Source organism: Lagenorhynchus albirostris, chromosome 19, assembly GCF_949774975.1.
Source record: "Lagenorhynchus albirostris chromosome 19, mLagAlb1.1, whole genome shotgun sequence".
Classification (NCBI taxonomy): Eukaryota; Metazoa; Chordata; class Mammalia; order Artiodactyla; family Delphinidae; genus Lagenorhynchus; species Lagenorhynchus albirostris.
The window spans coordinates 52044622-52116243 of record NC_083113.1 but is presented as its reverse complement, the minus strand read 5'-3'; the positions used below and the strand labels follow the sequence as shown (position 1 = coordinate 52116243).

The 71622-nt window shown below is 46.4% G+C and overlaps 1 protein-coding gene and 2 long non-coding RNA genes across 3 annotated transcripts; 2 read left to right on the top strand and 1 right to left on the bottom strand.

The window, feature by feature from the left end:
• Window positions 1-21511: 21511 nt before the first annotated feature.
• Window positions 21512-26571, bottom strand: LOC132510508 (uncharacterized). The gene is made up of 2 exons (XR_009537321.1): window positions 25836-26571; window positions 21512-22520 (listed from the first exon to the last, which is right to left on the bottom strand). It is a non-coding gene; the product is annotated as an uncharacterized LOC132510508 (long non-coding RNA).
• Window positions 26572-26628: 57 nt separating this feature from the next.
• LOC132510506 (uncharacterized) lies at window positions 26629-59545 on the top strand. The gene is made up of 2 exons (XR_009537320.1): window positions 26629-27020; window positions 58850-59545. It is a non-coding gene; the product is annotated as an uncharacterized LOC132510506 (long non-coding RNA).
• On the top strand, window positions 28123-33876 carry MAF (MAF bZIP transcription factor). Its single transcript, XM_060132698.1, is given in 3 exon segments — window positions 28123-29422; window positions 33652-33706; window positions 33709-33876. Coding segments are annotated over 3 exon segments (1218 nt in total). The 5' UTR covers window positions 28123-28298; the 3' UTR covers window positions 33748-33876.
• Window positions 59546-71622: the final 12077 nt, after the last annotated feature.

Below are 71622 nucleotides of genomic sequence, written 5' to 3'. Positions count from 1 at the left end.
GTTGTGGATCAGATAGAATCACATGGGTGTGCTTCTCCCAGGTGCCCCAAGGTCCACCCGGAGTAGAGCCTCCTTTGTCTCTCTCCTCCTCTCCCCCGGATGCAGTCAGGGTTCTCTACAGAAGAACGTGAATGACCTTCACCCTTTTCCCAGGAGAGACCAAGCTGGGGTCCTGTGTACCTCAACAGGCCCTTACTGCCTTCCCCAGCCCACCCCACAAACTCTGGACCCCTGAATCAGAGCTGAGCTATGCGAAAGGGCAGAGCACGGACCAAAGTCAGAGGGCCTCTGCTCTTTTCCTGCCCTGTGACTTTGGGTTATACACATGCCTCCTCCTTGGGGATGATGTGACATTTCATCAAGTCAAGCCATGAATAATCTTGTAGCTGAGAAAGGCCATGTGACTCATTTCTCATACATAAAATATAAACATTCCAATGGTACCATCAATTTCCCTTTTGTTTTTACCACCTTGCAATGCAAACATGATGGCTAGCACTTCAGCAGCTACCTTGGGAAGATGAGGTGATAGCAAGAGGGGAAAGATGAGAATTGCAGAGACGGCGAGATGGTGACCTTAATATTAGTAAGCCACTGAACTAATGCTAGCAGTCAGCAACCTCCACAACTGTGTGTGGGGGGTGTGTGTGTGTGTGTGTGTGTGTGTGTGTGTGTGTGTGTGTGAGAGAGAGAGAGAGAGAGAGAGAGAGAGAGAGAGAGAACATTAATCCTTCTTTGTTTAAGCCCCCTCTTAATTAATTTTTCTGTTGTTTGCAGCCAAAGGCATTCCTGTCTGATATAGTGAATAATGTGTCAATAAAATAAAATCACTTCTCCTTCTCCAACACCCCATTGGCTTTTTACATTGAAATCTGTGTAGTGTAGATTTTTTGAGTTAGAGGGTTGATCTGTTTAACCCCCTTTCACCCTCTTTTCAGCAGCTCCTGTAGCCCCTTGAGAGCAGATGCCACACTGACATTTACGTCCCTAACGATCAACACCACAGTTTCCGTGTAACTGGCATTCGATTAAAGACGGGCTTCAGAAGGTCCACGGAGGATAGTACAGTAGCTACCATTTATTGAAGGACTAATACATGCAAAGCATTTTCCAATTCTCATTTCAGACACATCATATCTCTATTGAGCAAGTCTTTTTACCCTCATTTTACAGATGAAAATCCTGACGCTCAGAGAGTTTTCGTCATTTGGCCAAGATCCTGACGCTTAGAAATGACACAGAGAAAATGTGAAGCCCCAGTCTCCCAGCTCCCCTGTAGACATCTTCCCTGTGAGACAAACGATTCAGAGTGTAGAAACCACCCCCGGGGACTTTTTCTCATTTTAGCATCTGAAGACACCAACACACCCAGCCAGGTGCCGACCTGCATTGAAGCAGGCTCTGCATTAAACCTTCAAAGAGTCTAGAATTCGATCCCCGGAGGGTTCAGAGGATGCTGGTTTTGGGCTATTGAGAAAGTGCCCCTTTCCACTCTCTCATTTGCATGCTGGATGTCTACTGAAAGTTGCTATGGTGATCCGTTTGACCAGAAGTTTCCGCTGAATCATCCCAACACATATGAAAGCAGAGATGTGGTTTGGGGACCCAGAGCCCCGTCGCCGGGGGAAACGTCTCCATCTTTCACTTGTGACTCACTCGTGGTCACGCGTAGGCCCAGCTGGGACGAAAGCGAGACCTCTGGGACAGGTGTCGCTCCCTGGAGACATTTGCACAGCAGGGCACGCTGCAGTCGCCTCTGGGGACCCGAAGACTGGAGAAGGAGAGGTGGGAGCCGGCACCTGAGCCACGCCCTGCTCTGCAGGGTCGTTCCGGGGCTCAGGTCTTCTAAGCAAACGTCTCGGTCTGGAGACCCCTAACAGCAGAGGCTGCAGTAGGCACGTGGGTTCAGGGAGTCTATCTGAGAGCTGATGTGAGGAAGCAGAAGGGAAGGGGATTCTAAGCCAGCGTGAAGGGAGAGCCTTACCAGTGTGCTATCTGGGTGCTGCTGTGGGCGCTGCCCTGCTTTAGGATCTGTTTCTAGAGTAACTGGTGACAGAACGCAGAGACGATGGAGCACGGGACTCCATGTTCAGGTCTCCTGTGTTCAGGTCTCCTCTCTGCTCAGCGCGGTCCTGGTTGTAGGCCTTGATTTCCCTATGCACAGAAATGTAGAAAAGAATACCTCGTGTGGCTTAAAAAGAAATCACGTACACGGTGGGGCCTGGTGCAGGGCCTAGCCTGTGGCATATCTTCAGTCAGCTTTGCTTTCTCTCCTTCTCTTCACCAGAGCTTCAGCTAAGTGATACCGCTGCTCTTGGCTGAGAACCAGGCGTAGGAGCTTATGGACAAACAGTTAATTTAAAAAATGTATAGATATGGGACTTCTCTGGCGGCACAGTGGTTAAGAGTCCGCCTGCCAGCGCAGGGGACACGGGTTTGAGCCCTGACCCTGGAAGGTCCCACATGCCACGAAGCAACTAAGCCCGTGCGCCAAGACTACTGAGCCTGCGCTCTAGAGCCCGCGAGCCACAACTACTGAGCCCTCGTGCCACAACTACTGAAGACTGCGCGCCTAGAGCCCGTGCTCCGCAACAAGAGAAGCCACCACAATGAGAAGCCCACGCACCGCAACGAAGAGTAGCCCCCGCTCGCCGCAACTAGAGAAAGCCCGCACGCAGCAGCAAAGAGCCAACACAGCCAAAAATAAAATTAATTAATTTTAAAAATACATATATAGATAGAAAGAGATCTAAACATAGCTCTCAAAAATTGCCCTTTATTTTGAAGTAAACGTTATTTGACATTTGATCTTCTTTTGAATTATGTCCTGTGTAACTAGATGAACATGGATATCTTTAGAGACAGACAATGTACATGCATAGAGGAAGTGGTGCCTATGCCCTTTTTTTTTTTTTGGCTACTTGGAGACATTTAAAGGATGCTGCTGGTTGGGGTGCAGGGGGCTGTGTGGAACAGAATGTGGAAAAGTTGTCAAAGGAAAAACTCCAGGGCAGTCTGTTGGAGTGCATTAAAGGAGAGAGATTGCCGTTCAAATGGAGGCTGAGCTTTAAAAATTATGTAACACATTACATTAGCAACATGTTACATTTCTGTGCGGAAAGACAGGTACAACTTTTCTAGAAAATACTTTGTCATATCAGCACCCTAAAATACGTATACCTTTTAGCCTGCATATTAGTCAGGGTTCTTCAGAGAAACAGACCCGATAGGATATGTATATATTTCCTGTTGGATAACTATCTGTCTATCAATCAGTCAGATAACCTGCAAGCTGGAAACCCAGTAAAACTACTGGTGTCATTGAGTCTGAGTCCAGAGGCCTGAGAACCCAGGGAGCCCACTGTGTAGATCCCAGTCTGCAGGGATCTGGGACCCCTTTTTTTTTTTAATTTTTTAAAAAAATTTATTTATTTTATTTATTTATTTTGGGCTGCATTAGGTCTTCATTGCAGTGCGCGGGCTCGGGCAGTGAGACAGGAAAAAAAAAAAGGGGCTGGAGGAGCAGGGGTGAGGGAGGTGAAGCCCTCCTTCCCCTGCCTTTTGTTCCACTCAGGCCCTCAACGGAGTCACCGATGCCCGCCCACACTGGGGAGGGCGTCCACTTTACTGAGTCCGCAGGTTCAAATGCTGAGCTCATCCAGAAATATCCTCACACCCAGAAATAATGTTTCATCTGGGCACCCCGCGGTCAGCCAAGTGACACATGAAATTAACCATCACAGCCTGGTAACCCCAGTTTTTTCTCTCTTACAGAGATTATCAGATATTCAGAAATGTACAAGGGTAGACATCAAAGCAGTATGTATATTACTGAAAAATTGGAAAGTATTTGAAAGTCCCGCAATAAGTGAAGTAAATTCTTTTATGATCATGTGATTAAGTGCTATGTGGGCAGTAAAGACACTCTTGCCAAGAGTACTCAGTGATCAGGGAAAGCGTTGATGGTAGATTATGAAGTGAAAAGTTGGTTAATAAAGAGTCCATCTGATTCCAATTTTGTTAAACATACCCTTTCGTCATACAATTGCCTATCTGTGTATATATTTTGGTATACTCATTACCCAAAGAATAACTTAGGGGAAACACTATTAACAACCACTGTTTCTAAGTGGTTCTCTTCCCTTTATTCTTGCTCCTTTTTGTACTTTCCAGAGTTTCCATAAGGAGGAGAAAACACTGGCATAATCAAAGAAGGAAACGATAGCTGTGATTTCTGAAAATGCTGAAGAAGTCAATCGTTAGATTCCTGCTCCTTTTGCTTCGGCTCCATTTCTCTTCAGAATACAGCCGGATCTGCCCCCGGAAGGTGAGGGTCAGGTGAGCTGCAGGGCCACAGGGGTCAGGACACTGTGCTTTGATGTGTGGCCTCCGCCCCCCAGGACAGAACAGTGTGGAAGGCAGCCATCAGAGGACAGCGTGGAGGGTTGGTTAGTCTCCCCAGGACTCAGGGGTGTGACACATTACAGTGCCTGCTGTCGCCTTGGACCTCTGGGGGTGCGTCCTTGACCGTGCAAAGAGGATGAAAACTAGAAGCTCCCCGCATCCTAACCTCCTGACCGGCTGTGTTTTCTCTCCTTTGATGGTACCTCCATTTCCACACCCCTCCCCCTTTCTCTATGGCCCCCACCTGTGTCGTCCAGCCGGCTCCCGGCCCACCGGTCTGCTTCCACTCACGCCAACATCTCGTGTCCCTCACTGACAATGCCAGAGGGTCACAGAGAGAGAGTGACCACGATTCCACCCACCGCAGAGATTTGTGAGACCCACAAAAACATCACAATTGTAGTCAGGAGACCGTGTGGTTTGAATCTCTCTCTCTCGCCCTGCCAAGCTGTGTGGGCTCGAAAAGGCATCTTCACTTCTCTGAATTTTAGTTTCTTCACCTGTAAGCAGCCTGCCGCCTAATCGTGAGAATGACGTGAGTCTATTAGCCTCAGTAATCACGAGAGCTGCACAACAAAGACCGCAAGCTTCGCGACTTGAAACAACGCCCACGTATGATACTGCGGTTCTGTTGGTCCGAAGTCTGAGTGGGCTGAGGCAGGTTCTCTGCGGAGGGGCTCATACAAGGCCACAGTCAAGATGCCGGCTCTGCTGAGCTCTTAATTGGAGGCCCTGGGGGAGAATCTCCTTTCAAGCTCATCCAGATTGTTGGCAGAATTAATTTCTCTTCGCTGTGGGGCTGAGGTCCCCATGGCTTTTGTCAGCTGGGAGCCACTCTCTGTTGCTGGGGAGCACCCACCTTCCTTGTCACATGCTCCCCCCACACCCGAAAGCTTCAAGCCAGCGACAGCCGGCCCAGTCCTCCTTGGGCTTTGAACCTCTCTGACTTCCCCTTCTGCTTCTAGCTGGAGAAAACCCTCTGCTTTCAAAAGACTCGTGGAGATTGGAGACAATGGTGCGTGTAAATCGCTTAGAACGGTGCCTGGCATTTAGTAGATCAAGGTTGACTTCAGGACGGATACAGCCCAGGATACCTAGAAGGTTCTGAGTCGGCTTTTATGGAATAAATGAGTGCATGAATGGATGCAGGAATGAATGAGCAAATGGGAAAAAAGAAAAATCAGCTGTGAAGTTGAGTTCCTATTTTGGAGGGCGGAGGCAGTCAGCGAGGGACATCTCCAACAGCGAGGGGACCTTCTGATATGAATTCCATCAATCCACCCAAAGTGAGGATTCAATTAATACAGCTACTAAATAAGGTTTCGTCCTGCAGCGTGAGAGTACCTGGGGTGCGTCGTCTGAGCCCGGCTTCTCTGCTCGGAAAGCATCCCCCTCCGAGGCCCCAGGAAGTCTCACTGGCAATTACAGCCAAAGGAGCAAAATTCTGTCTCTAGGCACTTCCCCCTTTCAGCTTCAAATTGCTCTTGGGATCGTTATGTTTCTCCCACACGGGCTCTGCGCTAGGTGCCCAACTCACTTCCTGCCGCAGGAGGGGCAAGGACGTGGATTCTGGATCTGGCCAGAGGGCGTCTGGGGATTCTACCCTTAAAGTCTCAAATCCTTGTCATTTTAGCGGTCATCAGAGCATCACTGAATCCTTACATCAGGCACCTCCAACACCTGTGAAACAACTCGGGTACCAAAGAGAAACAGAGCGAAGATGAAACCTGGTGTCTGATGGGCAGCAGTGCACTTGGTAAACTTACAAGCACCCCTGGCTTCCAGACCTCCTCCAAAGGGCTTTTATAGCTTCCTGAAAATGCTTTAGCACTGGGTTTTAATTAAACATTTAATATGCATCATGCAAATTTATTGCTTCTGCCGGGGGGAAAAAGATGAATCTTGTTATTTGGACATCTCCAGCTAAGAACACTCATATTTTCCCGGGGGTCACTAATGGAGCCCCCAGCTGCATGCAAGTTTGAACAGCACCGCAGGAGCCGGGGAACATCCTGGTCTGCACAGTCACCGGCTCGGAGCAATTGTGTTCATTTCAGCTTCTCAGACTCAGTCCTAATACTAAGGATGTAGGGAGATGCAAGCTGTTGAAATTAACACGAAGCATTTAAAATGGACCCCTTTGTCATAGGGTCTCCTTCTGTGTTCATCTCTTCCCCCTTCCCATCACTCCAAAGTTCTGATCTCTGAAAAGGATGATCCAAACTACCCGGAAAAATACTTTGAGGAAATGGCTCAGTGTACGAGATCGTACTATCTGCCTGACCCAGGAGGGTTAGGGTCCCACTAAGTTGGTATTTATTGACCAGAATTTTGGAAGAATGAGGAATCTGGCATATCAAATATTCTCATTTACTGCAGATCAAGCACAAACTCTTTTGATTTCCAACCTTGTTGTGCAGATTTCTTCTAAATTCATATAGGCCTCATGTCCTGCCTTATTAAAGGGGAATTGGCTAAAACTCTTTGGTAAGGAGGGGTTGGAAATACCCTTGGCTGGTCTCAGCTCCAGTATTCATTGAACAAGACAATAGCTGTAGAGTCGTGGTTCTCAACTGGATGAGTTTTTCCCCCAAGGGACCTTGGCCATGGCTGGAGATAGTTTTGGTTGTTACAGCTGGGGAGGTTTGGGGGGCAGGAGTTGCTACTGGCATCCAGTGCCTGGAAGCTAGGGATGCAGAAATGTCCTACAACGCACAGGATAACCTCCTCCACAAAGAATTATCCATCCCCAAATATCAATAGTGCTGAGGTCGAGAAGCCCTGATATAGAGGCTAAAAAAAAGGTTTGTAATACAGGCTGATATATTAGGTGGTCATCTAGAAGGAAAGATTTAAAACAAACACACAAACAAAAAGCCTTTGATACGAGAATCCAGTGGGGAGTCTGCCATCAACCAGCTGTGTGGCCTTGAGCAAGTTAATACACTGAATATACTGAATTCGATTTATTTACTCCTTCATTCGGGCAGCTTTGTGAAGAATGGCACGTTCTAATCTAAGCAGAGGAAGCAAAATAAATGGCATGTGCAAAGGCTCAAGGCGGGAGAAAGCCAGTGTCCAAGGAAGGCCAGAGTGACTGGAGAATCATCAGCAAGAGGGAGGGAAACGCAGGGGAGATGCTTCTGGACCTGCTGGCCCAGAGCTGTGCTTTTATTCTGGGTGTCACGACCCAGCTGATGCTTTAATATCAGCTGACTGGACAGGACCTTGTCTCTCTGGTTCCCTATACAGGCTCTAAAAGTGTCTGTTGGGTGAGAGACTCTGCTCCCTGCTGCTGTGGTGAGGAGACCTGACCAGAGGGAGGGGACAACACTGGGGGCAGAGAGACCACTCAACAGGCCACTGTGTGGTCCCACAAAAAAGAAAACAGCGGGGCAGTTCCTCACACAGTTAACGTTGTGCCACCATGTGACCTAGCAATTCCACTCATAGATATGGACCCAGGAGAAAGGACGACATATGTCCACCCAACACCTTGTACACAACTGCTCATAGCAGTGTTATTCGCAGTGGCCAAAGGGTGGAAACAACCCAAAGGTCCATCAGCTGATGGATGAAGCAACAAAATGTGGTGTGTCCATACAACGGAATAGTACTCAGCCATAAAAAGGAATGAAGTACCCACATACGCTACAACGTAGATGAACTTTGAAAACATTAAGCTAAGTAAAAGAAGTCAGACACACAGGACCACATTTTGTATGATTCCGTTTATATGAAATGTCCAGAAGTGGCAAATCTATAGAGACAGAAAGGAGATGGGTGGTCGCTGGGGAGAAGGGGGAATGGAAAGTGATAATAGGTACAGGTTTGGGGGGGGTGATGAAAATGCTCTGCAATTAGATGGGGGTGGGGTTGCACAAACTTGGATACTAATGGTATTTGCGGGGAGGGAAAACCAGCAACGGAGGCTGGCTGCCTGCTTTCTCTGTTGCAGCTGCTGCCGCTGCTCTGATCTCTTCCTTACGGGGTCACATTCAATAACTACATGACAGTTTTCCCCACATCTACCTCTTTCTTCTTATTGGAGTGTAAGCTGCGGGGGAGGAAGTGCTTTGAGGAAGGGAATTTGCTTTTTTCAGAGGAATCAGAAAACTTTCTTCTTGGTGACCTTTCCACCCTTCATTGCCAGAAGAGTTTGACCTCTGACCCCAGGGATGCTGGGGGAACAGGCTCCGGACAATAGAGCATTACAAATGCAGTGGGTTTTTCATGGACAAGATGTGGTACATTTTAGTGCAGATGGCGTTCCCCAGGTAGTAGTCAATGTACAGAGAGAGAATGATGGTGCTTCCTTTACTTAGAAACTTATCTTAGCCTTTCCTACACAAATAAGTGTCATTTCTGGTAAAGTCAAAAAGAGAAAGAACGTTCTTTTGTGCTGATGAGAAACGAAGATAGAAAAAAAAAAAAAGCACGACTCAGGAACACAAAACTCATGGACATTAGGCATCGAGTTCTCATGTCATTTTGGGAGGAAGGGTGAGTTTCAATCTGGTTTTAATTATGCTGACAGATAACAAACACACTTCTTCCTCACAGGAGTGTTCAAGGCTGGGGCAGGAGGCGACTTTCCTCATCGGACCCTGAGACAAGGAGATGCCCTCTGGCCCCAGAGGCCCCTCAAGAAAGACAGTCGCTTATGTTCAGAGCAGTAGCTAATTTCCAACGTTATTGACTTTTCATTCATGTAATGAAGCATATGCCTTTGGAGTTAAGAAGGGGATGAAGGTAAGACTCCATCCCTGCCCTCAAAGAGCTCACAGGTGTATGGAGATAAAGACAACAGTCAATGATAAACTGTAGAAGCAGTGTTCAAAGGATGATATGAGAAGCATCCCCCATTGATTGGGAGGTGGGTACGCGATGTGGGTAACCAAGGTGAGCGCATCGTCAAGATGCAGCCGGCCTTTTATAGGGGCCCCGATAAGCCATGCACTGGGGGTACTGGGAAGAGAAATAAGGGACTTGGGTCATTATTTTCTTGTCTTACGTTCAAACGTCATTTAAGGTCTGCACTAGAATCGAAGGACCTGGGTTGCTCTCCTGGGATTTCTCAAGGCTTAGGTTAGACCTCCAGTCCCATCTTTCAGAGGCCAGGTGGTTTGGTGGCTCCATTCCCTCAACCAGGCAGCCCCCGCCCCTCCGGCGGCCCTGGCTTCCCATCAGGGGAGACAGACGGGAGGCGGGTCTCGATTCCCAGGCTCCCACCCCTCCCCACACGCCGTGCGCCCTCCCTCCCGCGCCTGCCCGCCGGCACGGTCATCCTGGCTGCTTGTGTGGAAGGCTGTTCACCACACACTGCTCTGAGCCCTGGCTCCTTGCCCCGCAAGGCTCCCCCGCAGCCCCCTGGGGACTCGGCACCCGCGGAGGCTCCGCTGCCCAGGCCGCTGCCCTCACACACCACACGTCCTCCTTTCCCAGGCCCTGCTGCCCTCCCCTCCTTGGCTGGTGGCCCATCATGGCTGACCGACAGCGGGTCTGTGACTTTCTTCCTTCCTTCCCGGGCACAGACAGGGTGGAGCCGTCGGGGGGAGAAGCCGGGCTGTGGTCTCCCTCTGCATCCCCAGGGCCCCTCCCAGCTTCCTGGTTGCTGGGCTCACAGGCGCAGAAGGAGCTGGCGAGCCATCCCATCTGAAAGACCAGCTTGCTACCAGCAAAGGGAACAAATGTAATGCGGAAGTCACCAGGAGAGTAACCAGGGAACCCTGCGGACTGTGTCATCTCCACGGAGTGGCTTTGCCCGGTCCTCTCAGACTCCAAGCCAATTAGAGCCTGGCTAATTAGTTCTGGGCACCGAACAGCATTTGTGGGGGAAAGGTCACTTTGGTATACGATTTTCTTTCTCTCTAAGCCACAGAACTTCCTCCAAGGAGCAGGCACTCACCTCCGGTTCTCAGAAGCAGAAGAAGCCAAGGCACACATTTCTATGAATTCTCTGCGAAAGCCGATGATTAGTAATAATAGCCGTAGCCGTGGCTATTGATTGAGCACAGGTGCCAGACTCTTCGCACATCTCGCCTGTAGGGGAGCCTCCCAGAGATGTGGGCAGCTCCTTTCATAGCTAAGTCAACAACGTCTCAGCAAGGACAGTGAAGAGGAGCAAGGTCGTCTCTTGCAGAGCACGGGCCGGAAGTCCGGAGGGTCAAGGTCGTGCCCCGGCCCCAGCCGACCCAGCGTGGCTTGGGCAAGACTCGTCTGCCAGTGGACATTCCAAAGCACTGTACCAAAGAGTTAGCTGCAGCGAGAAGGCGCACGCTGGTGGATGATTTGATTGAAATGAAGTGTCTGTACAATGCGAGGGGTACCCCCAGCAGATACACTGACACCTCCCAGTGCCTCCCAAGTTGGAAATCAGGAGGAAACCAGTTTCCGGCTGCTGCGTTACCGCCACACGCTTTGACACAGAAACAGCTTTGAAAAATGTGGGTGCACATATAGACGCGTAGACTTCTAAGACATACTTCTGTGTTCCTCTGATGTAGCTCTGACATTTTACGGAGAAGAGACTCCCCTAAACATCTTATCCAGACAGATTAGTTGACACAAGGTATAAGTACTGACTCCCTAGAGCAATGAGAAAAGGCCTGCCTCTGAGTGTGTCGTCAGTAATTATTCCCCAACCCTGTAAGTTGTGCAAGGGTATGTGGCCTTGACGACATCAGACCACAGCACGGTGCCCTGACTCGACTGTGCCTGAAGACAACATAAGCACAGTGGTAAGCCCAGGCTTTGTTCCTTCTTGCGTCTTCTCTCTTCTCATTTGTTTAGTACGTGTTTTCTCTTCCCAGCTTCTGTTGCGTAACATCAGAATTTGTGCCAAACCTCTGTAGACAAGGATTTGGCAATAGGGGTGCTTGCAGTGAGACTCTGTCACTGTATTTGGAAAAATTAGGTGACCAGCCAGTTGGATTTTGTTTCTAATAGCTGGGAAAGATCATCACAGTGCAGAATGATGGGAGTGTTCATTCACCGGCACCAATGAGCTCTAAACTGGGTTCAACGAGACACGCCTGTAAGCCTTCAAGGGCATATTCCATTCCATCCAAATCCACTGGTTCTCACAGAACCACAGGAAACCAGTGAGAATGACCCAGTCAAGGTGCCCTTCTGTCCGTGAGATGTGTCCCGTCACGATGAAGCTTCAGGAAGCCTCAGCAAGGTTGTTCAGGAGAAATTTTCTACTTCCCCAGGTGAAAGGGAATAATCACAGGGAATTCCATATGAAGTAGATTCCCCTAGGGAGATGAACAGATAGATGCCAATGAGGGAAAAAATAATATATTTTTTTCATTTCCCTGAGATTTTCATTTCTGGAAAACCAAAACAGAAATATACTAAGTGCCGGGGGCACCAGGGGCCTATCCACAGCAAGGGTTTACCTTTCTGTCAGATTTTCCAGTTTTCTTACTTAAAGCAGGAGGGTAATAACACTGGTTCCTTTTGTCACCAGGAAGCTGTCCTACGTGTATTCTAAGGGGCTGATGTTATGTCTAAGAGGCAAAGATGCGTTTGTGCCTGGAAGATGCCTCAAAGAAGTTCAAAAAGCTACTGCTTTGGGCTTCCCTGGTGATGCAGTGGCTGAGAGCCTGCCTGCCGATGCAGGGGACACGGGTTCGTGCCCCAGTCCGGGAAGATCCCACATGCCACAGAGCGGCTGGGCGCGTGAGCCATGGCCGCTGAGCCTGCACGTCTGGAGCCTGTGCTCCACAACAGGAGAGGCCACAACAGTGAGAGGCCCGCGTACCGCAAAAAAAAAAAAAAAAAAAAAAGCTACTGCTTCCATGGCCTTTCCCATGTCCCCTGGAGCTACTAAAAGAAATTTGCACTCTGTACATAAAAATGGGTGGATGGACGCATGGATGGACAGGCGGATGGGTGGATGGATAAATGGACAGGCAGGTGAAATGATATATGGCTATGGATGTGTAACAGGGTTTGTTATCCCTCTGTCTACCCGACTAACACAAAATCTGACACAGGACAAGCTTTCAGTGAGTAAGGACCTGATACTTAAGGATTTCAATGAGGGTCAACCGGTCACTCCCTTTCAGGACTTGGGCTGGGGGGAAACTCAAAGTCATCTTACATACGTTGATATTTGTTCATTCATCAAAACCTAGGGATTCAGACTTGTCATTGGTGTCTTCATGCGTCAGTGACGCACGTGAGTAGGTCCTTGGGGTAATTTGAGGATCCCTGCTCCTCCAAGACAGTTTCCAAAAATCCTAAGAGTAGTAGGATGAAAAGCAAGAGTGGGCTAGAGACCGATTAAAGAAAACTTGCCTTCTTCCAGATCTGTCATGAGAAGGTCTAAAGAAAAATCCCAACACTCTTGCTGATGACCTCCAGTTCCTTGCTCAAGGCACTGTCCCCATCAAGGGAGATGTCCCCATGGCCTGAATCACCACGAGTCCATTTTCAAGTGCATTAACCTCAGAGCCCCCATATTCATGGAAAGATGATGCAAAAGGAATAAAATTAGGACCAAAAAACAAAAGTCAGGTGTACATGTTTCATTTTGCGGCGAAATCTACCCTTCCCTTAATGCAGGTTTCTGTTTGAATCACCCGAGGGGATGGTATTTTAAGGCCGTATGATGCCAGAGTTACCACTGAGATCTCCACAGTCCTCTCTAGAGGAAAAGTTCCCCTAAGATCGTACGTTGTTAGTGCTTCGTGCCTGAAGATGTTTTCTCTCCCTCTTGGCCAGACCCTCTCTAGACAGTATTCTGAGTCTCCTCCTCACTTACTGTGGTAGAATTTGAGTCTATTCTGCAAGCTTTCACGTAGGAGCACCTGGAAGTCAGGTGCTGGTATGAGTTAGCTTAAACCAGGACGCAGAGGTGAAACATAAGACCCTTGGATCAAGATGCTCTCAGCATCGTGAGGAGAATAGAGAGCAAACAGGCGATTACAAAAGTCTAGCAGGAGAGACCCTTGTGATGGAAATGGTGTGCATCCTGACCACGTTGGGGCGATCCTACAAATCTACGCATGTAATAAAACTGCACTGTATTCCTTTCAGCTGCACGTGGGTCTACAATTGCCTCGAATTTTCAAGAAATCCAATATATGTGGATAATTACAATGCGCAGTCCCAAAGGCCACGCTGGCGCTGGAGCATAGAGTGGAGACATACCGTCTCACTGTGGTTAGGAGAAGCAACCAGAGAAGGTCTCCCAAGGCAGGGGACCTCATCACAGGTAAATGGGAGGGTGTGGGGAAGGCCATGCAGTGTAGACACTGGCCCGTGCCCCCCCCCGCAAGCCGGCGCTCCCACCAGTGTACTGCTGCCTCTCTGGGTTTGTGCCACTGCTTTTAGACCTAACAGAATGTCTGCTTTAATCTGTAGCAGTCTCCCTTTCTCCCCTTCTCTTTTACAGGTCATTCACTTGTCAAAGAAACTGAAGCCTTTGTCTTAGAGAACTGCCCATATTCTGGATTTGAATGGTTCCTTCTTCGTGGGGTCTGGATCATTTCTCTATCCACTGTTATCTCCTGATAGTGGTCATTTATCATCGCCATCATCGCCATCGCCATCGCCATCATCATCATCGCCACATTGTACCACATCATCCCAGCATTGTTGGAAGAAGGGTGAGAATGTAGGCAAGCGAGTGCTACTTCTAGAAGTCTAATTCCCCTATCGTGTAACTTTAAACCAAGCCTTTCTTCCCTGCGACGTAGAACACGGGCCACGATCTCATGTTGGTGCTCAAGTCTGGGGAGTGATTCCCGTACAGAGACAATGCACGGACTTGTGCAATGGCCAAGAAAGGCCGGCCCTGCAGCTGCATTCAGAGCAGGGAGTTTCTGGAAACAGACCTTTCTGACGGTAAGTTCCAATAAAGCTGGTGGGTGTTATATTAGTGACTAGGCTCTTAGTCACCTCAAGGGAACTGAGATCAGATGACACCAGGACGGTAGAGGGAGGTGAGATATTCGCAATTTGGACTGCAGATGTGAACATAATTTCACGGGCATTTTCATAATCGTTCTTATGCTTCGATTAAATGCGTCACATACTACTGGCCTACAAGCTGGGAGGCAGGGGCTGAAGTGAGGAAATCCAAGGTTATTTATTTGCCTTAAAACCTATGCTCTGAGAAGGCCAGGAGAGGGGATATACCTCATCTTTAAAACACAAAATCTTCACTTCTCAGCTCAACCTGTGCACTTTAGCACTCAGAAACAACCCACAGACAGACCAGTGCATAATCGTGTGTAGCAAACACCAATTCAGGGATAGTAACAGAGATTTCAAAAATGTCAAAGGCACTTTTATAGAAGGAGGGAAAAAGATTAAGTACAAAAGCCTTGTACCATTTGCCTTTGACCCTTAACTCGTTTTCCACCTGCCTGTAAAACAGACTTCCTGGGGTCTTTTCCACCTGAAGGGTCCAATAAGACAGTCTTAGGGACACACAGGGTCAGCCTGACATCTCTAAACACCCACTACCAGTGGAAGCCAGAGGGCTATAGGTCTAGAAATTTCAGCTCACCTGATCTTTCCTCAAACTTTCTTCTTTTGATTATTTGTTCTTCTTGGGTGACCGAAACAAACATAGGAATGTAATAATAATGATGTTACCATGGCAGAAACAAGGTTCTCAGATCAAAGGATTCTCGCTGTACTCATAGAATGACTCATTCGGTCAGCTGGTCAACACTTATCCAGTACCCGTGATGCTCCATGCTGGTGATAGGTGTTCTCGGGACGGATACAAAAATGGACCACTTCCTTGGGAATTCCCTGGCGGTCCAGTGGTTAGGATTCTGAGCTTTCATTGCCGAGGGCCCAGGTTCAATCCCCGGTTGGGGAACTAAGATCCCACAAGCCGAGAGGCACAACCAAAAAAAAAGATATATGATATGATTTTACATACAACACTATATTATATAATACTATACTAACTTATGTGATACTATGCTATACCACATTACACTATATAATATCTTACAGTATCTGTTATTTGTCTATGTGTTTCTGGTCTATCTCCCTCTCACAGTAGATAATAAGATGGTTGGAGCATGAACTTTGCCGCCATGCTGGATTCATACCTTGTACCCCTCACCAGCTGAGAGACCTTGGAAAGTCTCCCTCACGTTTCCGTACCTTAGCTTCCTTCTCAGCTACATGGAAATAGCAGCACGTATCTCTGACGGCCGTTGTGAAGAGCGAGTGAGCTAAAGCCGAGGGCAGGGCCCGGGTGAGTAGCATGTTCGTTCTGGCTGTCGGTCATGTTGTTGTTTGGTGAGGGGCCCCATGCTGCGGAGGACAGCTCCTCCGTCACACTCCGTGATCTCCCGTGTCCCTGCCCGTCCAACCCCTGTGGCAAAGGGATGAAGTATGCTCACTGACTCAGACTCAGACTCACTTCCCGCGTCCCTGCCCACCCCATTTCTGAGTCTAATCTGAGTCAGTCAGCATATTTCATCCCTTTGCCGCAGGGGTTGGATCGGGGTGGGCGGATAGCCAGTCACGTGAGCCAGGCCACTTCGGCCCCAGCCATGACTTCCATGTGCCCGACTGGGGACTCAGCCCGACTCCCACTGGACCTGCTGGAGCTGGAGCTGCCCCCACAGGGGGCCCTGGCCTGGAGTCCAGGCACAAGAGGGGCGAGGAAGCCGGTGCCAAGGACATGGTGTGGCTCCTGCCTGCAGCCAGCTCTGTTCCTGCCCCTTCGGGGCGCGTGGGCCCAGAAGGCCCCTTTCTCCTTAACTCGGTTTAGGTCCCAGTGTTTTCACCTGCAACACCAAGAGGGCCAAGAGTTGGCGCCCCAGCAGGTGCTGAAGACCAGGACTGGAGGAGCCCGTAAAGGACTCAGAGCTCACACGGCGAGGAAGTAGCAGGAGCCCGCCTTGAACCCGGTTCTGCCCAGCCACTGCGCCATGAGCTCCCAGAGCTCCAGAAGGCTCCGGAAGGGAGGTCAAGATGCACCTGTGGGGATCCACAAAGAAAAGGCGGGAGTCGGAGACGGCTTCTGGAAGCAGCGGCAATTGCATTAACGACCAACCTTCACTAAATGCTTATCAGAAGCCAGTCCCCGCGGTCAGAGCCCCATGGAGCCTTGCGCCAGAGCTGCGCCTGGGGGATGAGCACGATTTGGGCATGTGGAAATGGGGGCAGGCGGGCTTCCGTAGTTGAAGATGACGAAAGAGTGTCCGTGTCCCTCGAAGCCCTGGGGAGGCAGCAGTGACTCCAGGCTGGAATGGGGCCTACTTCGGTGGCGGCGGCAGCCAGCGCTGGAATACGGGTGGCGCACCTTGGTGCACCGGCGTATTTAATCACTTCCCTCCGTTCATCCCGAATTCCATCCCAGCAAGACTTGCTGGTTTCCACCTCAGTTCCAGGGCCCGCACATCTCCACCACGTTTCCACCCACTTCCTGCTCGGGAAGACGCAGGCCGATTAGGGAACAAGATAAGCGTCCTGGTAACGGAGGGATGCGCCACTGGACGAGTGAGAGGTGAGCGTGGGGACTGCCCTGCTGCAACACGGCAGCCACCTGGGACACTTGGCAGGACGTTTCGCGTGCCTTAGCACTTCAGAAAGCAAGGCTAGGAACCGGAATGTTCGTGTAGTCACTGTCATTGAATAAATATGTGTTGAGCACCTACTGTGTGCGGAGCACTGCAGTAGGCGAAGAAGCTGGAGAGATGAGAGCTGTCGTCCTGGCTTCAGGACACTCACAGGGCAGGTGGGGAATTCACGTGGCACCATGAGGGCTCAGAGGCAGTGAGCACAGGGACCGGACACCTAGCCCACCTTGGGGCTAGTGGACCGGCACAAGGACTCAGGTAAGGCTTTTAAGAGGAAACCCAAGACCTGAAGAAGGATCAGAATTAGCCAGGAGATAGGACAGAGGGAAGATGGCGGGGGGGCAGGGCATGGAGTTCCAGGTGGGCGAAATTATACAAAGTCTCAGGAGAAAGGGAAAGAAAGAGGAACTCTGCCAGGTTTGGGGCTGACTACAGCTTGAAGGCAGGAGCAGAAAAGACAGAAGGGAAAACGTTTCCTGAGACCCTGGAATGCACGAGGCGTCATAGATGGAAACGGTGTGCGTGGGACGTCAGCACGGCCTTTGGCACATACTAGGAGATCAGTTCTTTTGAGCACTCACCAGGGGACTGGCTGACATATGCCAGGCAATGGGTACCCATGCTCATCGTGGTGACAAAAACTCTCTCCACCTTTGACCCGGGGGAGACTGAGGCCCAGAGCCTGGGTCAAACAACTTGCCCAGGTCTCACACCTGGGATGAAGCCGGATTCAGACCCCATGCGGCCTGCTGCCAAAGGGCAGCATCTCCTGGCTCAGCAACCCTCAGAAATCCATGCTTTACCTTCTCACTGCTCGGCCACTGAGGGCTCTGAACATCGTTGACCTAAAAGCCCAGCATCGTCTGGCCTGGAGATGCAGGAGGCTTTGGCCCTCCCATTCTGCCCCACCTCACTGGCTCTGTCATTTTGACCTCAACGATATCGTGACCTTGTCATTGAGACCCACCAGTGCTTTACAGCATCACAGCATGTCAGCTCTGTCTGTGCATATGGGTATCTGGGCCATGCTTACCTAGCCCGTATTCAGCCTCAAAGGGCCGAGAACATTCCCTCCGTGCAATTCAGATTTGTTTTTTAACGTCTTCGTGCAGTCCAGCCCATTTTCAGCTTGAAAAATGAGCTGGAGAAGACAGGGAAGCTTTGCTGAGGTCAGAGGGTGAATCAGCAGCCTGTCTCCATGCCGACCCACCTTTCCCAACCGGCCAGCGCCCACATCACTCAGCCCCGATTAGCAGCTCCTCACAGAGCCTGGAGGCCACAGTCGGTGACGCTCGCCTGGAGAGTCCCCATCACTCCCCCGGAGCCCCGGTGACGATCCCCGGCCGAGTCTCCTGCAGCAGCCGGCACCACGTTCTCACGCAGGACAGAGACCCCAGAGAGCAGGTCATAAATACCCACCGGCTCCTTCCTGCTTTCATGCCCAGCTTCCTCTGCAAGGCGGTGAGATGGGAACCAAGAAGGGCAGATTCTGCGAAAGCCCGCACATTGAGATCCTTTCAAGAGAGACCGGGGGGAACCAGTTGCAGCTCAAAGGTGGACACTGGCAACTCTGAACTCTTCTGTTCAAGAAAACGCCTTGCCATTGTAAAGCAATTATACTCCAATAAAGATGTTTTAAAAAAAAAAAAAAAAAGAAAATGCCTTGGAGCCTCCCGGCTTCAAAACTGGCATCGGGAAATGGCAGGAGAGGTGGTGATCGAAACAAAAAAAAAACCAGGGGGGAAGGAATGGATCGCTAAGAGGCTTTTATACACACACAGAGTTCTTCTGCTTAGTTTTTCTACGTTACATCTATTTTTTATTAGTCTCTGAGGTCCCAGCTTTGGACAACTACTATATTTTGACAGGGCGAAGGTTTACAAAGATCAGGGCAGGTGAAACTTCAAACAGTTGTCTAAGTCATCTGCCATCTGCGACAGAGAGCTCTGTCTATACCAAAAAAAAAATGTAATTTTAGAATTGATTAGAAGGGTAGGTATAGGACATCCAGATGGGGTAAGTTAGTTTAAAATTATTCCAATTACCAAATAGGCCAATTCCTTTTTTTTTTCAGCTTTATTGGGATATAATTGACAAATATAAATTGTATATATTTCAGGTGCACAATGTAATGTTTTTGGTATACGTATACATTGTGAAATAATTACCACAATCAAGCTAGTTAAAATATCCATTACATCACATAGTTACTGTCTTCTTTGTGTGTGTGTGTGTGTGTGTGTGTGTGTGTGTGTGTCTGTATGTGTGTGTCTGTGTGTTAAGAGCACTTAAGATCTACCCTCTTAGCAAATTACAGTACTCAATATACAACACAGTATTGGTCACTACGGCCAACATGCTGTAGAATAGATCTCCAGAATTTATTCATCCTGCATAACTGACACTTTGTACCCTTTGATCAGCTTCTCCCCATTTTCCTCCATCCTTTAATCCCTCATAACCACCATCCTAATCTCTGATTTTGTGAGTGTGACCTTTTAAGTTTCTACATATAAGTGAGATCATACAGTATTTGTCTTTCTGTGTCTGGCTTATTTCACTTAGTATAATGTCCTCCAGATTCATCCATGTTGTCACAAATGTCAGGGTCTCTTTCTTTTCTAAGGCCGAATAATATTCCATGGTATATGTATACCAGATTATCTTTATCCAGTCACCTGTGGATGGACACTTAGGCGGTTTCCATATCCTGACTATTATAAATAATGCTGTGATAAATATGGGAGTCCAGCTATCTCTTTGAGATACTGATTTCATTTCCCTTGGACATATACCCATAAGTGGAATTGCTGGACCATATGGTAGTCCTATTTTTAATTTTTTTGAGAAACCTCCATACAGTTTTCCACAGTGGCTGCACCAACTGACATTCTTGCTAACAGTGCACAAGGGTTCCCTTTTTTTGCCACATCTCCACCAACCCTTGTTATCTTTTGTCTTTTCGGTAATAGCCATCCTAACGGGTGTGAGGTGATATCTCATTGTGGCTTTGACTTGCATTTCCCTGTTGATTTGGTGATGTTCTAGGCCCATTTAATTTTGAATGTCCACTAGGGGACTCGAATAATCCAGCGGGTCATTTTGTATAATGGGGGGACTGGGAGGGGCCGTCTCTACTGGGTTGCTGAGGGGCTTGGTCCCTTGCAATGCTGTCATCAGCAGGTCAGGGGGAGGGTCAGAAGTGCAGAGGTCCCCAGCCATTTATACAGCTGCCCTGTGGCCTCATGTGGTGAAAGCCACTTCACAGGCACAATCTCTGATCCTGCCCACCTCCCATTTTGCAGGTGAGGGGCCTGCTTCTGAGAGGTTAAGCGCCTCAGTTTCATTTGCAGCTGGTGCAAAGGTGGGAAGCGAGTTAAAACTAGTCGATGTCACATCCTAGATTCAAAGAGATTTAGGCAGCAGGGAACAGTCTTGATCGAATGAGATGGACCCTAGGGGGATCGTTGTATGTTTCCGTGCTTGGGTTCAAAAACGTTAGCCCACAAACAGAAGATAGGGGAAATGCGAGGAGAAAAGGCCTGGGGCCGTGCTCGATGAGTCCCTGGTGTTATATGTCTGCCGGAGAGGTCGGGAAATTGTGGTCTAGCATGGGGAGCAGACAGGCTGCAGCTCCAGGAGGCAGAGGGTGGGGCTACAGCCTGGGGATCCGGGTTCAGCTCTGGAACCTGAACCCTCAGGTGGGGGCAGCGACCTCGAGGCAGGGGCGCTTGAAATGCAGGCATATGTGGAAATGCTAAAGGCACTGACTATGTCTAGAAATGAAAAGGAAAGGCACGGAGAGGGTGTCATAGTGGTTGTCTTCTACTCCTCAGAGCCCCCAAAGGATGTAAGGATGTCGCCTTCTGAGTGTATAAAATCAAGACTCATGTAGAGAAGAAGGGATATGACTTGATAGTAGACAAACAGACAAACAAACAAACAGCTTTCCTGACAGTCTCAGGACTGTGTGAAGATAGAAGGTAAAATAGGGAGGTAGTGAGCACCCAATCACTGGAGGTAATCAAGTACATGCTGTCAGGACAACACACGGACTTGTGTGGGTGCTACGTGCTTTGGTTTCCATGGACTCCTTCCACAAGAAAACTTAATTAAATTTTATGGCTTTGTTTGTATGCTGACAGAGTCCATGCTAGATGATTTTCATTTCTTTAACTCTGATTTTAGAAGAAATGAAAATGTTTTCCTGGGCCCCTCTCCGAAGTGAATTCTGCCAAAGAACAGAGGAGTGCCCCAAGCTGCTTTTTGAGATGGTTAGGGCGCGTGTGTTGCCAGGAGCATGGCGTGAAGCATGGCGTGCCTGCTACGATTCCATTCTGTAAAGAGTGTCCACCCGGACCCCGACTGTCATAGATGGTCACACCTGAGACCACGATTAGGGGACCAGAGTGGAGGTGAGGCATTGTGGTTCTCTTGTTTGATGTCCTCCCATTTCTGTCTTGTTCAAATGTTTATATTTAACCAAGAGCATGGATCGCTGTTTATAAAATGACAAAATAAGAATACTGGCAAAAGGTCTATACGTTGGACTTTCATTTTTATTGGGGGTTAGGGGCGGGGATGTTTCACTCAGTTCTCTGTTCAACCAGCAACACTGCCATGATGGATAACGCCGTGAGGGTGTCACTGGGCGAGTTTGGTGTTTTCAGTGCACAGAACAACACGTGAGAAGGTTCAGCAAAACCCATGATGCAACCGAGAACAAAGACATAACACAGGCCCCAAGGGATCTCTTCCCTCAGGTCCAGCCAAACAAACTGAGAGACACACAGATTCAGAAATCATCTGCATCAGCAGACGCTTGCAGTCAGCACACATGTATTTAGGTTTGGTTTGTGTTTTCTAGAACTCCAGGTTCCAGCTCCCAGTTCGAGTGGCTGCTAAATGCCTCTGGAACAGGACCTAAGAGTCACCCCAGACCCAGGGGGAGGAAGGAGAGTGACCAAAACTCTACAGAGGCAGCACTACCACCAGCCTGTCCCCTGGGTTCCCCTGCACAGAAGACACATCCTGAACAGACACTGTCCCAGTATCAGGTTCGTTTCTTTATTCCTGCCTTTTTAAAAAACATCAGTTCTGATTTCAGCACAGTAAATCTTTGAAGGGTTGAATGCTTTCGAGACAAGTTCCCTGCGTGGTACAGCTGTGAGTAGAATCAAAAAGGGTAACAATGGAATGGTGAATTGCAAGTGGTTCCTAATTGAAGGAAAAGAAAAAGCTAGGGAGATGTCCATGGCCTGAAAAAAGGAAAGAAGGAAAAAAGAAACCAACAAGCGTGGAAATCTGTTGATTTGGAATGGCGAGAGTAGGGAAGAGGCCCCATCATTTTGGATCTCCATCTGGTGCCTAAACCCCAAAGAAGTCCTTTCGTTCAAATGCCGGTGTGTGCACAGAGCTATTATCAATCACGTCCTGTCTGCCAGGCCACACTGGGTGTCTGTCGGGTGAGGGAGGGAGGAAAGCTGGAGGAAATCTGGGAGGCTGTCCCGGGAATTCTCACTTGAGAAAACATCTGGCTTTTCCACATCTCTGGTGCAAAACAAACAAGAATTTTATTAAATGATGTGTATTGTGTTCTAAGGTAGAACTCTTTGGGAGCCTGACACAAACAAGCAAACAAAACAAACAAGACCCCAGACTCGGGCACTTGCTACCAGGGTCCTTCACAAAGGCACAGGTGACGAGTTGTGGGGTTTTTTTTCAGAATCCACTTTCCAGTAAACAATGTAAACAGTGTATGAAGACCCCAGACCCTTCTTCTGCCCTCGTCCCGCTGCCCACCCACACCAGGCCTATACCCGCGTCGAAATGATAACCACCCCCCCAAAGAAACCTCCAGATGCCATTTGTCTACTTTTCGCTCTCTCCTCACGATTACTCCCCTCCTCTGATGGCCTGCCTTCCCCGAAACCAAACGTGAGCCGTTCCCTAACTGCACTGGAAAATCAGAATTTACTGTACATATGTTTGTGTTCCACTTAATAAGAAAAAACCTATATTTTAAGATAAACTTTGTTAGTAATTCATGAGGTAAGTGACTATTTATGCTAATCAGGCAGAAATATATTCTCAGGCATAATGCATTACATAAATTTGAATGTAAGATGTTCAATTATGAAGTAAATACAGGTAATGCAAATAATAAATTACCTCTAATAAAAATTATAGAAGATGTGTCTTCAAAGAGAGAGCGGCTTTAACTTACAACTGTGAATTGCTTAAAGAGAAAAGAATTAATAAATGCTGATTTACTCTGATGATTATTTAGCACATAATTCACCTATTCATAACGACTCCCAGTAATCAGACTGTTGTCTCACATTCTCCAATATGAGGCAAGACTGTTTCCTCAGCAATTTTACCCTTATCAGATTATCTCGTCTGATTCGATTAATTTTCGTCCATGAATCTGCTAACAGTGATTTCTGACTTACTTGCCCTGCTCACTAAAGACTGCTGAAAGGATTTTTCTCTAACACTACAGCTAGGAACAACACTCCATGCCTTATCATTCAGTTCCTCTTAACAACTCTTTTCTCAAATCGATTTAGTTGCTTTCAGAGTGAAACTCAGTGGACACTGGTTAGTTCTGCACCATAAAATCAGCTCCTGGATAAAAAGAGTTCAGACACTACCCGTGATGCCTCTTGTTCTTTTTAGATTATATGTGTCTGATTCCAACATGATATACCTGAGTTGCTGTAACTCACAATCAGGAAAACTATATTATCTTTCACTTTTAATCATTATAATTTGGACGTAAACAGGGTTTAAAATAGTTTTTTTTGCAAAAAGTTATTATGTATGTACTGACATGAAACCAAAATTGTGTTTTTGATGTTACGGTTTCACAATCTCCTACGTGATCCGACCCATGCCCTCCTCCCTCCCGCAAATTCTTCTATAAAGATTCACTGCTTTCAGGAACCTGAATGCTACTGGTTTGAACTGGTCAATAATGACAAATGCATGGTTTCTAAATTACTCTGTATTGTTCTACAGAGATTACTAGAGTATATATAGCAAGGGAGTATTAAGCAGTAAGAAGACACAGTTCATATTGTATTTGGATTAGATTGGCTTGGAGCGAAGTGAAACAAACAATGTTAGCAAAGAAATCTAAAGAAATGTGGCCTGCTATAATTGTAGAGACTCAAAAACCTCAATAGTACTAATTAAAATGAGAGAGCTCAATTGTTACAAGAGAAACGCCACTAACAGAAGACTGTAAATGTTTAGACACCCCTGTGAATCACCAAATAATAAAGGAAAAAGGACAAAAATGAGAATTAAGTTATAAGCTTGAGGGCACTGCTGCTCCACGTCTAAAAAATAATTCGGATCATTTTTTTTTTTTTTCCAAGAGAAAATGGGAGACTATAAAAGATTCTGCAATGAGAGAAAAAAAAAAGATACCCTGCCTGGTTTGACAGCAGTGTACAAAAATAAACCATAAAAATGTGCAGATAATAATACATTTAGCTGACCAAACATGGGTATTTAATATCTAGAAATGACACATAATTGCAACAGTTAGGTGCATGGCCGTGAATCTATATCTCATGGTCTTCCTCATTGGTAAACTTTGTTTATAAATGTTGTTTTATTTATAAGTGTAGCAGTTTCAGTGTTCCTGACCAAAAATACTTTCATGAAAGGCAGGGATCGTATCTCACAGCTTTTACCAAAACTGTGATGCAAAAGGATTAAAGAAACAAATTCTCGTAAAAACTGAATTACTTCTTCCTAAGCATGCTGAAATTCATACTTTACATGCAAAATAGAAACTTCAGACATTTGTGGCTAGTGATTTTAAAAAGGCTTAGAAAAGTATTGCTATAGACAATGCTAATGACACGATATGTTTATGTAATTTAAGCAGTAAATTTTCCTCTGAATACATAAGCTGTAATCCCTTAACTTCATTACTAGGTGAAATACTGTTTGAGAGGAGGAAAGCAAAGGAATTCTGTTAGGTTGCATAAATATTGACATAATCTTCACTCTTTCTTCCCCAAACTGGTAATAGACATACCTCATTCCATCCCGACAAAGTACTCCCATAAAACCAAAACTACCCATATAAACAGCTTCTCTGCAGTGATGATGAAAAGAAAAAGTGCTTTTCTAGAAAACAGCAACAGTGCTGTCCTTTTAGGGTAACGATGTGCCTACAAACGTTTTGGGGAATCTCTCGTTAGGGATTCCAGGGTTTGCTGAAACCCAAGGCTGCCAGCATGAGAGAAATTAACACAAGTCTAATCTGGTGTATGAAGCCAATGAGTGACACCTAAGGTCTCGTTATAAATAGTAAAGTATGCTGTCCGGTGGGTGAGAGCATTCTGAAGTGCAGTGTTCAAGAAGCTGGCTTAATATATGACTAAGTGTCAGAAGTCAGGTTTTCTGAGAATTACTTTTCAGATAAACAACTTTATAGCACTGCACTTAATCTTACTTACTAGAGACATCTCATTTATCACTGAATTACAAGTAACTTTAATTCTATTGATATTGCCATAAAGCCCGTCGAAAATCCATCCTGGCACTTTTAAAGGGTTTGGGGCCCTGTTTGTTACATGGGATCCTCTTGCATAAGCCTCTCAGCTGTAGTTACACTTGGAAGGCTCCTGGGTCCCCTGGCCTCTGTATTCACAGTCAAGGGGGATGGTAGAGAAAAATGATTCTCGCACCTGCCAGCACTGCCTTCAGCCCCTTTCCTAACAAAGTCGGGTTCTCCCACTGCAGTCAAACTAACTTTCTGTGCCTCTTTTCTCCTCCCACCTAGGGAAACCAGCTTCTTTTCATTTCATCAACAAAACTGGACACGGATCAATTTCAACTGACCTTTGCCGAAAGGTGGCGCTGTTGAGGTAAAAACCAAGTCGGTCCAACAATAGTTTTCACTCTTCGATCGTTTTGCAGGCTTTTCAGAATTTTTTTTTTTTGAATGCACCGTCCTAGCGTCCCCCCCGTCCCATAAAATAAGATAAATATGATTAACACCAAATGCATTTCATTAATTGGAGGAATCAACAGTCCAACATCCAAGCGGGCGGGCTGGTCTTCCAAACGCTGGGTCGGCTTCACGCACTCTTGCTTCCCCCCAAGTCAATCTCGGCTTCTCCATCTGGTCTATCGCTTTAAAATCTTAGAAACAGAGTTGTTGGTTCTTTTTTCTTTTCTTTCTCTTTCCTTCCTTTTTCTTTTTTGCATAAGCTTTAGAAGGATCGGTCTAGAAAACTGAATAGTCATTAGCATCCGCGACCCCGAGGGGGAGATGCAGCCCCCCACTCCACTCCACCCCACCCCCACTCTAGGTTTCCGGGCCCGTCCGAGAAACCGCCGTTTAAAATTTAACCCTTCGAGGGGAGCTGGTGAAGGCTGGGTGTTTGTTTTTTTTGTACCCCTTGTTCCACGCCACGATCAAGTCTGAAATAATTAAGTGAAACGTAAAAGTGCAAAGGGCGCGCGGGACCCTGATAAACAGGAGTCAGATTTCATAAGGGTGTGTGTGTGTGTGTGTGTGTGTGTGTGTGTGTGTGTGTGTGTGAGTGAGTGTGTGAGTGAGTGAGTGAGTGAGTGAGTGGGGGGGGGGGGAGAAATGAATCTCAAAGGCCAAACTCGGGCCAGAGTCGGAAGCCGGAGGGTGAGCCGGGCTGACCTGACTCCGAGCTTTCCCGGAGTTAATTCGCGGAGGAGTTCGCTCCCCCCGCAAGGGCACGCGACGCCAGCGGGCAACCAGCCCCCGCGCGGAATGGCTCCCGAACAACTTAGTTCACCTCCTTTAAAAGAGGGTGATAAAGCGCGCTTTCTCTTTCCGCCGACTCCAGACCGCCCCAGCAGGCGCGCGGCGGGGCGACGTCCTCCGCGCCGTCTGGACCCCTGCACACCCGCGCGCGGCCACCGGGAAGAGGGACAAAGAGTTTGGGCCAAGTTTGAGCTCCGGGCACTGCCAGGCTCGGGGGAAGGAAGGTTCCCCCGGGCGGACACCTGGGTGCCGAAGGTGGAGCAAGGAGAAAAAGCTACCCGGTGAATTCACGACCCTGGGGATGGTGGTCGGCGGGGGCGAGGGGCGGGGGGCGGCGGCCAATCCCGGCCGAGCGAGTGGCGGGCGAGCTGGGGCTCCGGAAGGCAGGCCTTTCTCGCTCCGAAGTAAAGCCAACCGTCCTGCCGGTCCACCCGGGTTTCCGCAGTCCCCCTGGAAAACTCCTTCCCCTCTTGCACCAAACTTTGCGCCGGGCTTTGCAACCTCCCGAGGAGGCTGCGGCACAGGAAGGGTTAAGACTGCCAGTCCCAGCTGACAGTCAGCTGATTGGGCCCTGATTGACAGCTCGGAAAAGTTTCCTTGTTTCTATATTATGCTAATCGCGGCCGCTCTCGCCGCCTCCCATTGGTCCGGAGTACCAGTCAATTTCCCTTTTGGGCCTGACGTCACAAGTGCTATAAAACTCAGCAATTGCTTTAAACTCTTCTTGCTGGATCAGAGGCTTTAAAATCTTTTTTTCATCTTCGAGCTGTAGCTCGGGCTGCTCGTCGGCTCGGCCTCTCCCCTTTTGCTCTCCGCCTCGCCTTTCCCCAGGACTTCGCTATTTCGCTTTAAAAAAAAAAAAGGCAAGAAAGAACTCCGCTCCCCCCTCCCTTTCCTCCAGCCCGGCTGCACCTCTGTCTTGCACTTGGCACGGAGGGAGGAAGACCGCGAGGTTGAGAGAGAGAGAGAGAGAGAGAGAGGAAAGGAAAAAAAAAAAAAAAAAAGCCAGGCAGAAGAGGAGGCGAGAAGCATGAAGTGTTAACTCCCCTGTGCCAAGGCCCGCGCCGCCCGGACAGCGGCCCGCCGCGCCTCCAGCCCCGAGCGGCCGCCGCGCGCGCCCCGCCTGCAGCCCGGGCCGGCGAGGCGAGCACTCCTTATGCAAAACGCGCAGCGGAGCGGCGAGCGGGGGACGCCGCGCACCCAGCCGGGCTCTTCTGGCTTCGCCGCCGCCGCCGCCACCGCAGCCCGCAGAGGACCTTCCCGAGCCTGAAGCCGCCGGCTCGGCGCGCTAGGAGGCGAGCAGGCGAGGAGGGGCCGGGGCGAGCGAGCAAGCACATTGGCGTGAGCAGGGGGGAGGGAGGGCGGGCGCGGGGGGCGCGGGCAGGGCGGGGGGTGTGTGTGCGCGCTCGGAGGTTTCGGGCCAGCCACCGCCGCGCGAGCTAGAAGCGCCCCAGCCCGGCAAGCTGGCTCACCCGCTGGCCACCCAGCACAGCCCGCTGGCCCCTCTCCTGCAGCCCATCTGGCGGAGCGGCGGCGGCGGCGGCGGCGGCGGCAGGAGAATGGCATCAGAACTGGCAATGAGCAACTCCGACCTGCCCACCAGTCCCCTGGCCATGGAATATGTTAATGACTTCGATCTGATGAAGTTTGAAGTGAAAAAGGAACCGGTGGAGACCGACCGCATCATCAGCCAGTGTGGCCGTCTCATCGCCGGGGGCTCGCTGTCCTCCACCCCCATGAGCACGCCGTGCAGCTCGGTGCCCCCTTCCCCCAGCTTCTCGGCGCCCAGCCCGGGCTCGGGCAGCGAGCAGAAGGCGCACCTGGAAGACTACTACTGGATGACCGGCTACCCGCAGCAGCTGAACCCCGAGGCGCTGGGCTTCAGCCCCGAGGACGCGGTCGAGGCGCTCATCAGCAACAGCCACCAGCTCCAGGGCGGCTTCGATGGCTACGCGCGCGGGGCGCAGCAGCTGGCCTCGGCGGCCGGGGCCGGCGCCGGCGCCTCCCTGGGCGGCAGCGGCGAGGAGATGGGCCCCGCCGCCGCCGTGGTGTCCGCCGTGATCGCCGCGGCCGCCGCGCAGAGCGGCGCGGGCCCGCACTACCACCACCACCACCACCACCACGCCGCCGGCCACCACCATCACCCGACGGCCGGCGCGCCCGGCGCCGCGGGCAGCGCGTCCGCCTCGGCCGGTGGCGCGGGCGGCTCGGGCGGCGGCGGCCCGGCCAGCGCCGGGGGCGGCGGCGGCGGAGGCGGCGGCGGCGGCGGCGGCGGGGGCGCGGCGGGGGCGGGGGGCGCCCTGCACCCGCACCACGCCGCCGGCGGCCTGCACTTCGACGACCGCTTCTCCGACGAGCAGCTGGTGACCATGTCGGTGCGCGAGCTGAACCGGCAGCTGCGCGGGGTCAGCAAGGAGGAGGTGATCCGGCTGAAGCAGAAGAGGCGGACCCTGAAAAACCGCGGCTATGCCCAGTCCTGCCGCTTCAAGAGGGTGCAGCAGAGGCACGTCCTGGAGTCCGAGAAGAACCAGCTGCTGCAGCAGGTCGACCACCTCAAGCAGGAGATCTCCAGGCTGGTGCGCGAGAGGGACGCGTACAAGGAGAAATACGAGAAGCTGGTGAGCAGCGGCTTCCGAGAAAACGGCTCGAGCAGCGACAACCCGTCCTCTCCCGAGTTTTTCATGTGAGTCTGACACGCGATCCCAGCTAGCCACCTTGATAAGTGCTCCATGGGGGTCCGACTCGGGTGTGGGCTTGCCACTTCCAGAGCCTTACTCGCCACCGCCTCGCCCCCTCTCCTCCCGAGCTTGCCCCCCCCCAGTTGCCCCCTGCGCGCACGCACACACGGACACACGCACGCACACACGCGCACACACACACACACACGCACACACACACACACACACACACAACACACACCGTGCTCCGAGTTGGTGGTGGTGGCGACGGCTGTTTTGAAGTCGGGGAGGGGCAGGTTGTCTGGCTCATGCATTGCCAATCTGAAATTCTCCATAACTCGCTAGCTTGTTTGTTTTTTCTTTTTTTTAACACTCCCCCCCCCCAACGTGCTCAATGTTCAGCGATCTCGGCAGAGTTCCTCATGCTCACCTTTGAAGCCTGCATCATTCACATATTTTTTTCTTCTTCAGTTCATGAGCTGGTGTTCATTTTCTGTGTGTGTGTGTGTTTGTATTGTTTGGATTTTTTTTTTTTAATTAGAGTTTTTGGAGCTTGCTGTGTTACCTCCTTTTTTTTCCTCCCCACACTCCACCCTCACTCCCTCTCCACCCATCTCCTCTGAGATAAAAGAAAAAAAAGAAAAAAAAAAGCTAAGTTTTTTTTTTCTCCTCCTGAGTTCTTCGTATGAGATTGAGCTTGCAAAGGAAAAAAAAAATGTGAAATGTTATACACTTGCAGCGTGCTGAGTTCCATCGGGTTTTTTTGAGCATTGTTATGCTAAAATAGAGGGGAAAAATCCTCATGAACCTGCCACAATCAAGCCTGCATCAACCTTCTGGGTGTGACTCGTGAGTTTTGGTCCTTATGATGCCAAATCTGAGAGTTTAGTCTGCCATTTAAAAAACTCATTCTCATCTCATGCATTACGATGCTTGCTACTTTGTCTTAGCAACAATGAACTATAACTGTTTCAAAGACTTTATGGAAAAGAGACATTATATTAATAAAAAAAAGCCTGCATGCTGGACATGTATGGTATAATTATTTTTTTCTTTTTTTTTTCCTTTTGGCTTGGAAATGGACGTTCGAAGACTTATGGCATTGGCATTCATACTTTTGTTTTATTGCCTCATGAGTTTTTTGAGTTCAGAACAAAAAAAGTGCAACCGTAGAGCCTTCTTCCCATGAAAGTTTGCATCTGCTCCAAAACTGCTTTGAGTTACTCAGAACTTCAGCCTCCCATTGTAAATGCACTGAAGGGATTCCTTGTTAAAGATGCCAGAATGGGTTAAAAAATTTAACACGGCCAACAGTAAAGAACTCTTAATGCTTTCTTTTTAATAAGAATGACTGCCCCACTGGGGGGACTAAAATTGTGCTGTTGCCGAAAGCAGTCTAAAATTTATTTTTTAAAAAAAGAAATCTGCCCCGTTATTTTTTTTGGTTTGTTTTCTTTTTCTTTTTCCTTTTTTTTTTTTTTTTTTTTGGCTTTTGGTCATTGTCAAATGTGGAATGCTATGGGTTTCTAGTATATAATTTAATTCTAGTTTTTATAATCTGTTAGCCCAGTTAAAATGTATGCTACAGATAAAGGAATGTTATAGATAAATTTGAAAGAGTTAGGTCTGTTTAGCTGTAGATTTTTTAAAAGATTGATGCACTAAATTGTTTACTGTTGTGATGTTAAGGGGGGTAGAGTTTGCAAGGGGACTGTTTAAAAAAAAGTAGCTTATACAGCATGTGCTTGCAACTTAAATATAAGTTGGGTATGTGTAGTCTTTGCTATACCACTGACTGTATTGAAAACCAAAGTATTAAAAGGGGAAGCACCCCTGTTTATATCTGTAGGGGTATTTTACATTCAAAATGTATGTTTTTTTTTTCAAAATTAAAGTATTTGGGACTGAATTGCACTAAGATATAACCTGCAAGCATATAATACAAAAAAAATTTGCAAAACTGTTTAGAACGCTAATAAATTGATGCAGTTATAAAAAATGGCATTACTGCACAGTTTTAAGATGATGCAGATTTTTTTACAGTTGTATTGTGGTGCAGAACTGGATTTTCTGTAACTTAAAAAAAAATCCACAGTTTTAAAGGCAATAATCAGTAAATGTTATTTTCAGGGACTGACATCCTGTCTTTAAAAACAAAATGAAAAGTAAATCTTACCACAATAAATATAAAAAAATCTTGTCAGTTACTTTTCTTTTACATATTTTGCTGTGCAAAATTGTTTTATATCTTGAGTTACTAACTAACCACGCGTGATGTTCCTATGTGCTTTTCTTTCATTTTCAATTCTGGTTATATCAAGAGAAAGAATAATCTACAATAATAAACTGCATTTTTTTTTGATTCTGTACTCAGTTTCTTAGTGTACAGTTTAACTGGGCCCAACACTGCGTTAGAAGTGTAAAAGGCATCCTTTTCTCCAGAGGAAGGATTAATGGAGAAGTAATGAGGCAATAATTCAGAGTGAAACATAGGCTGTTTTGTGAGGTGGAAGGCCAGTCCCTTCCAATAATTAGTAATATTTAATATAAATGTAAATTACAATCTCTCAAAATCCCCCTCCCCCAGAGTTTTCAGTTTTCAAATAAGTAGAGACATCATTGCCCTGGTGGAAACAAACAAACAAAAATCCCAACCAGAGAGCAGGGCCTTCTCAGCCTCGCCCTGAGCTTCTCATCCCACCACACAGCCATCTAGAGGGAAACGAGCCCGGCAGAGAAGGCATTGGCAGAGGTGGCTTGGGCACATATGCATTCAATGGTAAAGATAAACAATTCTTGCCTTTTGGCTCAAATTGATTATTTTTCCTTCTTCCCTTACATGCCATGATTTTCTTGTTAGCAAGGCCTGACAGGATTTCACATCAACACTTCGGACAAATTACAGTTGTTTGTTTGTTTCTTAACTTTGAAGGTCATTTGTCTTAAATAGGAAAAAGAAAAATCCACCTCTCACAGAAGTCCAAGTACGTATCTGGGTTTAAACTGTTATTAAATCATATTTCCCTGTGAATATTTAGCTGAGGGCTTCTCCACGTAGATGAGCTGGTAATGATTTCAGAGCACCTTAGCTCCTGGAATACAAGCAGAAAATAATGCCTGGTTGGAATAAAGGCTGTGCTTTGATTTATCGGTCTTTACCCCAACACAGGCTACGTGTGCGGGCTCACTTAAAAGATCCCTTGGAAAGTCTGGAGCTACCTTCACTAACAGCATTGACCTATTTTAAAATGACACAAATTCATGCAACTAATGTTACAAATTCATGCAGTTTGCATTCTTCAGCAACTTCCCCTAGATGGCTAATAGAATGTTAGACAAAGCCAACACTGTTTTGAAAATATAGCCAAACACGGTGACTTTTGTTGTATTTTGTTTTCTGTTCTTCAAAAAATAATAATAACAATAATATTGCAACTCTGAACGAAGGCCTGATTTTGAGGAAAACAGGTTGTGCTTGGCGCTGATGAGCTCTGGCCGGTGTGTCAGCCTTCCTACGCTTTTTCACAGAACATGAAGACAGTGGATAGGGCCCCCGAATCCACACTTTATTTTGCTTTAACACAGGTCTTAATAGTAAACCTACCTCCATGTGCTTGAAGTTAGCTGTTCTTCTCTGTCTCAAAGTTCTTGTTTTGTTTTGTTTTGTTTTTTTGGTCCGATCCCAACGAGGAGATTTGCAGTCTCCCCCTGTAGAAGCAGAAATATCGCTTATACAGGAAGCCCAGCATCTGACACAAAATTTTAGGCAAACGTTTTCAAAATAACAGTGACCTGGATGGAGTGACTGCAGTTACCTCATGAGGAATGCCACTTGCGAAAAAATACAGTGGTCCAACAATTAAGCATTTTGGTAGGCCCCTACAAGGCAGTTTAATATAATAAGCAGGTTTTTGCCCCAAATATGAAAACGCCAAATACAGAGGTGCTGGCAAAAAAGTGAGGTTTTGGTGGCTGCCTTTAAGAGAAGGCTAACTCCTAATGCAAGGCACTTTCAGAAATAACCATTACTAGAAACTTTGAAATGTAATGAGAGTGGTGAACACAAATACATGCTTTTTTTTTTTTTAAACAAAGAAATCCTGCCTGAGTGCCCTTACTACAAATAAGTCTCTACATTTTTTTTTTAATCATGTAAGGAAATCTAGCTTTCCCTTTACACTGCATTTGAGTCTTTGTCTAAATAGTGTTAAAATTCCTTTCATTCCAAATACAGAACTGAGCCCACTCACAGGTTGGAGCCGTCGGTGGGATACACCACATTTTGGAAGCCCCACAGCGTCATGTGCTTACCCGTGTGTTCACAAAATGAAATTTACGTGAGAACTGTATTTTTATTATTTTTATTACTATCTGCAGTCATGGAACACAGCCCACCCCTGACTTCTGTTTAGTTTCCTTTTTTAAAAAATAAATGCGTTAAGAGATGAAAGCTATTAAATGTATAAGCTCCCTGCTAATTAACTGTGCCTCCTGTCTGAGGATCACACAGACCCACAGAAAAGCACGCTGGTGTTTCTTACTTTACGATGCGCCAGAATGAATAGATGCGATTGTTTTCAACCTGTAATATTGGTTTTTTAAAAAAAAATCCACTGAAATTTACAAGGTATGTGCGTTGATATGAAGGAAAGTGTCACAGGTTAACAGCTAGCATTTTTAAAGCCTATGTAGACATGCACACGCTAAACAGTACTTTTTCACGCTTCGTTGTTTCTCTGGCAGATAATTTTACTAAGAAGAAAAATAAATAAATAATTGGACCCCCCCCCCCCCTCCCCAAGCAGATGCCACGGGCAGAAGCTTTAACAGAGCCGAGCACCCTGCTTTTCTCTCGGGCCCTGGATAGTATTGTATTTTCAGTGATGTCAAACGTGGTCATTCATCAGACAGAGCCGTAAGTGAAACCAATGTTAGTTAAGTACACCCCCTCCGTGTGCTTTTTTTTTCCTCCCCCTTCTCTGCTCTCAGGCATCCACAAAGTCACCTCCCATGTTTTCTTTTTTTTCCAGAACCGTGTAATAATTTTTTACAATGTATCCAACACATTAATAGATTGACCTCAAATAGGCAGAGATTCTACTTCCTGATCTCAGTGAGGAAATGATGTGTAGATAATCATATTTATCTGCCTTCATGCCATAACCACCTGGACTCTCAACAGAGGCCATTCCAATGCGAGATGCTCTATTTATTACTGAACGCGGGATTCTAAGGCTCTGATCTTTTCCCCCTTATACCTTTACCCCGGTAGTTTTTATTCAGTAACGTTGATTCGAGATACTTCTGCTCTTAAATAGGACCCCCCCTTGCCAAACCACCAGCTTTAAGGTTAAACACAGCGTACAGGGGGCAAATGGTAACCACGCTTGCAAACGTGGGGCGCAGCTGTCTCAGTAGCCACATTCCCAGCGTGTCCTTGCCTGAAATGACTGAAGTGGCTTGTGACACATTCAGAGGTTCCCGAGTACAGTAGTTGGAAGGTTTTTGCTGTTGTCTTTGTTTTTGGTTCAGACCAACTTACTTCCGTATTCACCCTTGGCTTGATCAAATGTACTCCCCCGGTGTTCTAGGCCAATCAATGTATTTAAAAGTCTGCTGGCCGCACAGGTGTCTCAGTTTTTTGCCTGTCGGTAGTTAAAGACTAACAGAGATAGGTTGGAAGACTGAGGTCCACGCGTGACAACCTTTAGCCGTCTGATTTCCGTGCCAGTAAGACACACAGCCAAAGCTGCGGGGCTTACTTCTCGTATAAACGTGGGATCAGAGAGGCTAGGAAGCCAGCTTCACCCGCTTTACACTGCTCGTCTGCGAGGCTCCCCACTGCGATTTACTTTCGTTTGATATATTTTTAAATGTTGTCCCTTTTCTTGAAGAAATGTCTTCATTCTTAGGGAAGCGATAACTACCGTGAGAGGCTATCCTTTTCACCACTTCTGATTATTACTCAGGAGGCTAGATGAATAATTTGGGGTCGGTGCCTTCCTTGTTGTCCAGAGTAAAATAAGAGAAACCTAGTTTGTTCTCACTCTGGGCCCATCCTAAATTTAAAAGATGTCCCAAGTCCAAGGCTGGGCAGACAGTAGCCATAAGGGAGGTGGTCCAGCCCTCCAGCCCACTGAATCAGGATGAGTTCGTTTGTTTTTGTATTTGTTTAAAAACAGAGCAGGAGCCTTCACCCACCTTCTGATAACACTGCTTTTCTCACTTTTGATATAAATCTTCAAAATCTAGACATCACACAGCCCCAGAAAAGGGAAATTCTCTCCAAGCCTGGCTCCACCACGGCTCTTGAACAAACCCAGCTCTGTCTGGCTTTTTTTTTTTTCTCCAGCGGGGGTAGGGGACAGGGTGAGAGAATTTCAGTCTCCCAGGCTGTCTCATGATTGCCGGGGCATAAAGAAGTACAGTCCTGCAACAATGTGGGAACATCTTTACCCTTTAGAGAGGGACAAAACAAAAAACAAAGCAAATCAAATTGCTTGGCACGAAGGCGTAGCAAAACCCCAGGCTCTCCATTCCTTTGTAGCATCTGTGGGAGGTGAGAAATGAGGCAAGCCAGAGCGAACGGTGACGCAGACTTCGAAGGCAAGAGTCGCCCAATGTACACATTTGCACACAGGTGCAAACCAAGTTCAGCTGTCCGTTTCTTTCCTGTATGTTCACGTGTGTTTCTGTTTTGAAAATTTTAGAGATCGAACCCCAATTAAGAGCTCCGAGGAAATTGCAGATGTCTTAATTTGGGGGCATTTATAAATATTTCAATCCGTGATTTTGCAGTGGGGACGTTGGAGACATTGGATGTGTCATGCCCATATTTCTGTGGTCACCGCAGTAGGTTTGATGGCATGGTGACCGTTTTTATTGCTTAAATTTGAAAGCCCTTTGTGTGTTTTCCCTAAGTTTGCCCCATATAACAAGGCCAATATAGAAAGAACACATCAACGGCACACAGAAATCAGACCTTTCTATGAATGTGCATCAGAGTTGGACAGTTTTAAGAAATTCACAAAATGCATTTTCCACAGAGAGGCTATGATTGGAATGCACAGTTCTCTACCCAGATCGCAGTCATCTGCTAAGCACCTCTTCCCCGTTGAACACAATTCATTTGCTTTTCCTTTCTTTTTGTCAAGTAACAATTTTTTCTATAATTAGAACTCGGGATTGCAAAATCACATTCCTCCCTTCTCCACAGATTCTTGGATCTTTCGTTACGATTAGAAAGGGACATTAATTCGAGAAGGGAGGGTGAGGGAGGGGTGTCTGTGGAGCTTTGGGAGACGAGGAGAGGAAGTAGAAATAGTTCTGTGCTCATCTCCCCACGCCCCCTTGGCCTCCACCCAGCCCAGGCCTGGGTGTGAGTTACACGCTGGGGATTTGGATTCTGAATTTATTCTAAATATTCTGATCACCAACCTTGAGTGTTTCCAAGCTAAGACGCCAAAGAATGGTTTTTCCTTGTGGTTGGTTCTTTCGGTTAGGAAATAGGAGAGGCCATGAAACCTTATAGAACTGGAAGAGGAGGCGTGGTAACCGCTCTCCTGAGAGACTCCCCAAAAAGGATGGTTGTGAAGGGAATCCTGGGCTGAGAACTCCGGTCAGCAGTGCCGAGTTCCCTTTTGCAACCAAAATCTGTCCTGGTTCTGCATGACTTCATCCACTTCTGGAAGCCTGTGGAAGTGGGTTTCTGGTCTCCTTTGGGGGATTTTCCAGAAGGAAAGCAGGCCTGAGGATCCCAGAAAAATAGGCAATCCCAAACTAGGCCCAGCGGAGCAGAGGGCAGGTAGCGGCTGGTGTGCAGGGGCTGGGGGGAGTATTACTAACAAGAGACGGACCTTGACTTATGACCCCCAGTTGCCAGGGGTCAACTCTAGGTCATTCCTAGGGCCCTAGCTTCCCACCAGGCTAGATGTGTTTGCAGGGTGACTGACAGGCCTCTGGCAGACCCTGAAATCCCTGTGATAAAAGCAATAGAGATGTCCTTAGCTCCAGGGCTTTGGCCCCTTACCACCTGGTCCCTGTCCCATCCCAGTGTCCTCTCTATAATTTCTGGCACCTCTACCCCCCATGCCTAGTCACCAGGGCCATCAGAGGGACTCAGAAATCACTGCCTTGTACCAGAAGGCAGTCACCTAAGCTGAGCCTTTGGACCCATTAAGTCACTTCTGGGGCAGGTCCAGTGCAGACAAAGGCAGGGATGCAGAGGAGAGCTGGGAAGTGGCTCTGGCATGTCTAAGGCCAGCGGGAGCTTCCCACGCCAAGGACTTTGAAGCCTGGAATGAAGGAGATGAAGGCGGGGAGGATGCTGAGGTCCCGTCTCCCAGTTCCCATGCATCCCCTCTCCCCACGCCTGCCCTGCACCCTCCACCCCGCCCGACCCCCTCCCGGTCTGCATTTGTTCTGCGGGGCCCATTCACTCTGGGCATCACTGCCCTGGCCAGGTGCACTCCGCATCCTCAGGGTCCCATGGCCACTGCATCAAGCGCAGAAGGACAGGAAGCAGGGCCCCCGCGGTCGGGTCTGGCGGCTGCCTGAGGCCAAGAGGAGTCCCCGCGTGCCTCAGGCCCTGGGCTGCGCCCCGGGGGACCAGCAGGCTCAGGACGCTAGCAAAGCAGCTCCCCTCCGAGATGCCCGCGCCCGTGCTGCGGCACCACCGGCGGCCACTCCCAGCAAGCTCCAGGGCCCCGCACCCACCCGGTGCCCGCGACCCAGCTGGGTACTTGGATTTGTATTGGGATTTGGTTTAAGGTTTCCAGGAGGACTGCCCTGGCCACAGTGGAGCCCTTGGGGACATTGAAAATACCTGCTCTGCTGCGCTCTGGGGTGGGCGCATGGAAGGCGGGAGTGGGGTTCAGCCCTAAAAGGCTCCGCCTTTCACCTTGGGACACCCCCCATCCCACCTTCCAGCTGCCCCAGGAACCTTCTGCAAATAAGAGCATCAGCTCCAGATCATTTGATTTTTACTCTATTAATTTTCCGGCCCATTTCCAGATCTAGATTTTTTTTTTTTTCCTGCTCTGGTTAGAGACAGTGAAGAGGCAAAAGAAAAAGAAGGAAATCTAGATAGACTGTTTGAAAATCTTTCTAGAAATCTCCATACAGTTGGGGTTTTCCTTGATAGAGTTTGACGTTTATTGTAGAGGAAAGCTACTCAGGAAAACTTTATTAGGATTTCACCCACAGCTCCAGCAAGAGGGGCTTGCTTGCATTCCCAGATTTAACACAGTTGCTGTCAAATCTCAGGCACTCAGAAACTGTCTAAAGAGGAGAAACTTTAAAACAACTAATTTCAGAAGGGAGACCTTCCATGTAGGATTTTTTTCTTATAGGGACCTTCAGTTTTTTGGATCCTTGAGTGTGAAGCAGTTAAGCATCATTGCACCTTCTTAAATAAATCCCCCCCCCCGCTTTTTTCCTTTTTCTTTGCTTAAGGAAGGATTCATAAATGTGCAGATAAATATGTTGAAACGAAAGCAATGATCTCAGCATCTGACGCACTTTTACACTGTCAGATTCTACTGAAATCTTTTTTCTTAGAATGGGGGAAACCGGCAGTCATCATTCTCAGATGAAATCTGTTAAAAGATGATAGTCGAGTCTGTTTTCAGGCAATGGATCCAACATCTTCTTTCATCTGCCATTTATCTATCTATCTAATCTATTTATGGAACTGTAACACATTGTAGGGGGTAGGCTATTAAAAGATAAATCTACCATTTCCACATTAGGACACAGACATGATCACACGACAGAGTTCTTTTCGGTCTACTCTATGTGTTGGTAGGCGGGAGCCAAACCTAGCCTGAATGGTCTGTCTTAGAATAATCATCTTCCCATAAAACCTTCGCTGGACTTGGCATGACTCAGAGTATCGCAGAGGTGCGTGCTGCCCATCTGTATGTTCTCACGGTGCACTGTCCGTGTTAATTCCCTGCACTGTACCGGTAGTGAGACCTTTAAAATCTTCCTTGGAATATCACTGTACATTCCTATGCTATTTTAAAAGTACTATTTAATGGTTAGGTAAATAGATCCCAGTTTTCAAGGCTCTGTGCTAGCAGACGTCTGGCTTCGACCACACCGCTGGGGTCAGGATGGAAAATCTCCTCTCCTGCTCTGCTGTGAGACCCCTTTGCCCTCCACCACCCTTCCCCAGTGACTAGCCTGGGTGAAGGTGATGAGAACAGAAAATGGCAATGGCTTTTGGACCCTATTCAGGTGTGCAAACAGAATCTCTCTCTCCCCAGCTTTTGAAAGTAAATGCCTTGATAACAGGATGGGTTCCCCAGGTGGCCAGAGAATAGAGGTCATCTTGAGGAAAGGGACACCAATGATCTAAAAAGGACATCTACTTTATGAGATTTCAGGCAAGATTCCAAATACGCATTTAATGAGGTCCGATTCTTTTTCTCCAGAAATAACAGAGGCTATGAGTGAGCCGGTCAGGAAGGCAAAGGGGCATTTTGCAAAGTCTCCGTTCAATTATTGCTTTGTAATATTGTTCTAAAATTGAAAAATGCCTCACGAGTCTATGATCTCCTGTAAATATTCCTTGCAGAAGCTTAACATACGTTTGCACTGCCCCAAAGGAATTACAAAAATATTCCCTCCACAATCTCTTAAGCTTTTAAACTCTATTCACTAGCATTTCTGGAAGAATCTGATGTTCCTAAAGACTTTTTTTTTTAAGTGACCTTATATGGGAAGTTTTCTTGTTTTGTTTTGTTTGTTTGTTTGAGATTAGCCATTTGAAGTTGAAATGGAGAATAATTGATATCACAGATAACACTTCCAGGTTTTATAACTTCAGTATGTTTCTTGTTTCTTTTTTTTTTTGGCATAGAAATAATTTATTTGGCAAAAGATTAGTGTATACTCTGACATGAAAGAGTATTTTGTGCCGTAATGTTTTAAAAGCATTTCTAACGTGAAATGTGGATGAAAGCCCATGATGTATTTGGGGCAGCTCTGACAGATATGAATACAAATTTGTTTATATGAGTATTTTAATGCATAGTCAGACTATTTAGATAAAGGGAACTGGGAAAATTATAGAATTACGCTAAATGAAAATTTAAGTAAAAGATTCTGTCAGTTACAGCAGCCTACAGATTTCAGCAGGTGTATGCGTTGTGTGTATTTTTTCACACCAATTGTAAAGTAATTCAAATAAAAGTGGGGCAGATTAAAGAAGAATAACTGAATCTCCACGTTGGAAAAAAAATGAGATTGACTTACTGGTTTATCACAGTTATTGTACCCAGATTGACTGTAACCATGTTGAATTTTTTAAATTAGATTTTAAATATATTTTGACAGTCTGAACTTGTAGAGTGTGGCTAACTAGGGGGAGAAATGACAGGTCTGCTTTGTTATTAAACTGCTGTCTGGAAAATATTGGACTCCGTACAGTAAATGATAATTATTTTGCCACTTACATTAGTATAGCTAATAGCAATAAGGGGTTTTTGAACCATAGAAAGCTAACTACTTTGAATTACTGTGCTTTGTTATTCAATGTGAAGCAAAAAGACTTTTTTTTTTTTCTAAAGCAATCTCATTTTCATATTACCGTTCTAAGCATTCTCTGCTACTAATTTAAACAGAGAGGAAGTTAATAAATAAAAGGGTGGTCTCTAAATGGTTCTATTTGTTAAGAGAACATCTGCAATTAAGGTCATCAGTACCAGCAGAAGAGACCAGGGCAATGGAAGAGGAGGGGGGAAGATGGAAGAGAAACAGGCCCTAGTAAAGAGCCAGGGTTTGGTTTGGGTTCCCTGGGGATGGGCAGTCTTTGAACACTTGAGAGACACCCATCAGAGACCATTCACATCCTCCTCCACCGTGAACCCAGGATCGCTTGGTTCTCTGAACTGAGGGCAGCTCTAAAACTGCTCCAGGCTGCCAGGCCAGTGGGCATCACTGGCTCAGCCCCCCAGGACCAGAGCAAGAGTGGAGAGGGGTCGTTGAAGAAGCATCCCACGCCATTCTCTTCCATGTGAACCCTTCCTCTGGCAGGGCTGAGACCAGGATGCCAAAGCAAATGGACCTAAATCACTCTTCTTTTGGTCTCATTCTGCCCTTTTCATAGGTAGTTAGGCTGCCTTGAACATACTGTCCTTCTAAAGCCCTCTTCATGGTTATTAATGACCCTTTGTTTATTTTAATATATTTACTAAATCAGGTACCCAAGGGAATCCTCTACATCAGTGATGTGAAAAATCCTGTTGCCTGAAGTCAAAGAGGTACATCTTGATTTCTGATTTGCATGTGCTTGTTTTAGTGCATTTTCCATGAGGGAGACAGCAAGCGAGCAAAGCGAGTGAGGAATGCTGATCGCTTTCGAGGCGCGAAGGTCTCCTGCTTTAGTGGTTTTAGCATTGGGGTTTCACATGTACGTAAATGGTGATACCAGATGCTGAAGTGAAGGATGCATTGTGTGTTGAGACGAGCATGCATGCATTTTTATATTGATTTCATGACGTAGGTGTGGTGTACAGAGTACTAATCCAGTCCGAGTGGATCTCAGATCTTTCGCCTTAACTAGCGTGAGTCTGTTGACTCATCTTTATATTTGAATGTCAGACAATTTGCGTTGTCCCCCTCCTGTGTCCAAATGTGAGTTTGGAGCCACTCCTCCCTTCAAATGTAGGCAGAGGGAGGCAGAAATGTGATTTTCACCTATGAAAAAAAATGAAATTAAGCTATTTAAATGGGTTTTCAATTACAGGGATCCCGGGGTGAATTTAATTATGAATCCTCTTCGTTTAGAGAGCTAGACCAACACTCTTACACCAATAATTACTTAGTGTTATCGTTTTATGTATTCCTGTTACGTCTTATTGGCTAATGGAATGAAGTTTGACTTTTTTTTTTTTTTATTAAATTTGCTTGCTGAGAAATTTGCATGAAATACAGCTTTGGGTTTAAGTCCCACCGTCAAATTGCTACTGTTTAAGAAGGAGACACTTTAAGAATCCAGTGAATTGAGGGTGTCAGGAAACAGACCCGGATTTTTTCCTGCTCTTCTGATATGGTATCTGATTACTTACTTTTACACGTTATTATAAGGACAGGCTTTGAATAACTGGACTGTGAATATTTAACATGATTTCTTTCCTAGCCTTAAACAAAATTAACATTTTCTTTAATAGCTCTCATACATAGATTTTAACTAAGTGTACACCTTTGGGATTAATTTGTGTATCCTTGTGTATGCATGCCATACCGATACTTTATTCCTTTCTCTTTCTATTCCTTTCTTTTATCCCTGTCCTTATAATTGCAGTTTGAAAGCCATCTATTAAATATAATGATCCAGACACACCGGGCAGGTTTTGTTACACCGAAACCATCCATTTTGAGCAAAGAGTTAATGAACTTTTAAGGCAAGATTCACCCGGGTCTTGACCCCACCCCCCGTAATATTTCATATAAGGTTACTGGCGGGAGAGAAATCAAATTTCAGCTGTGAACATGATTGACAGGTGAGCGTGAGGAAGAGAAAGGCATTTGGCTAGATGGGGAATTTGGAGAGGAGGACAATTCCTCCAAGTTACTCTGTGGTATTAGGTATTATAAGCTGATATATGAAAAGTTCAATACTTGATACTCCTGGGAGAGTTACTTAGTTTATTTTCAGAAAGTCACTTTGGTTAAGAGATGTCAGTCCTGGAAGCCAAAAATGGGGAATCACTAGCTTTCTGCTGTCTTGCTGATTTCCACTATGTACAACTTTGTGGCTTATTTCTGGCAACTTTCTAGGCTAGAGTGTGAGAATTAAATCACAAGCCATTTGGGGAGGCATTTGATTATTTTATTTATTCTCAGAAACACAGTCTAGATTATATTCTGGTTCTTGGGCATATTACAGAATAGTCATCCTAAGTGGTATCACAAAAAGATCAAATTCTCCATTTTCCTAGCATCCCTTGATCCTAACATTTTCCATTAGTGCACGTTCCAGCTTAACATACGCAAATCTACCCAAGTGCATGATTTATCAAGGTTGTGCCTTCTAAGCAAAGTCTTCTAACATGATGATCAAGAGAGACAACAGTCCCACACTGCCGTTTGATGTCAGTTTCTCCATGGTAGCATCCCTGGGTCAGGTGTGATGTTAGCATCGTCACCATGGAAAGAAGTGATGGTGTTGCTTGACCCTAAGACAAAGAGTGGCTTTGGAATTCACCTTAGAGCCTGTCTCTTAGCGTGAACTGTCAAAAGGAGGTAACACAACTACTCATGGTTGGCACCAAAACTGAAAGCAGGCCTTTAATACATGCTCTTTCATCTTGTGTGTTGAAACACTAATTTCGGGAGATACTGGTGGACCTTAGCCTGCTGATGTGTATGCTCTACCCATTACAGATGTTCCTGACATTGGCTAAGACCCATCCGGATGCAACCGAGCCTTAACAGAGCTGCCTTGGGGCAGGGCAGGTCGGACACATATAACATAGGGGAGAGGCCTGTTGGTAGCTTTCCTGTCACCCGTGGGAGTTTCCTGATGGAACTTGTAAAAACAGCTCTTCCCGGGTTCTAAGTACCCGTCACTTTTTTTTTTTCCTAGTCTTAACAATTAGCTGAGTGGATATGTTTTATCCTGACTGTACCTATGCTGACGTGAGTTCAAACCAATGTAAGGAAGGCTTTACTCTGTTATGAACTGGGATATAAACAAAAAACACAGTAAAAGGACTCCGAAATCTTGTTTCTCCTTTGTATAACGTGTCCTCCCACGTTGCCAGGAATCACCCAGAAATAAAACGCAAGCATGGTTTCCCAATGTCCAGTGTCAATGTGGGTACCTGAGCCCAGCTGTTTAATTCCAACATAAAATTAAAGATGTCATAACCATATTTCCTTTGCAGAGTCCATCAAAATATTTTAACAAAAATGGTGAATGAGGTGTTCTCAGGCAAAGGCCATGGGAAAACACAGACCGTAAGTTTTCGTCTCCTGGTGCCTCGGTTTGAAAAGCCCACGTGAGAACCGTGGCTTCACTGCAGACCCCTCAGGGCCTCTTGGTCCTCAGCTTTTAGAGTAACTGCCCCGTCCTGGAAGACAGCAAGGGGTAGGATGCTGTCTGGCACGCAGATCTGGAGAGCAGACCAATCCCTCACAGATGCCATGAGTATGTCTTAAGCACATTACATCACTGTATTTGTTGGCACTGAGAAAATAAGGGAAAATAATTCTGTTTAAAGCGTTTTATTACTGGGACTAACTTACCGAATTGTTTGTTGTTGTTGTTTGTTTAATCAGATTATGCTCCTGCCCAAGCCCCCCCCCTCCCCCTTTCCATACAAGGCTGCCTAATGTCTTCCTTTCTGTGGACACCGGCCCACTAGTGAGCAGATTTAATCAATTAATTATAGCAGAGCAGGTACAGGGCAAGCGGCTCAACGAACTCACATTATTTCCAGTCAACGTTAGAATGCTATCAAAGGGGCTGCCGTAAAGAAAGGAACATTATGCATTTGGGAGCATTTGGGGGTGGGGGGAAGGAAGAAGGAATTTTTGCACGAGTATAGCACTCGTTCTTTAAAACAAAATGATGCTTCTGTAAAGAGCTTTCGTTCTAAAAGCACACATTCAGTCACCTGCCAAAATCTCAGATTTATTGCTGCCGTTCACAGATGCCAATGTTGAAACTCTCCTCGCCTGCCGCTTGCTGAGTCTTTCATTTCCTCGATCCAAAAATTACTGTAAAGTTGTTGTTTAGTGTCTGCCTTTTTTTTTTTTTGCTTTTCCTGGCACCTAATGAAATTATCAGCAATAAATGAGCTATACAGAAGGGTTGGGTTTGCTTTTATTTATTTTTTTTGGTCTTTTTTTTTTTTTGGCAGTATTTGGAAAATGCTGGGACAAGGGTAAGCCGGTGGGAATATTCGGACTGCCTCCCTTTCCAGCGTCTACAGGAAATAAAGCTATTAGCATTTATATAATTTCAGATGGGAACTAATACTGAGGGTGGGAGGGGGGAGGAAGTTTCAGGTGTTGAGTGGGAAACAACACAGCCCTGACCTCCAGTATAAACTGCTGGAAGATATTACCACCTAATTAACAAACCAGGGGCGCATCCTACACCTTCATCCCTGGTGAGGTGAAAATGACAAAAAAGAGAGGAAGGGAGTTTGTTTCTTGCCATTCCCTCAGCAAGCAATCACCCTCTAATGACGGGTCATCCACATGGAGCAAGTGACGATTTCTTTTTAGTCCTTTGAGTCTATAGAAAAGCACAGTAACTTCATTTGCTGGCAGGTAGGCAGCAGAGGTGAGAATTGAATTGATCTGAAATTGACCCTGCGGTCACGCCTCCTTTAAATTGGGTTCTTCAGACAAAGTTTCTTTCCTTCTTCCTGGGCTCCTGCCAGCAGCCAAGCTGAGTCTTGAGTGGGGTGGGGTCGAGGTGCAATTATTTAAAGGGATTCTGACCCCAGGGTTGAACCCCCAACGCAAAGTTCCTCAGGATGGAGACCTTTTGTTACAAATGGTGCTTAATTAAAGGGCTTGAGTCCACCGCGATGGCGTGCCTCTGGTTTGCTTATATTTTAGAATGAGGTTCATTCCTGATGTACAAGAAATGGCGGAGGAAGCATCTCTTACTGGGCTGAAAGTTTTGAACGGAGAATAGAATTTTCTGTTTCCTCTTAAATTTCTCTTCCTTATTTAACCGCCCCCCCCACCCCGCCTCTTTCTGATGGAGCCATTAAAGGCCTTTCAATAAATCTTAGGGTGCACACGATACCTTTGACAGTGTTGGAAATCCTGCCTTGCTTTTCAGATGGCCAGGAGAGCCTGCTGGACAGGAGGCCTGGCCTCTCTCACCTCCCAGCGGCGAGGGTCGCCAAGAGAGATCAGAAATTCCTTCACTCATTTTGACCTTTTGGACCTCAGCTGAGAACCGCGGTCTCATTCTTTGCTCCAGTGGTTGGTGCCTCCTGGTAGTTCTGTCCTGATGCTCCATGGCTCTTTTGTTCATGTTATATTCAGTTTTCCCAGCCATTTTCTTTTCTTTTCTTTTTCTTCTTCTCTTTTTCTCCTTTTAAAGCCCGGAAGCATTTCCTCACCACAGCGTAGTAGAAGGAAGGTGCACGTGCTTTAACAGGCGTGTTTGGAGATGTGAGCCCGAGTTCCCCCGTGCAGGGAAGGAGCCACAGTTTGGTATGAGGACAGGATTTCTGTAGACCTCGGGGCTGCCCCGCGGCCCAGGGCGGAGGGCCCTCAGCTGCGGTCCTCTCGGCTCCGGCAGCCTCTGGAGACTCAGCACGCATGCGCATGCGAGGCACCTTTCCCAGGAAGCCTGGCTTTCCCCCCACCCCCACCCCCGCGCTCTCCTGATCTAGTGGAGCCTCTGGAACCAGAACTCGCTGCTTTCAGAGTGTTCCCCAGTTTAGTTCTTAGTGATAAAACTGTTGGTAAAAATGGGATGCGTTCAAAACACTCTAGTCTCCACGGGGAACCTGGTTAATTAGAATGTTACCTCTGTTGGCTCTGCTCTTTGCTCACTTTGTAGCGTCCTGACAAGCCCTCGTGTAAAACGCCCGAAGGTCAGTGGAACGAAATAGCACGTGACTCGTGCGGTAAGCCCTCCCTACACGTTTGTGGGCGGATAATAGGCCCAGCTCCCAAACTCAGCTGAGAGGACTTGAGTTGGAGTGTGTTTGGGCCTTGCAGTCTGGTTCCTGCCCCGGAGCAGAGGGTTCCCTTGTCCGTCAGAGCTTGGAGCTTTCATAGCAGCGCGGAGACAGTCGCTCGGCTCCGGAGAGGAAAAAAAAAAAAAAGTAAGGAAGGATTTCGTTTTATTCTTTTCGAGCGCTCTGATATTAGTAATGAAAACTTTTCCATCCCTGTTGCTGAGAAATTTGTGTTTTTTAAGGCATTGGTGGGGATGTGATGGCGAGGGATGGGGGGGTGAGGTATTAGATCCAGCAAGATGTTTCTGTCTGTCTTTACTCAGCGTCTTACAGTGTTCTTCAGATTCTGCCTCCTCTCCAGCATCCTTTCCTAATACAATAAAAAGAAGGCCCTTTCCCATGTTTGCCACGGTTAACTTATCAGATGTTTCACTTTAGGAAAGATGGGATCCAAGTGTGTGATTTCATTGTAAATTCATCAGGTGTCTCTTGCCAAGCTATTGAGGACGCAGTTATTCTGAGAAGCCATCTTTTACTATTTCTTTAAAATGTAATTAAGATCAGGCCACTGCCTGGTTTCAACTGGACGGTTCCCCCGCCCCCTTTTTTCTTTCTTTCTTCTTATTTTTCTTTCTTTTTTTTCTTTTTGGCTATTGCAAGCTGCAGTAAAGTGACCTGTAATTTATAATCAGAGTTTGGTATCGTTAAACTGTAAAATCTGACTTTGGGGTTTTGCTCATAAAATAAATAATTGGAAAAATATGGCAATGAGGCTTGTACAGTGGAGGCAACGTCAGTACATGTATATCTGTGTATCTGAATATACGTGTATGTATTTTTTTTGCTGGAGGCTCTTAAGCTAGCCCTGAAAAAGCATCTTAGAAAACCGTGACTGTCAACATCCAAGTAGGAGGATTCCCTGATAAGAATATAAGCACATTTTCTTTAATGAACTTTGAATTCGTTTTGTAAACTCCCTTCGTCATTCACGTTATTTTTTAAGGTGTATTATTTCGGCACTAAGGAGTCAGCATATACACGCTCGAACTCTCTGTCTATAGGCTATAGCGCGCCTTAGCTAGAAAGACTTATTTTTTCCTTTTCTTCTAACAAGGATGCTCATTTAGAAAGCAATGTTTATGTGAAGTGCTTGTCAGTTGGCATTTTTACTGGGTTGCTAACCCAAAGGTAAAATATAAAGCCATGTCTTTTCCTCACTGGCTTGTTGGCTTGTTGTTACTGGAAGGGTCCCTCCGTTGTTAGCTTGATAAATAATTTTCCTAGGGAGACTCTGCTGTATTTTTATGCTTGCTGTCTGTTTTCTGCTTGCTGCAAATAAATTTCTGTACTCAGAGGGCACTAAAACTCCAAACACGTGGTATTTCCCCATTTTGCTGCTGGTCGCCTGAAATATTTATTCCATCTCATGTTTTTGATTCATTTTTTAAAGGAAAAAATAATTCGTGATTAACAGCAAACAAAAATTAGCCCTTTATTTCTCAGGACCATTGGGTTTGAACCTGGAAGTGTAGGTTGTTTTTGGAAGGCTTTGCGTGTCAAACCCTGTTTCATATTTGTCACATTGAAGACAAGAGTTATTCATTTGGGGGAGTCCTGAAGTTTTCTCATTATAGATTTCCTTCTCTGCCTTTCTTGCTGTACGTATTAAGCTGTTAATATGAGAAATGAAGAGGAGTATAGAATTCTGCCTAGAAACAAGACACTACACAAATTCTTTACATTTGAAAAATGATATATTGTGTGAAAATGGAGATGAAATTGATCATAGGTATCAATATAGCTGTCAGCATCCCCCTGGCTCTCAGGCCTTGAGACTTGGGGTTCACTCCTGAGGAGAGATTGGTGTGGGTCAGTCATTGGGGCAAAATGGGAGGTTCCCTGGCACAAACCTAAACAAACACACCCGAAAACATTCCAGTAAAATAAAATACAATCCTAAAATAAAATAAATGAACATATTCTATAAATTACAAACACAGTGAACACAACACATAGTAGGGGTACAAATAATATGTTTAATGAAGGAAGGATATTTATGCATGTTGGCAAAAACAAGTGATCATTTTAAATCATTGCCAGATTATCGCATTAATTGAAATATGATTTTTTCAAAGCAGATCTTCTACTTGCGGTTTGCTCATTAGCGGGGTCTTATTTTCTGAAACTGGAACATATTTTTACAAAGGTACCAGAGACATACATTTGAAGCTAGAATGCCAGCTCACATAACCAAGATGTTGAGGAGACTGAGTCACAGGTTTTCTGGAGTTCAGCTTCTGCAAAGATCAGCAAAAGGAAGATGAGAATGTAGAAGAAGGGGCAGTAGACATACATATTGATTATTAAAACGTGTATGTATCTTATCAAACGTGTACACAGTTTATTTTCCTCTCCCACTTCTCAGGGATTTCAGAAATGAGCTAGGCTTCAAGCGGATGACTTGTTTTTCCCCTCTAACTCTGCAGTTGTGGAGACTATGAGAATCAGATTTTTTAAATATTTAACGCAGAGTTGATAGTCACCATTTCTTCCGGTTACTTTGGGGTGGTACCGGTTAGTCAGGAGTTAGAGAAAACTTCCATGGAGTTGAAGACCATGATATTCCACCCAGCCCTGCCCTTTGGAGGTCATCCAAAGCCTCACAGGCGATGCTGACGACAGCTACCATTCATTGAGCATCTCCTGGTAGCCAGGACCTATGCCACCTTTGATCCTCACAAGTAGAGGGGGCAGATACTTTAATCCCTTTTATAGAGATGCAGAAACTCAGGCACAAAGCAGTTCAGGTAGGATTTGACCTTACACCACAGTCATGCAGATTTTCTAGCTAGACACCATGCCACCCCTGCCTCAGCCAGCTCATTCCCTCCTTCCCAGTTAAAGAACTCAGTGTTTAACCTCAGCACATGTTGTGTGGGCTCAGCTGCCCTCCCCTCCCCGGTGTTCTTTTTCTGAGTGGGGTTGAGTGACGCCTAGAAGAAAATGCATTATAATCTCAGAAGGATCTAGAAGATCGGGGCTAGTACTTCTCATGAGCTTGACCCTAAGGACCCCTCTGGCTCTAAAAGCAAACGATTCTGTGGTTTGGGTTGTGGTAGGTAATGGAGCAGCCTTTATTCAGAGATAAAGATAGTCATTTCAAGAGCATTTAAAAAATAATAGATGGTACATTTCCTTAATACCCTGTAATGTGTAAAGTGTCAGGTGCACAACTGACACTCAGGAAATTGCTGGATAGTGAAGATAAATTAGCGTTAAAGCACTCCATTGAAAGGCCCATTTAATAAAAAGTTGTCAGCAAAACCTGTAGTCCCATGAAAAAGAGCACACACTTTCTGCATCTGTAAAATAGGGGTAGTCCCTCAAAGGCTTCTGCAAAGGATTAAATACGATATGTGTGGAAAGCGCCTGGCACGGAGTAAACATCCTGCCATACTTGGCCCTGATCGGTATTATGTGGAGTAAAACTTTGACCTTGACACTGTGCAAGCTCTGATTTGTTTTAGAATAACTTCGTGGTTATGATATTGGATATCTTCCCTCTGCTTTAAAATAAGCGTTGTCACAATTGGAAAATGGGGAAGAACCTAGAACAGTAGTTTATTATCTGCCTTCCCCTCAAAAACTACCATCACCCCTAAAAAAATTTTTTTAAAGGTGTACTTGGGAAGTTCTGTGGTCAAATAATTTAGGGAAATCATGGATTAGACCAAGTTAAACATTTAATTTTGCTATCCTCCATCTCGGAGCCTTTATATGCTAACATGTATTGTGACCCTCCATAGGGAAGGACCAACGTGGGTAGCACACAACATCTTCTCAACTTATTTGAACATGGAACCTGTTTTCTAATCAGCCATCTTGTGGAAGTAACAGTAGGGCAGTTTTGAAAAATGGTTGACTAGGTAAAGAAGTTCTGACTTAATTATTCTATTTAGTACCAAAGGACCCCTTTACTAATTTCCACCTGTGAAGCCCATGTTCTCAAGGATTCATTTGTAATTCTGTGTGTTTGTTTTATTAATCAGAGCCCCCTCCATAAAAGCTCTAGGGCTGGGCTTCCCTGGTGGCGCAGTGGTTGAGAGTCCGCCTGCCGATGCAGGGGACACGGGTTCGTGCCCCAATCCGGGAAGATCCCACATGCCGCGGAGCGGCTGGGCCCGTGAGCCATGGCCGCTGAGCCTGCGCGTCCGGAGCCTGTGCTCCGCAACGGGAGAGGCCACAACAGTGAGAGGCCCGCATACCGCAAAAAACAAAAACAAAAACAAAAACAAAGCTTTAGGGCTTCTGATTAGCAAGAGAAGTGATATAATTCCATTGATGTATATTCAATCAAAAGCAAAAAAAACCTGATCATGGGGGTTATCCTGTAGGTCTTTACGATGATAGCAGTGGTTCATGGGTGTCATTACTGCCTTCACAGGCTCCCTTTGGGCTTTTGGGATGCCGGTTTGGGATCCTCTGCTCTGATTAAAAAACCCAGGATCACTGTCAAATTCGAACTGCTGTTTGTGATTGGATGAGCCTTCCAAGGGACTCTGAGGTCTTGGCAGGAGCCCGTCAATTTCTTAGAATCTTGGACATAAAAACTGCCTTCAGGTTTCTGTTCCTTTATTGTAAGGATACAGGTGTACATTAAAGGCATGAAATGCAAGATGGAAGGTGGGCAGTGTTGGCGATGGGGGCTCATTCTCTCTGTTCCTCTTCCCTGCCTTTTCTCTGTCTGCACATCTGCTTCATTCTCCCTACAGGAAGCAGGCGGGCCTTCTTGCTTTGAAGTACGCCTGATTCCCACCCTCACCCCTACACATCCCCAGCAGAGGTTGGTTAGCAGCTCTGCTGTCCTGTTCAGAGGAGATAGCTGATAGGTTCACCTCGGTGAGGTATATCTTTTGTCCAGTGAGCACTGGCTAGGGGTGGGTCTTTATGGCCAGCTGCTGCCTAATCACATTTGCTGAGAATGGAGTTCTGCAGGGACTGGGAGATGGGGGAGATGGGCGTTTCCCAACGTGGGGGAGGGAAACGGGTACCCAAGAGTCACGTACACCTCTTAAGAAGATAGGAATGAATAGAATTAGGCCATGAACAGGTCTCTGAACCCAGAGACTGGATCATCAACCTTGGATAAACCCATGGGGCTTTTAAAAATGTTGATGCCGGGGCTTCCCTGGTGGCGCAGTGGTTGGGAGTCCGCCTGCCAATGCAGGGAACGCGGGTTCGTGCCCCGGTCTGGGAGGATCCTGCATGCCGCGGAGCGGCTAGGCCCGTGAGCCATGGCCGCTGAGCCTGCGCATCCGGAGCCTGTGCTCCGCAGCGGGAGAGGCCACAGCAGTGAGAGGCCCGCGTACAGCAAAAAAAAAAAAATGTTGATGCCTTGCACCAGACCAATTAAAGCAGAACCTCCACAGGCTGGTGGGGCTGAGGCATCAGTATTTTTTTAAAAAATTAATTCCCAGTGATTCTAATGCACAACCATGATTGAGAACCCCTAGTAGAAGTGTCCAGAGACACAGCTGTGGAAACCCAGAAAGTGAAGAAGCTGCTGGTGAATTTCCCATCTTTTATTGTATTGTCTTACAAGTCAGCATTTTTCAGGTCCAGTTTAAAATTAAAAGGGATGAACAATTGCTTTGTGTTTTTCCTGCTTCCTCAGGCCTTCCTAGTGCTCCATTAACATCAACTCCGTTTTTTATAAGGAGGGCTCAGGCATTCAGATAAGGCACACAGGGAAAGAGAATCTGAGTTGATGTCCAGAAGCCCCATTTTTTACACCTACCTTGGCCACTAAGCAGCCTTGTGACCTGGGCAGGCCACGTTCCCTGGACTACCCTGCTGGACTTGATTCTTGTGTTTTGGGAAATGGATCAGCTGAGCTCGAATCAGAGGCCTTCTATGAGTCTACACAGTCAGCTAAGGGACCAGTTTGTCAGGGATTCAGCACGTGAACCAAGAGAGATACTAAGCATTCTGAGCCGGCACAATGGCTGATTTTAAACGTGGAATGGTGTTTTAAAAAATTCTGCGTGGAAAAGAAAAGAACGTATTTGGTTGTCAAGTTACAAAGATAGACATCGTGCAAATTCTTTGCACATACCTTTGCAGTTACCAGTGAGATATTTGTGTTACTGGTCGTCATAACCGGCAGGCACTTAGTCAATGGGTGATCGGGGTGGTGGTAGAAACAGGACCAAGGAAAATGCCTCTGGTTAGAGTTAACCAAGATGTGTGATCACGCACTGTCAGGCACACTGATTCTCCACTAAAGCATAGCATTAAACCGCACAGAAATGGGCCCGCTCTGGAGGCGCTCTTTACCTTGTAAGACAATTACCTTTTAAGTTTCTCGTCTTCTCTTAGGCTCTAAACTCTGTGAGCCTGGAGTACGTGCCTCATTTATTTTTGTACCCAGCACAGCCCTCTCCCAGGGAGCAGCACGGGGCATCTTTGTCTCAGATCCTCCTGGGAAAGTGGCAGAGTGTACCTGAATGAGGCGCTCAAACAAACAAACACGGAAAAAGAGCCTGGTAAGAATTCCTTAAATGATGAAGATGACATCTTTGCAGTCTGTCACAATGAGAGGGTGTTCTCTTAAACCTCTCCCAGCTTTTCCACAAACCCATATCCCGACATTTCCTTGACACTTCTGTGGGCTGAGCTTCCTTTCCTGGACAGCTTGTTAAATATGGTCTACACCAGACCTATTTCTCAACGTCCTCTTTTGGAGAGCTATTGGAAAATAGACGCTTTTGCGGTGGCTGGTTGGGCCTCAAAGTTGTTATGCTTTATCTTAAGATTTTATTCAACGAACACTTGTTTTGCACCTGCTATACACTAGAATATGGATTTGGTGCTGAAGGATTCAGGAACAAATAGGGCACAGTTCTTGCTCTAGAGATTTATTATTGATGCAGACAGACAATTGAAAACAGTACATGCTGGTCCTATTTGATAAACGCTTCCCCAAAGCTGTGGGGTTTGTGAAAAGGAGGAGGGGGGCTGTTTTGTGAACATCCTATGTGAAGGCAAAAGCTACGAAAGTAGCAAAAAAAAACTAGTGTTTTTTGTTTTTTTAAACTTAGGATAGGGAAGATCTTCCTTGCCTGACGCAAAACCCAGATGCTGTACAGCAACGGACTGATAAATCTGACTACATAAGCATTTGAAACCTACGCATAGGAAAAATGCCATGAACAAAATCAAAAGACGAATAAGTCGGGAAAATCGCAACCCACAAGATGGACAAAGACCCAATTTCCTTAATATGAAGAGTTCCTTTAAATTCATAAGAAAGAAAGTAAACAACCTGATAGGAAAATGGGCCGCTTTTAGAAAAAATAAATACAGATGACCAATAATCTTCTGAAACTATGTTCATCTCACTCCTAACCAAATAATAATAATAATCCCTTTGGGCTGGAATCTGGGGCCATGGGCAGTCTCATACACTATTGTGAGCCTGTACATTGGACAACATCTTAGGGGGCTAATTTTTGTAATATCTAATAGCACAGAGCATTCACAGACCAAATACCCTCTTCTACGCATTTTGTGCTTGGGAATCTTAATTCAACACAGCAGTGCGGGCAGAGCTGGAATAAACTCTGTGTTTCTGTATGTGAGCTGGGGAGGAAGGATTGTCCTGGGCATGGACCAAGACGGGTAAACAGGGTTCCGATGGAGAAGAAATTGCAAGGCCAGACCAAAGAGGGCATGGAAACAGAAGACAAAAGGAGAGAGAGGAATGAAGTAGTGTGGCTGGTGCCCTGAGGGTTGGCGTGTTTCCTTTCTCTGGCCACTTGTGCCCAGCACTCGTTTTGACAACTGTAAAACCATTCAGGTGTGACCCTTTCTCTTGATTAATCCATCTCACTCCATGCTCCCCACCAGATAAGAGACACCTGTGTAGCAATGAGTCAACGGAGCCCTGTTCCCGGAGCCCTGGCAGCGGTCCCTCTCTTCTAGCCCTTTTCTGTGTCATCTGCATTGTCCCAGCCAAAAGTGTTAGCAAGAAGAGAGGGAGGGGCATTTTTCAAAGAACTATGTGGGGATTTGGTCACGTGTCCGTCATTAACATCAATCGCAGATGCAGGGCAGAAATGCCTGGTAAGTTCCTACACACACCTCTTTGAAAAAGGTCCCCTCTGGTGTGGCTCCCAGGCTCCCCTCCACCGATACAGGATTTGGGGCCTTTGAAGTCGGTTGTGGACATTTCACTGCTTTCTTTGACTCCAGCAAATTGCTCCAAAATGCTACAAATGTGAAAAAGTGGAAGGGAGTTTTAGCAGCAGCTTAGAGGTGCAATCCCCTTAAGCCATTGACAGAAAAATGTGTTTCTTCTTTCAGTTTTTAATTTGGGAGTTATATGTTAAAATACAGCAATGCCGTTGCAGTCTTCTCTTAGGAAGAGAAAAATGAAGAGTGAGTTGGGTACCAGGTGGTGAGTAAAGGGGTAGATTTTGCAGCACTCGTTCTTTGAACTTGTCGTAGGGGCCAAGATGCCTGCAGAGAAATTGTGTAAAACAGATTTTGTCTAATGTGGTTGAAAAGCGTTTCCAACAAGGGGGCAAGCGTTTCCAAGGTGAACCTGGATTTGACTGGGTGTCAAGGCAGGTTTCCTATGCTGAGCCAGGAAATCCTGCAGACGCGTCCTGCAGGAACTCAGGAAAGGACAGAATAGGGAGATTTCAAGCCACCGGTCTAGGGACGGGGTTACTGGTGTGCTTAAAATATTGCGTTTAGAGTGCTCCTTTTGCGGGGAAGGTACTTGGCCTTGGGTGCATTTTCTGAAAATTTCTCCAAAGTTATTTTATTCCCGTAGTATGCTAGCACTGTAATAAATTAGAAAAAAATAGGGGTCGGGGGACGCCCACTAGAAGGACCCCAGGCTTCAGCCACCACCTACATACATTTCAGGATTTGGCACAAACCAGACGTTTTTCAAACTCATTTTGTTTTGTTTCAGCAGAGGAAGCATTTATTTGTAAAATGACAGGTTATGTGAGATCACTGGGTAAAAGAGAAGTGAGACGCTTATGGGGGTAGAGCTGATCCTCCAAGTTCTGGGCCCTTCTCTCTCTACCCCCTAGGGCTCCAGGATGTCTACAGCCCACTTTGAATACCTTTGGGGAGTCCTTCTCTAAGGGAATGCCAGCTCAGCAGGCTTTGATGTAACAAAGGACCGCTTTCCCTCACTGGAGACACTGAGAGATTGCTCAGGGTGTTACAGACCTCAGTGCCAGACGTTTCCAGCTTTATGACTTAGGGAAAGTCTCTTCCCTTCTAAGTGGGCATGATAGAACCAGCCTCCTGGAATTTCTCCACGGGTTAAATGAACAAGTCACAGCAGCGTCTACTAAGTGTGATGCCAGCAGGCTGTGGTCCCCACTCAGGCGGCAGCAGAAGTGACCGGTGATAACTGTGTCTCCTTTGCCTCAAAAATGTTCAGGATCCTTCTCCCCAGGATTCAAAGCAACCTCAGAGTCTAGTTGGTCAAAGTTGACTGCTTCCTCCTTTTTATTTTCCTTTTACCACTTTCTCTGCCTGTGATGAGTCCCTCTGCAAGACCCTTTTTCCCCTTTTACCGCTCTGGACTCTGATCCAGGACCCAAGTCTTTCATTCCTTTCACTCAGCATTTAGCACAGGGGATCGAACGGAGCATACTCCCAGTAGATGTTTGCTGGATTGACTGTTGTTGGTGAGCTAGCACCGCCCACTCCTGCGGGCTCCCGAGAGCCAGTTGTATGCGTCTCTTTCAATTCCACGTTCAGTGATTTCACGTCGCGGTAGCATGAAATCGGCTGTGGTGGGAATATTTGCAGCACGGAATGCAAGTGCTAATAAAATCGAGCCCCTTTCTCTGGCCTCCATCCTCTGCCAAAGAACCAGTTGTTAAACATTTAGCAGCACACCGCTGCATGAGATGCCCAGATGGAAAAAAAAAAAAAATGGAAATGGAACAGAGCAGGATGGAATCTATCAAATGCATCACGGACATTGCTGCTCTGATGGTAGCACAGAAGAAGCAGAGAAGGGGTGATTATTGTAGACTGGAGGCATCAAAGAAAGATCTTAAAGGATGGAGAGTTATGGGCATCTAGGAAAAAGTGGTCAGATGTTCCAGGCTCTGGGGAACAGGATGGGAGAGGACATGGCCAGGTTAATAAGGGAGTGACTTTGGACTTTGCAAAGGATGGTGAGGAGATGGGCTTGCCCAGGGCGGAGGAGGGGTAGGTGAATAGTAGAACTAAAGGCAATGGCTGGAGGAAGGGATTGGGACCTTGGAGGATGCTTAGGTACTGTTAAAGGAGAAGTTGAATTCCATTTCCTCCTGCAGCAGTGATTCTGTTACCTTGTAGATACGTCTGACTTAATGCAAAGCATTCACCTGCCAATTTTCGTGGCCTCCTTCACCTCTTGAGCTGGTGCGGAGTCCAACTAAATGCCTTCCAAAACGTTTTGAGATTTAGGTAAATCGATGAAAGAGGGATCCAAAAAGAGGGTCAGTGACAGGAGCTGGGCCGTGTGGGGCTGTGGCTTGAGGCTGAGAGTGGGGAATCGCTACCCGGTTCTTGCCACTTCCGTCCAAGATTTGGGCGGATGGGTCAGGGGACCAACCTCAACTGTTCTTAATTTTAATGCTTGGACTTCGACCCATGCCTCCCTGAGAACCAGGGGCAGCTCCCTCGAGGTTGGTGGTTCTCAACCTCAGCTCCCCATGAGAATCGTCTGGAATACTTCCCAACCCGGATCAGTTAAATCGGAATCCTGAGGTGGTACCCGGGCATCAGTGTTGTTTGCAAAGAGCCCCAGGTGATGGTAGCGCACAGCCAAGGCTAAGACACACTGCTGTAAGGCACTGGGTCTCAAACTTCAGTGATCACCAGATTACCTGAAGGACTTGTTAAAACTCTGATCGCTAGTAGACCCCATCCCTCGAATTTCTGATTCAGGCATTCTGGGGATGGGGCCTCAGAGTGTCCATTTCTAACAAGTTCCCAGGTGATGCTGTAATGGGGCCACATTTGAGAACCTCTGCCGTAAGGTAACTGAAACAGCATTTGGAAGACGATTAATGGGGGCTTCAGGTAGACTGGGGTGCCATTTCCACCTCTGCAGTCCCACCTGCATGACCTCATTGTTTGTTTAAAGCAGGGATGATTTTGCTCCACAGGGGACATTTGGCAACACTTTTGGTTGTCACCACTTAGGGGACTGGATGCTACCGGCATCTGGTGGGTGGAGGGCAGGGATGCTGCGAAGCACCTTGCAGAGCACAGGGCAGCTCCCACAATAAAGCCTCATTCAGGTCCAAATGTCATTCGTTCTGACACTGGGAAACCCTGGTTTAAAATCTCTGAGCTTCTTTGGACTTCATAAATGAAACAGGAATAGTCATACTTGTTATTCTAGGTTGTTGGTGAGAATAAATGACGTCCTACAGGTAAAGCACAGTAGGCAGTTGTACGTGGTGGTGGTTGTTATCCTCCCAGCTGAGTCACTTGGTGATGTACACTTGGTGGAAGGACCTGACCTCCATGGACCTGTTTTGTCATCTGTAAAATGGGCACAGTAATAGGTCCAAACCCCTGAAGGGTAGACGTGAAGATTAGAGATACTCTATGCAAAGTCCCTAGAAGCAGTCAATAAACATGATCCATTATTATGGCTTCCCGTTCTATCTTGACCCGGACCATGATTCTCTCCCTTGAAGAGTCTAAGATGCTGACTAACTCCTTCTCACTTTGTAGGTCCTGTTAGATAGGTGAGAAGTCAGCTAGTTTCCAGGTTGTCAGGACTCAGGAACAAGAGTGGGAATCGGGCAACCTCCTAACATTCCAGGCCAGATCGAAGACTCTCAAGCCAGATGGCGTTTCCAAAGTGCCCAGCTGTGTGCGGCTCATCAGAAAAACTGATGTTTCATTTTGGTTCCAGAAACTGTTTCCCAGCCTTGGTACAGATCTCCTTTAATGAGAATTTGGTGACGTGAAACGTTTGGAAAACAAAACACCTCCGGGACCCACATCCCACAGGTAGACCAGTCTCAAGGCAGTAAGTGATTTAGGGTGCCCCTCCCCCACATCTTCCAGAGGGAGTATGAATTTGAACCCAGGTCTGCTTGACTCCCACGCCTGGTTTCTTGACCAGCCTTTGGCTCACGATGTAAGTTACAACAGGAACCCAGAAGACACCAGGGTCCACCAGGGGCCATCCACAGACACCTGGGCCTGCCAAGCCTCCTTTGCAGAGGGCCTCCTGCCCCCAGCCTCGGAGCTAAACTGTCCTTTCTCTAATCTTCACGCAAAATGGATTTTAGTAGCTGGATTTTATTGAGAAACTGACTCCCTCATCGCCCCACCCCCAGCGTTGAAAAACATATTGTCTTCTTTACAGTAGTTCATTTTGCTTTCCGAGGTGATTAATGAATTAAAGATGCAGTGTATTTATTCTTTTGCCTGATTACCATTCTGTAATAAATCTAAGCTCCAGAGTCTGTCGATACAGGAAGGCCAACCTGCCTCTTTGGAAAATAAAGGTTTGTGCATTAAGCTGAACTTCCAGCTCTCCGACGCAGGAGAAAATTCAGCTTTTAGAGGCTTAGAGAAGTAAGTGGGAGGCTCAAAGAGCTACTGGCCGCCAGCTAGAAGATCCCATTTCTGTGGATGCGAAGGCACTTTGCTGACACCTACCTGGACATGGGAAGGCCTGTTAGCCTGTAGAGGGGATTTCTTTATTGGAAGTGCTGACTATCGGTCTCTTCTTGGAGGTAGCGGTAAGGAGGGACGTGACACCCACGAAGACCCCGTCCCAGACCCGCGAGATTTTATCATCAGTGTAAAACGGTGCCCTCTCTGAATTTCTCTCATCTCCGGCTGGGTGGCCACGTTCTGAGCGTCATCTGACTGAGCACGTGGGAGTGAGGTTGCTGGTTCCCAGGGAGATCTTCTGGAGGGCAAGAGAGCACGGTGGCTGAGAGCGCTGCTGATGCAGACAGACAGGCCCTCCTCCGGCTCTGCCTTGTCCCTAAGTAGCTGAGTGACCCCTAGTAAATCTGGTTCCTCATCCATGCAGTGGGGGCGCTTCACCACCCCCCCGCCACCGAGGGCTCTTGGGAAGTTGGTTGGCCCATAGCACCTTCAGGGAGTGAGGCCATGCTTTGCCTTCTGAGGATCTGACCTCACGTAACCCCCAGCCAGTTTGACCTGTGCCAGGACAGGAAAGAAACAAATGGAACCAGGCTGGTAATGTCGTTGGCCATTGCCTTTTATTTATTCATTCATTTATTTTAAAAAGAAAAAACAAAACACAAACAAAATGAAAAGCCAGTGATTTATATAGGTTCATTTCTCAGCTGCCACTCATCAAACAGAATATATATGTTACATATTTTATATAAGATTTACATAATACTACTGTATTATGAAATGTATATATGTAAAATACATATATGATGAAAAATATATTCATATAGTTATTTCATTGTATATTTATATTCATACATATTTATTATATATTCTTTATTATATATTTTACATATATACAATATATGTGTATATGTATTTGTAATATATATTTATATATATATTACACATATGTAATATATATTTATATATATATTACATATATTACTTTACATAATAAAGTAGTAATCAAAAATCAAATCAGGGCTTCCCTGGTGGCGCAGTGGTTGAGAGTCCGCCTGCCGATGCAGGGGACACGGGTTCGTGCCCCGGTCCGGGAGGATCCCACGTGCCGCGGAGCGGCTGGGCCCGTGAGCCATGGCCGCTGAGCCTGCGCGTCCGCGGCCTGTGCTCCGCAGCGGGAGAGGCCGCAGCAGTGAGAGGCCCGCGTACCGCAAAAAAAAAAAAAAAAAAAAAAATCAGATCAAATGAGTCCCCCCTTTCTAGCTAATATTTGCATCTTGATAGTAGGTAGCCTTTCTTTATATGCAGTTTATCCATCCCCAGACAGCCCAAGACGTACCTTCAAGGACCTTATAAAATCCCCTAGACCCGGGATTCAAAATTCCATCCAAGTCCATTTTTCTGGAAAGAGAGTCCCTGCATTCATCAGAGCCTCAAAGGGACCGATAGCCAAGGAGAGTCTGAAAATCAAACCACAGGTACCAAAGCCCTTCTCTCTCCTCGTGAGATTCCCAGGCCCAGGACTTGTGGGGATAAGTCAGGAATGGGTGGCTTCTCAGCGCCCTTAACTCTACAGGGGGACACCGTGCACGTCACGCTTTGACCTTGGTCCCCTCCCATGGAAAATAGGGATGACGGGATGCATGCTGTGGCATGGTCAGAGACTTAGGTGGCCGGGACGCAGCAAGGTGCCAGGCCAGCATCAGCCCTCCACACGTGTCTGGTTGGCGAGAAGTTTCCACGATGTGTTCCCCCTGAAGCCATCAGCCCCCTCATCAAACGAGATTCCACTTCCTGGGCTGGGCAGCAGCGTGGTGCCTGACTTCTCATCTGTACATCTTTCCTGACCAGCCTAGGCCCCTCCAGGCCCCGCCCAGTCCCCCCAGTTCCTTAGAACGCTGACCAGTTGAAATCTCACTCCAGCAGAGAAGTTATCAGACTCACAGATGTATTATTTTCAAATGCGCCAACATGACGGGTTCGTAGGGCTCCACTGTGACACCATGGCCCTTATTCAGCTGTGGACTGATTCCTCACTTTCCTCCCCGAAATTCCTCCTGCCTCCCCCACTGCGACCAGAACACGAAATTTCCAGGTAACAGATGCAAGAAGGTGTTTCAGCAAGGTTCGCATGCTTCCGAGGACCAAGGAAGACTTCCACTTTCTCTCCAACAAAATAAAAAAATCGCAAAGGTGGAGAGGAGAGAGGCTGCCCAGCAGGACTGTACGTGTAATTATGCAGTGACAGCCTCTTAGTGGGAAGTCCCAGGAGGCCAGAGGAGGTGGCCGTGGCCATGGGGATGGGGACCTGCTGAAAGCAGGGCTTGCTACACTTGAGATGCATCCCGCTGGAAGGTTCACCATTTCTGCCTTCGAAATAACACGGAATTGTGAACTAGATTAAGAAGAAGCTTCAAACTCAAGCTAACAGTTTGAGGCTGCTTTTCCCAGCATCCCAAAACAACCACAAGTGATTGTGCTCTGAGGAGTCTGCATGACAAGTTTGTTTTAGTTTTTTTTTTGCGGTACATGGGCCGCTCACTGCTGTGGCCTCTCCCGTTGCGGAGCACAGGCTCCGGACGCGCAGGCTCAGCGGCCATGGCTCACGGGCCCAGCCGCTCCGCGGCACGTGGGATCTTCCCAGATCGGGGCACGAACCCACGTCCCCTGCATCGGCAGGCGGACTCTCAACCACTGCGCCACCAGGGAAGCCCTGCATGACAAGTTTTGAAAGTGAAAAACTTTACGGGGAGCAAAAAGTTTCCTCCTTCCCAACCAGAAGTGCCAGAGGTGACCCCCTGAATCAGGATGAGATATGAAATCAGCTATGACAGCCCCTGAGATCATCCAGGCTGTCAAACCCGTTTTACGTGTTGTGTTTGTTGTGCTAGCTTTTTTTTTTTATTAAAACACCCAGACCACTGCTGTCCCATAGAAATAAAACAAGCCACATTTAAAATTTTCACTTTTCTAGCAACCACATTTCAGAAAATAAAAAGAAACAGTGAAGTGGATTCTAATATTAGTTAAAACCCAATCCCTCAAAATAGTATGATGGCAACACGTGATCAATATACAAATGTATTGATGAGGTATTCTACAATCATTTCGTGTGTGCAAAGTCTCTGAAATTTGATGTGTATCTCAGTGTGGTTGCCAAATGTTCCATGTTTACTGTGAAACAGAGTCTGACCCAAACAATCAGGGTGTGCTTCACGGGGAAAAGAAAATGTACATTGCTTTAGCTGATAAACTTAAAAGTAAAGCAGTTAAAAGCAGAGACAACTAAAAATTCAGTTCGTCAGCCACACCAGCCACTTTTCAAGTGCTCAGTAGCGACACAGAGCCAGTGGCTACATCATCGGATGGTATCCCGAGCTCTAGAGTTTGGGAGTTATCTCAGTTATTGGGTTGAAAAACCACCAGCTGCCAGTGTGAGATTTAGCTCTGTCTGGTACCTGGAAAGTCCGGTGCCCTTACAGACATGGCCTTCACCCTGTGTGTTAGATCCACCAGAGTGTAAGCTCCAGGTGCTTGTGTAGTATAGACACCTAGCATGGCACCTGCGTGTAATACGTACTTAATAAATATTTGCTGAATGGACGAATGGACAGGAGAAGGGACAAATGAAGAACTTCTTGACAGGTAGATACGTGTGAATTTAAAAGAGGACCCTGAAGAGTTTTTTGGTTTGGGTTTTTTGTTTGTTTTGTTTTGGGGCGGGCTGTTCTGAAAATGGAGGAGGCATCTACTCTGTTTCCTGGACCAGGGGAGGGGCTGGATCCAGAAAGACAAGGATGGGGAGGTCTCCGAGCCAGAGCCGGGACCTCGGTGGGATGATGTTTTCTTTCCCTCTTCAACTTGTTTTTTTAAGGAATAAGTCCTGGGTTAGAACTCCAGATAGCAGCTAGGTAGTGTGGGACCTTCTCCAAAGCAAAGAGGCTTACGAATGGGGATTGGAGAGACCTTGAAACTCTGCACATGTTGGGAAATCTGCGTTTTTAGGTCTGTGCTGAGGGACGAGGCCGAGAAGTGTCCTGTACTGTTAGTTGGCTCCCAGGGTGTAGATGATATACATGAATGATGTGTGCTTTGGTTAGACAATGGACCTTTATGCTTTGAAAATGGATTTTTCTGAGGGCTAAGAACTGTGTCTCTGACTACTAGATCCTGGAACGTGATGAGGAAATCCATTCACTTAGTCATTCTTTCCATTCATTTATTCATTCGCCTGACACATCACCTATTAAGAAACCATTGTGTGAGGTAGTGGGGTGCTGGAACATCATAGGTGGGCACAAAGCAAACCTTGTCCCTGCCCATCTTCAGCTTCCCAATCCCTTGGCATACCTTGGCTTTATTTTTTTCTTGTGAAGCCAAAATCAGTATCTATTTATTTTTTTAACATTTATCAGTATTTTTAAATTGACATATAGTTGATTTACAATGTTGTGTGAATCACTGCTATACAGCAAAGTGACTCAGTTATACATATATATACATTTTTTTCATTTTCTTTTCCATTATGGTTTATCATAGGATATTGAGTGTAGTTCTCTGTGCTATGGAGTAGGACCTTGTTGTTTATCCATTCTGTATATAAAAGCTCACATCTGCTCACCCCAACCTCTCACTCCATCCCTCCCCCAACCCCTCCCCGCCTTGGCAACCACCAGTCTGTCCTCTATGTCTGTGATTTGGTTTATGTTTCATATATGGGATCATTTGTGGCATATTTTAGCTTCCACATATAAGTGATATAATATGGTATTTGTCTTTCTCTTTTTCACTTAGTATGTTTATCTCTGGGTCCATCCACGTTGCCGCAAATGGCATTATTTGGTTCCTTTTATGGCTGAGTAGGATTCCACCGTATATATGTACCGCATCTTCTTTATCCATTCATCTGTCAGTGGGCGTTTAGGTTGTTTCCAGGTGTTGGCTGTTGTGAACAGTGCTGGGCATCGCTTGGCTTTATGGAAGCAATTCACCGTCATTGTGCTCAGTGTCTTAAAGTCTGAGAAAAGAGTGCTGTGACAAGACCTGGTCTGGATATTAGGAGACGTGAGAGTGACCTTGAGGATTTGAGGATGAGAAGGATTATGTATGCCTCGAGAAGTGAGGGGGGTAAAAACGGAAAGGGGACATGTTTTTCAGGGAGAAGTGGGAACGTGGGAGGCTGAGAACAACAAGGTGCTGAAAGCTGACCAGCGAGTGGTTGTGAGCTTGGGACCAACGGTACCTGTCGTGTTGTGTCCATTCTTGGCTCCTATGTACCTTGCTTGCTGCCCAGCACACCACATGCTCTCAACAAATACACTGAATTAACGAAGGCAAATAGTTATCCCCGGGATTCCTAGCTTTGGGGGCCACTCTTGTCAAGCACCAGACACATCTCTTCCTCTTTTCTCAGTCCGTCCGGTTCCGTTCTGAATGGTGTGGATAACTTGTTGTAACTCGCTTTGGCTTTGGAGAACATTTTCTGTCCCTCTTCCCAAGACATCTCCCACAATCCCATAGGTTTGGAGAAAAACAGACACCCTAGTTCAGGATACTTTTTATGCTTAGCTGCACAGCCTATGTTTTTGTTTTTGTTTTGTTTTTTAAATTTTCAACAATAGGTTGGTTCCATTTAATTTGCAATGCCCAGATGGAGGATTGCATAGGTTTCCCTGCTCTAGCCCTTATCTCCAATTCTTTTGATTTCTCTGATTTAACCAACTGGATCTCCAAAGCAATATGTGACTTACAGAATTCCTTTGAAGAATAGTGTTAGTGACAGAGACAGAAGGGAGAAACAGAAAATAAAACGAAACAAAATAAGCCAAACCAAAACAATCATATGTTAGTTAGAACTTTCAAAGACCCATGTTCTGCTTTCCTTACCACGTGTGCCCATCAGATATCCAAACCATGAACTGATGTGATCGAGAGGAAGGAAAACAACAGAGTGAAATACAGCTCATCAGCATTTTTCATTTCCGCTGGCTCCTCCAATTTAAAAATGGAATCATGTTTAACATCTTAATTAGGGACGGTAATGTACAACAGTTTTCTTTTTTATGAACATCTAGTAATTTACTCTCGAAGTAAATTATAGTCAATTTATCTGCAGTGACAAGTCAATAAAACAGTAGAAGGCTCAAGCTTTTCCAATCACCTGATAGTTGTTTCTCGTTTTTACTGTTGAATGGAAGGCAGGGAGGGCAACAGGTAAGGGGTATGTCCAGCTCAGGGTGAAGGCTGTGGCTTTTGAATCGGCCACTGGCAGGCTTCCCCCATGAAAGACGCTGTCTGATTTTTGCCAGCTGTCAAGGGTTTAGAATTTGCATAGAGATGCACATTGTTGAGGACAAAGAATGACTGGGACCTTTGGGTCTTGCTCTGTAGATGGTCGGGGCGATTCAAGTGGTAAACCAAACTCCCATCTGCTTTTAACAGTGGTTCATTCTAATGAGAGTGCTACGTTCGTGCACAAACCATGAGTAGCCGGAAGCAAGGCGCCTCCTCGGGCTCTCTTCTTGGTGGTGCAAGCTTGGTTAATAGCTAAGCCCGCTCAAACCACGGCCAGTGTCCTCAGGCACGATGCTTGTGTTTGACGGGTTGTACTGTGGTTTCAGAAGCGGCAATCAGATCAAAGTCGACAACCCCCAAACAAGCACACAGTGACCAGGAGAGATCACTAAGACACACCCTGGGTAGGGGTTTTTGTGGTGTTTCTGTTGGTTCAGCAGAGAAGTGCATGTGTCCAGCCAAGAATCAACACATTCTCTGAATGATTTCCTGACTTCAGAGAAAGGAAGCATGAAGGTTACCCTGTCATCATCTCTTAGAGTTTAAAAGCTTCCTAAGGATCGGAAGCCCCCGTTACAAACATGAGAACCAGGTTAAAAGGGAAGATGGGCGGTTTGTTTTGCTCTCCCCGGGAAAGCCACTGGACTCGTGAATGGAACCGCAGTTAGATGGTAAGATTCAGGAAGACAAGGGATATCGGTTTGGCTCGATGGTGCCTCCAAGCAATTCCATTCCAAGCCTGGAACTGCTTCCCGACTTTCAGTGGAAACTCCCCCATTCTGTGCTTCCTCAGGGGGCTCAGCTACCCCCGTGCTCTGCTTTTTTGGTACAGTATAATGGAGCTGATCCCCAAAAGTTTGACCCCAGCCTTCCCTTTGCTCTTAAGTGAGAAAATAAATGATGATATAAAGTCAGCTCCAATAATGCCTTTCAATGTTAACCTGAAGATAGAAAGCACTGAACCGTTTGAAATGACAAAGCTGATCAAAGGGGTTCACCGGAGAGAAGGGTACATGACTTTAAACCATGGCATTTCCTTGCGATGGGCTGCTTCAACCAACCAACCTCCGCCCCGCCCGCCCTCCCTCCCTCCCTCCCTCCCTCCCTTCCTTCCTTCCTTCCTTCCTTCCTTCCTTCCTTCCTTCCTTCCTTCCCCATCTAACTCAAGCATAAATGGACACCTTCCCTTTAACACTTTGCTTTCTGGCTTTTTACGACACTGTTTTGCTACTGTAATGGCTGCTGCAAACCCAAACAAGCGGAGACCAAAGGGTTCCGACTGTAAGGTATGTTGCCTTGGATGGTCTGTGTCTGGTCTGCCCCATGCAGTGGTCAGGTTCTAGGACAGAGTTTCACATTCCCATCTGCGCAAGTGGCCGAGAGAAGCCACTGAGCTTCCCCTGAGCTGCTTCCATCAACCTGGAACGTTCACTACCCTGAAGCACCTTGGCTTAAAGGTCACTCCCTCCAGGAAGCCCTCTCTGATTGCCTGAGGTTTCGAGTCTTAGATTTATGGCCCCAGCCCACCTGCAGTCTCCTTCGGATGTGCAGCTCAACTGGCTGGGATGAATCCGTGTTTCTCCTGTATCCTCACCCGTCACAGAGTACTCAGCGTACGCCAGGCACTTCATATGCATTCGTTGAAGAAAGAAGAAATTACAAATGACCCCTGTTTCTGTGAGAATAGCTAGCATTGCTGAAGAATGACCCTGTTCAGGCATAACAGTGATCATCACACTTAATCTCTACAACACTCTGAAAGTTGGCCACTGTTATTTTTTCTTTTCCATTATAGTTTATTACAGCATACTGAATATAGTTCCCTGAGCTATGCAGTAGGACCTTGTTGTTTATTTTATATATAGTAGTGTGTATCTGTCAATCCCCAATTCCCAATTTATCCCTCCTGCCCCCTTTACCCTATGGTAACCGTAAGTTTGTTTTAGATGACTGCAAGTCTGTTTCTGTTGTGTAAGTAAGTTCATTTGTATCGTATTTTAGATTCCATATGTAAACGATATCATATATTTGTCTTTCTTTGTCTGACTGACTTCACTTACGATAATCCCTAAGTCCATCATATTGCTGCAAATGGCATTATTTCACTCTTTTCTATGGCTGAGTAATATTCCATTGTATATTTGTATCAGTCTTTTCTATCCATTTGTCTGTTGATGGACATTTAGGTTGCTTCCATGTCTTGGCTATTGTAAACAGTGCTGCTATGAACATTGGGGTGCATGTATCCTTTAGAACCATGGTTTTCTCCAGATATATGCCCAGGAGTGGGATTGCTGGATCATACAGTAACTCTATCTTTAGTTTTTTAAGGAACCTCCATACTGTTCTTCATAGTGGCTGCACCAATTTACATTCCCACCAACAGTGCAAGAGGGTTCCCTTTTCTCCACACCCTCTCTAGCATTTGTCATTTGTAGACTTTTTAATGATAGCCGTTCTGACCAGTGTGAGGTGATACCTCATTGTAGTTTTGATTTGCATTTCTCTGGTAATTAACAATGTTGAGCATCTTTTTGTGTGCCTGTTGGCCATTAGTATGTCATCTTTGGAGAAATGTCTGTTTAGGTCTTTCACCCATTTCTTGATTGGGTTGTTTGCTTTTTTTGTTATCGAGTTGTGTGAGTGGTTTCTGTATTTTGGGTTTGTATATTAAGGGTAAATTAAACCCTTGCTAGTTGCATCATTTGCAAATATTTTCTCCCAGTCCACAGGTTGTATTTTCATTTTGTTTATCGTTTCCTTTGCTGAGTAAAAGCTTGCAAGTTTGATCAGGTTCTGTTTGTTTATATTTGCTTTTATTTGTTGCCTTGGGAGACTGACCTAAGAAAACATTGGTATGATTTATATCAGAGAATGTTTTGCCTATGTTCTTTTCTAGGTGTCCTGTCTTATATTTAAGTCTTTAAACCATTTCGAGTTTGTTTCTGTGTATTGTGTGAGGGAGTGTTCTAACTTCATTGATTTACATGTGCTGTCCAGCTTTCCAACTCCACTTGCTGAAGAGACTGTCTTTTCTCTGTTGTGTTCAACATATTCTTGCCTCTATTGTTGAAGATTAATTGACCATAGGTGTGTGGGTTTATTTCTGGGCTCTCTATTCTGTTCCACTGGCCACTGTTATGATTCCTGTTTTACAGATGAGAAAACTGAGTCACAGAGACTCTGACATGCCCAAGGCCACATAACTAGTAAACAGTTGCCAGGGTACAAATTGTAGGCTACAGCCAGCTCCAGGGGCCAAAATACTGTTAGTCCATTTGTGCTCTGCATTTGGGCTGACTGTAGTGGTGGGTCGCTTTCTTCTTGCTTACAGCCAGGGGTGTTTTCACACCCCTCTGCACTTGGGGGCCTGGAAAATGCTGTGACAAGATCGCTGGCAAAGAGAAGCTCCAGCTTTCTCCTCCTCCACCCTCAAACTGCTGATCTTGGCCATTGTCTCATTTTCTCCTCCAAAAACGGAAACTTTGGGAAATCACCTTGGCAGAAAAGTCTTTCCTAGCTCTTGCCCAGCAGCCCAAGCATCGATATAGCTGGGACTAGCAATGGAATTGAATTTAAAAAAAAAGAAATCTCACTAGCTGAAGTCAGATAGGGTGTTGGCTGAAAAGAGCTTGTATGTGTACAAAGACGGCAGAGAACCCATGATGGAAAATCACCAATGTGGCTGACGCTTGTCAAGCAGCGTTCTAAGCTCGTCACATATATTAAGTCCTTAGAGCAACCCTATTCGTGTGGGTATGATTAATTACCCCCATTTTTTGGATGAGTAAACTGAGGCACAGAGAGATGATCTAATGGCCTTGATCACATATCTCATATGTGAGGGTGACAGTTGTGCTTGGGATGAAGAATACCGAAACAAATTTTCCAAAGCTGCTTAAGTGTCTGTTCTCCCAGCTCAACCCTCACCCATCATTTCTGTTATTTTATTGTCAGGTTGGTCACAAAACATCACCAACATATTCCAAGGCTTCAACTTCTTTAAGGCTGTGATTCCCTCATATGAGATCCCGCAGCTTAAAAATCTCCTTCTGAAGGTCTATTCTTGTGGGTTCAGGCAGTAATGGCCAGGGACCAGAGAAAGCAGAACCCAACATAACTGTCTATCTAAAATAGATATGCTGGGACTTCCCTGGTGTTGCAAGGCAGGGGACACCGGTTCGATCCCTGGTCGGGGAACTAAGATCCCACATGCTGCGGGACAGCTAAGCCCACGCGCCTCAACTAGAGAGCCCGTGTGAGCAAACTACAAAACCCATGCAGTCTGGAGCCTGTGCACGACAACTAGAGAGAGAAAACCCACACACCACAGCTAGAGAGAAGTCTGCGCACCACAGCAAAGAGCCCGTGCGCCGCAGCTAAAGATCCTTCATGCCGCAGCTAAGACCCGACGCAGCCAAAAAAAAAAAAAAAAAAAGAATAAAATCAATATGCCGGACCAAATCATGGCAAAGCTGGTGGGTACTCAGGATATGCTGTGATCAGTGGCTTGAGCTAAGTGGGAAAGGCTGTACAGGAATTTACTGGCTACCCAAAGGGAGATGAGTGTATCCCCCAGAGATGGAGTAGCATGACTGCAGGTGTGAGGTAGTAAACTGCATTGGATGTTACTGACCGCCTGATATGATAAGCTTGCACTACCTTACACAAGCTGATTGTCAAATTTTCAAACATTTTGGGACCCCATTTATTGGGAGCCATTATTTAAAATTAAATTACATATAATATTACAACTAAATAATAGTATATTAGGTAATTATATTACAATAAGGTAGTAAGTAAACAAAAACATCCCTTCCTGATTACTGTACTGTGTTGTGCTATTTATGCCCTTGAGGTTATTTCTATCTATTGTATCTGTTGGGTAGAAATACTGTATATCGGTGTGATAATGTACATCTCCTCCCAGCTCTGCAGTTAGTGATGTCCCATCGGTGGTTTAAAATCAGCCACAGTGAGAGCATTTACACCCCAGAAATCAGCAAACACAGGGCTTTCCGCCTCCGTGGAGAGCCGGTTGTTAGACAATGACCAGCACACCACCAGAGGTAAGGGTACCCAAGAGATAAGAAGGGCCCAGATACCGAAAGACACCAAATGTGTTTCAGAGACCTCAGACTGTAATCTATAGAGTATTGGTTCTTGACTTAGCTCAGATTCCTGAAAAACCAAAGCCTGAGGCAAGCATTAAGCATGTTTTTTTTTTTTTTTTTTTTTTTTACTAGAAAATGCAATCCCGGGGCGTCACAGGTAAGGGCACAGGGCAGTAACAGAGTTGTGGATGGGGCAGTACAAAGCGATGGACTGGTGGAGAGGTGAGGCCCAGGAAGCCCAGGGAGCACGCAAGATGTGTCCTTTACACTTCGCAAGCTCCAGGGTACGAGAGTCTCACTTGCGGTAGCTTGTCCCGAGGTCAGTTTTCTGCAGCTTAGCTTGAGAATTACAAGCCTTTAGAACTGGGGCTGGGCTCAGAAGTTGCCCTTCTAGGGAGCATCGTGGGAGAGCCTGATGCCAGGGGTCTCCCGGAGCAGCCCTGAGAGAGATGAACGGGACCTCGCACTTTC